Here is a 72,089-nt window from a genome sequence, read left to right on the forward strand (position 1 = left end):
GGGGTTGCACTAGTGTGCTCTTTTTTTTTGGGGGGGGGGGGGGGAGGGGGTTGCACCAGAGAATTCCCCTTTGTTTATATATATGGTGGACATTAATAAATGAATATATTACATGCGAATTATCGGTTGCACCTAGTGATGCACATGAGACGGGGAATTAGCGGGGAGTGCTCCCCCGTCCCTGTCCCTGTCCCATCCCTGCTTATTCCCTGTCGGGGATGGGGTGGGAAATCCCCTATTAGGGCGGGGAATCCACACGTGGAACTCATTTATTTAAAAAATAAATTTTAAATTAAAATTTTTCAATAAAAATTATAAATTATATGTAAATTAAAATATTGCACAATATTCATTATTTAAAATATTAAACACTTTCCTAAATAAAATTTAAATTTTTTAAAAAGATACTACTATATTACAAAAACACATAAATAAATATATAAAATACATATAAAATATTACAAAAATATATAAAAATATAAACGGGGCCCCGTCGGGGCGGGGAGTGCTATCTACGTCCCCACCCCATTTATAATTCGGGGATCGAAAGTTATCCTCATCCCCGTCTCATTCCCCATTTAGATGGGAATTCCCCGCCCATTAGGGACGGGTCCCCGTGGGGCCCTGTCCCCATGGGGAAAATGTGCATCTCTAGTTGCACCCTCGCTAAAAAGGGCACACTGGTACACTCCTCTGATGTTTTTAGCTCAGTAAGTATTTCAGGGAATTTCTTTTTTATATGTACATTGTAGTTATTTAAAACATCCTGCAAATTTTCAAAAAATTCTGAATAATTTACAATGTCGAAAATAAGGTTCAAACATGTTACCTTCCATGCGCATAAAAAAAATTAGTCACGCGTACAACTTGAACCTAATTTTCAGTACTGTAAATTATTCGAAAATTTCTAAAAATCAGCATGCTAGAATAACTACAATGTACACGGTTTTAAAAAAATTCATCGAAAATACTTTCCAAGCAAAAAATACTAGGGGTGCACCAGAAAATTACCCTATATTATATGGTTTACTAGAAGATTGACCTTTTTGTGTTAAAAAATCATAATCTCACGTTATTAAAGATAGATTAGGTAGCTCGTATATATGGAATAGTAAGGTTTCTTTAAGCTAATTATCTGAGGTAGAGTAGATCATCATTCCGTATATATATATATAAATGATAAACATTGTAATAATAACCCAACCCCAAATTTGGAATATATATTAAGTTTTAAATAATATTATAATTATATTGTCCTTTTGTATTCAATTACAATTAATTATTATATATGAATATTGCTATAAGGTACTCTAATCTAATATTTAGTACGTGACATATAATTATTAGGGTAATTTTCTTACATATTTATTCAAACTAAATATGTAAGACCTGATTATCAGTCTTGCCGTGGTGGTGATAAATAATTGTACAATACTTAATTTTTCTTCTCCACTCCTTGAAATTTGATATCTTTGACTAAATATCTCTATTTAGATTTTGTACGAGCCCTCACATTTAGACTATTTTTTTTTTTTTTTTGAAAAGAAACTTCATTGAATTAATGAGTCAACATCAACCAATTAGGCAATACATCTTGCAATTACATCTTTAGAAAGAGAAAGAAAGTCATTTCTTAAACTAGTCTTAGCTAAAACATGTGCTGCTACTTGATTACCTTCTCACCTTCTCGTTGAATATAAGTACTAGAAGCAATTTTACAAAGCTATGAGTAATATTGTATATCCCCCACTAGAAGCCCAACTTCAAAAATAGCACTAGGTGCATGAAGAGCTAGAATCACATATTTACACTCACTCTCAAGACTATGAATGCGAATTCTTTCTTCGAACACTTTCTGAAATGGCAAGATAAGAAGCAAACCACTGCCCCCACACCAATCAAGCCCAGACTCTTTAAAATTGCTGTATCTACATTGAGCTTGTAGGTACCTTCCGATGGAGGTTTCCTTATACCCTTTTTCTCATATAGATTTTCATTCTCGTTATATGATTTTTCTTTTATTTGTAAAATTTTCAAAAAAATTAAAACACAAGAGAATTCCCTCGCTGATATAAATATATACTAGATACAAGAAGTATAAAATGAATGTATTAGTTTTATTTATAAAATTTATTAATTATTTTTATTAAATTTATATCATTGTCATATAAATTTCAAATAAATAGATAATATTATATATAAAAAAATAACATAAATATATTAAGCTTGTGCATTAATTAATTTTTTTTACTGTGCATTTTAAACCGAAACATTGTTTATAATTTTTTTAATAAAAAAAATAAGAATATGTATTATATATTATTATTATAATGATATTTTATAATATTAATATAAAAATAAAATATTTTTATAATGATAATATTTTATAATATTTGAATTCATATTAATATAATTAATAAAAAATTAAGATTATATATTATTATTATAATAATATTTTATAACATTTAAATTTATATTAATATAATTATTAAATATCTAGTCTTGTATTATATATTATTATAATTATAATATTTGAATTTAAATTTGAATTAATTTATATTAATATAATTATTATATATATAGTCTTATATTAAATATTATTATAATAATGATATTTTATAATATTTGAATTTATATTAATATAATTAATAAATATCTATTTTTAATTATTGTTAAAAATATATTCTGTTAAATATTTAAAATATTATGTTAAAGTTAACACAATAAACAGTTAAAACCAAAAATTTCCTTGTTATCTGCACACTTTTTAAATAGAAGAGATTTAAAGGCACATATATATAGAATGAGACAATAAACGACAATATGGCCAAAACGACACAGTATGGCTCTGAAAAGAAAATTTCCATTTAATTAGGTCATTCATTAATTAATACTAAGTATTTAATTATGTGAAACCAACTTGACCAAAACGGCACAGTATGGCTCTGAATACGAAAAAGCTTAAAGAGCTAAAAACGACAGAGCACTAAATCGTCAAACGCCAATTACATAAAATAGCGTCCAAAACATAATGTAAACCAAAATGATAGTTTAATGTAAACGCCAATTACATATTTTTTCTTTCTTTAATTATTAGCAAATTAATTAATATGTCTCATACATTGGTCTAATATAATCAAATATCCTTAGTCGTTGCATGCATTTTTCTTAAACCAAATAAATCAACAAACTGTTAATATATATATACCTAACTTTATATATGATCAAGTAAGAAAAGACTGAAAACAATGAAAGAACGAACGTTTCCAAGATCAAAGATATAGTTCCAAGGAGTGCTGCAAGAGTTGAAGATGATGAAATGAAAATCAAAAATATTCTTGGATAGTCAATCTTTAATTCACCTTTGTAAAAATCCAGTATACCAGGAGAGCAAATACATCGATATTCGTTTGTTTTGAATAAGAGAAAGAAATAGAGGAAGATGTGATATCATTGGACAAGATTAGTACGGAGGATAATCAAGATGATATATGAACTAAGGTGCTATATATGAATAACTTTAAGCATGCTTAAATTTGCTCAACCTTGGTAACTAATGTTGGAACTCTAGGATCATTATCTCTACAAGTGGGATGCTATTATTACAACTAGGTTGTGATTTGAAGAATCTAGGTGAAATTTGTGGAAGTAGTTCCTTCAAATCCCAACTGGCTCTATTTGTGAGCTGTTAGGATCCCAACTGTTACAACAACCCCATTGGCCTAATTGTTAAATCAGTCATTGGTTTATAAAATGACTACTTTACTCCACTTATTATAAAAACACACTAGATCAAAGAGAGAGCTAGTGTGTAGATCAAGATTGAGTATTGAGAGAAAGTGTGTGAGAGCTAAGTTTGGGGAACTATATTGTTCTGGGATTGAGAGGAAAATACCTGTGAGATATTTAGAGTGGTCGGTCCAAGATTGTTCCAAGAAGCTCGATAAAAGCTTTGTACTTATTTCGTTTATCGAATCAAGAAGAGATAGTAGTTCCTAAAATTGGATTAGGTTCAAGATCACATTGATCTTCTTCTGGGCCAGTATATATACTTATGCCGATTTATGTTTTTAGTTTTCTAACTATTTGATAATTAATCTTACTAATTTGTGTTTTTAGCTTCATATTAGGTTCACTGAGATTTTAACTAACACCTACGATATAATTTATATTCAAAGAGAGCTCTTTGCAAAACTTATCAAATTCAAAGACACTTGGTAGGCAGTAGCGGACTAAGACACCAGCAAGGCTATATACATTTTTGTTTACCATTTTTATTTTATTTTTACTTTTTAAGGAGTTTTTTTCTTTTTCATTTAAGAGCATACAACGTATATCAAATAATAATACTAGAACAGAAACATTTTAACTATAACTTTGTAATGATTAATAAGACTATATAATATGAGAATTGCTAAGGGCATTGGTACCCAACATCACAAGTAAGTCTTGACATACTGCTATTGGTGCAATTCAATGTCGGCTCCTATTTATTTAAATTTAATAAGCATTATGGGATATCGCTAACCAATCATAAAGTGTCACCTCATATGGTGTTAGACAGATACCAAATAACAACACTCATGTAATAATATTCATCATACACGATTGATCTTCATATAAAATGCTCATAGCAATGCATCACAACTCAATTCCTATTTCGTATGTAAAAACTAGTCTCTACTTATTAATTAAAAGATTAAATAATTATTCGTAAATGAGAATAACTTGACCAAACGGTACAGTATGGTTCTTTAAATACTAAAACTTATCCCGACAAAAAAAAAATACTAAAACTTCCTAAAAACGACAGCCCTAAATACTCAAACGACAAAGAAGAAGTACATAACATCATATGATAAAGAAAGAAAAAATTGAAAAACAATGAAAGAAAGAACGTTTCCAAGATTAGCAGAAGACGAGTTCATGACCGTGATGGAAATGGAATGAAAGGATGTCGTTCATCATCTTGTCGATACACGGTGGTGGTGGTGATTCGCCGAGCAAGATCAACGCAGAACACGACGACATCTTCCGCTTTGAGGCAGCGACCATCGACCAAGTTGGACCAGTTATCGCCGAACAACACTTTCCGTCGGCTCTCAGCTTCAGCTTTGTCTCCATATCGATGTGCCGATACGTCTGGTCCCACACTCGAACCACAAAATTGTCACGATTCAAATCTCCCGGCTCTGTTATTGCTTCTGCTACCTCTGTCGGCAGCTGTATGTGATGACGAAAACGACTGCTCATATCCGCCTCGGTCAGTTTTTTCACACACAGAAATGGCTGCTGCTGCTGCTGCTTAGTATTCAGTACTGTAAACTATTCAGAATTTTCTGAAAACTTGCAGGACGCTCTAAATAACTACAATATATTATACATGGTCTTAAAAAAAATCGCGCCGAAAATTGTTCAAGAGTTGAGAACACTAACAGTCCCACCGGTAGGGCTTAAAGTGAAGTTCCTATAAGAAAATTCCCGTTTAAGTATATACCACAAATATTTCGTCACATTGTGTGACTATAATAATAATGGAGTATTTTATGGTAGGGGCTTCAAAAAAAGCCCCACTAGTGGGGCTCTTTTGTATTTCTGACCCATGAACAATTTTTGACGCGATTTTTTTTATGAACGTGTATATTGTAGTTATTTAGAGTATTCTGCAAATTTTTAGAAAATTCCGAATAATTTACAGTGCCGAAAACTAGATTCAAACATGCTACTTTCCACTCGCATAAAAAAATTAGTCATGCGTGCAATAACATGTTTTTAAACTAGTTTTCGACACTGTAAATTATTTGGAATTTTCTGAAAATTTACAAGATGCTTTAAATAACTACAATATACACGATCATAAAAAAATCGCACCGAAAACTGTTCACGAGTTGAGAACACAAAAGAGCCTCACCGATAGGGCTCTTTTTGAAGACCCTTCCATAAAAATTTCCAATAATAATAATAATAAAACTCAAATAAAATTTATATGCTTAAATAATGATAATAAAATATTATTTACTATTTATTTAAGTTAAAATAAAGTATTATGTATTAATAAAATTTAACACTTGATTTTATTTATTTTAATAAATTTTAAGTATTATTGATTTATTAAAAGAGTTAAAAATGATTTTAATTATAAATAAAAATATATGAGTTGTTATTTAAAAAAAAAAATATTTGGATAATTTTATTAGTGGGCTCTAAATTTTCAATGAAATATTACTATAATTAATATGACATTCCTATATATATGTGACTGACAAAGTTAATGAAACTAAACGACATGTGGTTTGGACAAACCTTTGGATCAAACTAATCAGATAGATCATATACACATTAATATATGAAAAAGGAGTTATTTGAGAGAAAATTATATTTCTATTTTAAGTATGTCACACTATTTTATATTTATTAAACTATTTCGATCGAAAACTAAATCTGCTAAATATTAAAATCAAATAATAATATCAGGAACTTGAAACTATAACTTTATATATGTAGCTTGGTTCACCAAACTTTTCGGCTTTCAACTTCTTAAAACCATTTTTTGGCTCAGAGATTTTTTTAAAGTAAAAACTTAAATTTTGAGGAAATCCAACCATAATTTAAAAAAGAAAAATACTAAGCGGCATTAGTGAAGTATTGTTATTGGTGCAATCCAATAGCATGACTCACACAATTTAAATATATAATAAATATGGAGTATTGCTAAACTAATTGTCAGGAGTCACCTCCTGTGGTGTTGAACAGCTTAAGGTGTCAAATAGCAATACTTTAAAAAAAAAAATATTTTAAAAACGAAAAATATGTCTTTATTATTTTTAAGTAAATATAATTTAATTATTTAAATTATCATAAAATATCTTAAAAATATCATATTTTAATTTAATATTTTTTGTTTTAAATTTATATTTGTTCTAGTTTTTTAATTTAACAGTGACAATAAAAAAATTATATGATTTTTTAATTTAATTAAATTTGGTTTAAGTTATAAAATATATAATTTTATTATTTTTAAATAATTATTATTGCAAAATATCTCAAAAATATTATATTTTAATTTATTTAAATTTAAGTTATATTTACAATTCTACTATTAAATATAAAAATATTTTGTTAAAGTTTTGGGAAAAAAATAAAATAACTCTAAAAACAAAATAAAATTTATTATTTATGCATAAATATCATTTGCATACATGACAATAAGGAATGCAACCAAACGAGGCCTTAGTCAACGCGCTCAAAAGGTGGGCGCTACACCTCAAGGGCCTAAATAATCCCCAATCAGTACTACTACTCTTGGTCCCAACAACCTTATCAACAGCTTTCGCCGCCGGTTCGTTGAGCTCTTTGACCGGAAACATGGGCACCGGAATAGTTTTCCGGCTATGTTGCCTCTTCCTTATCTCACTCAGCTCCATCTTCGGTTGAAGCTTCATCACCAACCCAACAAAGACCTTATGCTTTCGAGAACTACTGCTCCGGAACGAGGACTTGCCCGTTGCCGCCGGTGAACCCACGAACTGACCAAAACGAACCGATTTCGAACGAACCTTACTATTAACAGCAGGAACTGCGGCGGAAACGACGAAGCTACGAGACCGTTTAAACGATTCTCGCCGGATGAAAAGGCCGTTCTGGGGGTGTCGTAGAAACTCGTTCTTCTGCTTCGGAGGTATGATTTCGCCGCAGAATACGACCTCGTTTCTGGGGTCGCAGAATGAGAGGAATGATAATTGATCGTCGTTGTCCAAGAAATTTTCTTGGTTAGTGTCGTTGGTGTTATCCATATTAAAATCAAAGCAAGCTTATAACGATTAATGCATAGAGTTGGTTATTGGTTTTATGTGTAGTGTTCATATTATTTATACGTAAGAAAACACGTTTAAGTAAATAATATTATATTGTGCAAAGAGGCTTCTTCCTTCTTCTGACCATAGAGTTGGTAATGACTAATATTTTTATATTATTTATGAATAAAGTTGCCTATTAGGTGCAAGGTCATCTAGTTTTAGCTGATTTTCTAGAAGGAAGTATAATTAAAAATGAAAAATCAAATGTACAAGAAAGTGAAAGTGTTTGATTAGTCAAATTCTCACGTCCACCCTCCTCGAAGGTGCACACCATTTAGTGTTTTTGACTCTAGAAATATTTTCGGCCATTTTTTTTTATTTCTAATTATATATGTTGTAGTCATTTAGAGACTAATGTAAATTTTTAGAAAATTCTTAATAATTTATAGTGCTGAAAATAAACTTCTAACATGTTATCTTCCACGCGCATAAAAAAATTAATTATGCGTGCAACAACTTGTTTTAAACCTAGTTTTTGGCACGGTAAATTATTCAGAATTTTTTACAAATTTGCAGTATACTCAAAATAACTACAATGTACACGGTCATAAAAAAAAAATTCGTCGAAAATACTTCTCGAGCCAAAAACACCAGGGGTTGCACCAGTGTGCCCCTTTTTTTTTGGGGGGGGGGGGGGTTGCACCAGAGAATTCCCCCTTTGTTTATATATATGGTGGACATTAATAAATGAATATATTACATGCGAATTATCGGTTGCACCTAGTGATGCACATGAGACGGGGAATTAGCGGGGAGTGCTCCCCCGTCCCTGTCCCTGTCCCATCCCTGCTTATTCCCCGTCGGGGACGGGGTGGGAAATCCCCTATTAGGGTGGGGAATCCACACGTGGAACTCATTTATTTAAAAAATAAATTTTAAATTAAAATTTTAAAATAATAATAATAAATTATATGTAAATTAAAATATTACACAATATTCATTATTTAAAATATTAAACACTTTCCTAAATAAAATTTAAATTTTTTAAAAAGTTACTACTATATTACAAAAAACACATAAAGAAATATATAAAATACATATAAAATATTACAAAAATATATAAAAATTTAAACGGGGCCCTGTCGGGGCGGGGAGTGCTATCTCCGTCCCCACCCCATTTATAATTTGGGGATCGAAAGTTATCCTCATCCCCGCCCCGTTCCCCATTTAGATGGGGATTCCCTGCCCATTAGGGACGGGTCCCCGTGGGGCCCTGTCCCCATGGGGAAAATGTGCAGCTCTAGTTGCACCCTCGCTAAAAAGGGCACATTGGTATACCCCTCTGATGTTTAAACGGGGCCCCGTCGGGGCGGGGAGTGCTATCTCCGTCCCCACCCCATTTATAATTCGGGGATCGAAAGTTATCCTCATCCCCGCCCCGTTCCCCATTTAGATGGGGATTCCCTGCCCATTAGGGACGGGTCCCTGTGGGGCCCTGTCCCCATGGGGAAAATGTGCATCTCTAGTTGCACCCTCGCTAAAAAGGGCACACTGGTATACCCCTCTGATGTTTTTAGCTCAGTAAGTATTTCGGGGAATTTCTTTTTTATGACCATGGACATTGTAGTTATTTAAAACATCCTGCAAATTTTCAAAAAATTCTGAATAATTTATCCACTATGGTCGAGCCTCAACCTCTTGTCTTGGTTCACCCAACGCTCGGTCCACCTCCTAAAAAACCTTCTGCTTCTCTAACCCACAAGTTGTCAGTTTCTACTCACGTTGAGGAGTATGTAATTGACAATGCTGCTGGGTCCCATGGTGCTACGCTGGGGTCGGACGTCTTGTCCCGAGTGGGCCAGAGCTTTAGCAGTTTTGATGCTCCCCAATGGAAATTTTTGAACAACGCCCAAGACTGCAACACACTCTACGAGAAGAGTATCGAGCTTGCCGCCGCAGGAACTTTTCTTTTTTCGCCTTTAGCTATATTTATAGACGATCCGTATACTAATGATGATGAATTTTTTTTTTGTATGCCAGACTCTTGCTGTTTCTGCTCAGCTCAACTATAAGTTGAATAACGAGATCCACTCGAGCAACTCCTATGTTCAGGAGGTGAAGGATCTTAAACTCAAACTGAGTGATGAACTAAGGGCAGCAAATGCAAAGCTTGAGGCAGGAGCCGAGGAGCTTAGGGCCAAGGCATCCGAGCTTGAGAAGCAGAATGCTAGGCTCGTGGAACTTGAGAAGGAGAACGCTAAGCTCGTGGAGCTTGAGAAAGAGAACACTCGGCTCCAGGAGGATAATAAAAAGCTCGAAGAAGACAAGGCCGCCACTTTTGATATAATTGAGGGTGAAAAGGCTCGCCTCCTTGCCGAGTACAAAGAGAAGAAGGACCAAGCGGTTGATCTGGCTATGTACAGAATATGGGCCAATAATGACGACCTCAATACTAGCTTCCTAGGCCCTCTTGAGGCAAAGCTCCTAGATAAGTGGAATTCTTGGCTTAAGGCGGAGGAGGCTGCTCGGGAGGCCGCTAAGGAGGTTGCTCAGAAGGATAGTCATGTTATTCGTCCTGGGGAGTCTAGTGCTGCTGGTAATGGAAGAATTCGATGGAGAGAGGCGGAGAGAAATGGGAGGCTATGGGTCTGTAACACCCTAAGTTGCTAATAAGGTTTAGAACCTTGATTAGCGTGCCTGGAGGGCAATAAGTGAATTAGTATGATAATATGTGAATTTAAATGAATATGTGATTAGAATGCATTTTTAGGTGGTATAAATATGCATGTGGGCCCCATTTGCATGATAGGGGTAAATTGGTAATTTTAACCCGTTGAGGGCATAAATGCGATAATTGTATTGAGTGATTTGTACCATGTGAGTGTGATGATATCAGTGTGATGCACGTACCGAGACGGTCCTAAGGAACTAATTAGCTTAAAAGTCACACCAGGATTAAATACCCGGCTCGGGAGGAGTCTAGGGGTATTTTGGGGATTTTGTAGTTGGGTTCTTGTGAGTTAATGGTAACTGGTAATTTGGTAACTTGTGTAACCGTTAGTAACCACTGTGAGTAACAAGTTGTAAGGAAAGGTGGTAGAATAGTAATAGAAATGAAATGACAAAAATGGCCTTGAGGTTTAGTTAGGAAGGGATATTTGAGGAAGGGTGGAATAGTCATTTGGCAGGATAGATAACCATTAGCTGAAGGAAAAGAATCATACACGTTATTTCATTTGGGGCATGTTTTGTTTATGATGAAATTGGGAGAAACCTAAAGGAAAAGAGAAGAAAAGGAAGGAAGCTGAGTTTGGAACCTAGAGGATAAATCAAGGTGGGTTGAAGTAATTGAAGCCAAACAAGAGTCAAGATTTGTTCTGAGGTAATAATTGCTCTTGTTTTGTTGAGTTTTAAGCTTGATTTCAGAAAGTAAGAGTGGTAATTTGAGGATAGCTATGGCTGGTTTTGTGAGAATTTAGCCTGTGGAATTAGAAGGCTTAGCTTGGAGCTGGAAGCAAGGGAGCTTAGGGTTTGATTCTTCATTCAAGGTAAGGATTCTGTGCAATTATAAAGTTTGTTTCTGTTGTGAATTATGGAATTTGAAGTGTGGTTTAGGTTGGGTCTAAGTTTTTAACTTTCTGATTTGAATTACTAAGGCATGAAACTAAAGTGTGATTTATGGGAGTGATTGTGTAATTGAGCTAGATTATGATGTTTATAGGTTGTTTAATGGTCTATTTGGGGTTTTGAATTGGTTTTGGGGCTTAGGTATGAGTTTGGGATGATTTGGAGTGGTTTTGGCTCGGGGAAATGCAGGGGAAAAAACCCAGATTTCTGGGTTTGCAAAGGAGCGCCGCGGCCCTGTTCTTGGGCGCCGCGGCACGAGGCTGATTTCGGGCAGGGGAAGTTCTCTGACTTGCTGGGCGCCGCGGCCCTCTAGGGCAGCGCCGCGGTGCTAGGCCATTTTCAGAACATGAGATTTTGTAATTTTGAGATTTTGCTCCGAGGGTTCGGGGGATGTCTTCGGTGTATTGTTTTAGGGATTTGAGGGTTCCGAGAGTGTGGGATTGGCCCCGGAAAGTGGATTTGGATTGGTTAGCATTCAAGGGTGTTTTTATATGTGTTGTGACTAGGTCTTTGGAGAGGCTCGGGTTAGAGGACCGTGCTCGCAGCCTTAGTGCATCAGGAAGCTCGGGATACAGGTAAGAGAACTGTATCACACTACTACAAAAAAGACCTTTTAGGACTCGCGGGGCACGAGTCCTCTATTTGAGAGCCTTAAAAAACTGGGGTTTTTTAGCACTCGCGTTGTGAGTCCTAAAAGAATGTTTTTAGGACTCACATTGCGAGTCCTAAAAACAATGCGAGTCCTAAAAAGTTTTCACTACTACAAAAAAAATCATTTTAGGACTCACAATGTGTGTCCTAAAAAATTTATGAGTACCATTTAATTAATTATAATTTTATTTTATAAATCAATATTTGGGTAAAATGCCCAATTTTTTTTTAGATTTCATTATTATTGAATGAGTAATAAATATATACTTATATATTTAAAATAAATAAATTATAGAAAATATTAGAAATATTCTTATGGTTAGCTGAATGAATATATTAAAGATACTCAAAAACAAAATCAAAACAAACATTCTTGAGATAACTAGCAAACATTAATCTACACCATTAATATTATATGATTATATACAATCAACATCAATAGCATATCCGAAACTTTTCCATGGACATACAGATCCAAACTAAATGTTTCCATTGACATAAAGATCCAACCAAATACAACACTGAAAATCCAACCAAACACAACCAACCACCACCTGAAAATGAAGACCCGCCTGTAGCCACCACCTGAAATGAAGACCCGCTTGCGAGCCACCGCCTCTGTGAGCCACCGTTGCAGCGAGCCCCTCCGCGAACCACTGTTGCAATGAGCCACCGTCTCTGTGAGCCACCGTTGCAGCGAGCCCCTCCACGATCCACCGCCTCTGTGAGCCACCGTTGCAGCGAGCCCCGCCTCATCGTGAGCCGCGAGCCACCGTTGCAACGAGCCTCTTCGCATCTGCTTGAGTGAGCCACAGATCTCGTCGACGGCGTCCATGTGCGGCCAGGTGCGAGTCTGAAACTGAGGGAGACGCATGGGAAGGATGAGGGAGAATAGAGGGTCGGCAGGACAGGGGAGAAGAGAGGGTCAGCAGAGGCAAGGGAGAAGAGAGGGTCGGAGGGTCGGCAGAGGCAAGGGAGAAGAGAGGGTCGGTTGGGCAGGGGAGAAGAGAGGGTCGGCTGAAGCTTTTAGGGTTAGGATTTAGTTTATTAGGTTTGATTTTTTTTTAAATACAATATTTGGGTATAACCCCAAATAAATAAAATTCAATTTTCATTTCTTTTTTTAAAAAATTAAAAAAAAAATCTGTTTTTTTAATTTAGTTATTAAAATAAAGCATTAATTTATTTATTATTTTTTTACTTAAAAGTTTTTAGGACACCCAAAGTGAGTCCTTAAAAGTCACCACTAATATTACACTTAAATTTTCTATTAAGGTTTTTTAGGATTCACATATGTTTTCAGGACACTCATTGCGAGTCCTAAAAACAGTTTTTAAGGAAAATTGGAGGGAATTTGAATTTTTTTTAAATTTAAACTTTTAGGATACACATAAGTTTTTAGGACTCGCAACGCGAGTCCTAAAAAGTCCAGGAGGTATTTGTTTTAAAAAAAAATCTCAAATATTTAGGACACACATAGTTTTTAGGACTCGCTCCGCGAGTCCTAAAACAAATTCTTTAAGGACTCACAATGCTTTTTTTAGGACTCGCATTTATGTGAGTGTCCTAAAAATGTGTCCTAAAAAGGTGATTTTGTAGTAGTGGCACCTGTAGAGCGGGGCTTGGGCCCATAGTTTTGTTGCAGGGCGCGGCCCTAGATTGTATTATTGCCAGGATGTAGCATTACATGAATGATTATATATTTGATTGTTATTTGAGAATACTAAATGTGGAAATAGCTGAATGAACGGCGAAGGGCCGGGAACGGCAAAAGGCCAAGAACGGCAGTGGGGTCGGGAATACTACTTAGCACATGGAGTGCTCGTGGCTAGGGCGAGACCCCAATGGATACATGGGATATCCTTACGATGTAGACTGAGATCCCAGGCTTTGGTAACACTTCTGGGACGGCATGGCCGTATACGTGTTAGATTATATGGACTGTCTGACTAAATTTGAGATATCTGCTGAAATGACTGTATAATATGCATATGTCATGTACTGTTTGAGTTTTCTTGCTGGGCTTCGGCTCACGGGTGCTCTGTGTTGCAGGTAAGGGCAAAGAGAAAGTCAACCAGCCATGAGTACAGAGAGCGTGGGGGCGGCGCGTACATGTTCGGTCTGCCCGACTGCTTTGGTTGGGGATATTTTTGAGAAATGGTTGTACAAACCCTAGTTTTGATGGTTAATTACTTATAAGCTTGCTTTGAGTTGTAAATATTTTATAAACTGAATTATGGGATCCCGAATGTTAAACTCTTGAACTTTTAATGAAATAGAGTACTTTTTAAAGATTACAGCCTAGATTTTCACTTAATCACACTTTTATTTTAAAAACCATGTTTAGCAAGTTGATTGTACATTTTAACCTCACTTAGTAACGACTCTAAGGTAGTAGGGCGTTACAGGGTCTGTAAAAACTGAAGGAAAGAGAAGAAGAAGAATGGGGATTGCGTAGTTGGAGATATTTATTGAATCCATAACGAGAATATGTTCTCGGTATAGGCACTAACCGCGAAAAGTTATCGCGCATCTGAGATGTCTATACCGAGAACATGTTCTCCGTATAGCTTTTTTTTTTTAAGTGAGACTTTAAAGTTTCAAATAGCAACACTCTAAAATAAAATTAAAACTAAAATGAAAATCCAAGAATGACATAAAGAAGTTAGAATAATAACTAATCAGTTAATTACCTAACTAACTAACTAAAAGCGATTATAAGTAAGTAGTTGGTGCCGAAATCCGTTAAGAGAATATCCAAACATTAAATCTCTACTATCGATCTTCATTATCTCTCTCACTCAGAGACTCCATTTTCTTTTTCTATCTTTCGAGAATGGGGAAGTTATTGTTTGGAAGCGTAGTGACGGACATCAACACTTTGTTTCTCCCGAATCCACTAGCAGCTATCCTCGAAACTCATAGGATTATTCTTCAAAGACGGAGTATTTTCATTAGTGACAGATCGATGGGTGTGGGTGAAGGCCGTGGCGTTAGGCTGGTGTTCTGCAACTTCGGGCGTGTCAAGATTGAAGGAGCCTGTTGAAATTAATTCCCCATATAAGCTGACCTGTCACAAATACAACATGCAATTAGAAGCAAATCCAAAGACAAGTTCAACCGTACTATTACCAAGATCAGAAAACAGTTAGTTATTCCTAACTACTCAGACCCTATAAATAGAAGAAGGAGAGTTCATAAACACTTACAGCTTATAACGAAAATCTCCAGAAGAAAGAGAAGTGATCCTGAGTGAAATCTAGTGAGAGAAGCTCTCAAGTTGAGAGAAAGAAAGAGAAGTGTTAGAGAGAAGAAAAAAGTGAGGGATCGGTTCAATCCAGAGAGAAGAAAAGAGAAAGAAAGAGTGATTGAGAGTTTTTGATTCATACCTGGTTGAAGCATCAAGATTATCAGCTGACTTGTGGCTGAAATCTCCAGAAATCTGTTGTAAACAGTGATCTTGATAATGGATTTGACTCGAGCTTTCTCTGAGGTAGCTCACCAAGGATGTAACCCCAAATTTTGGTGGTGAACCTTGTAATCTCTCGTGTTTGTATCTCTTTCCCTCTCATCTCTTTTCTGGTTTGGTTATCTTTGAGCTTTGGTTCTGTATTGATGTGTTTACCCAATTTTATATATACTTGTGGTGTTCTCTCGAAGCCTGTTCAAACACAAAGTAAAGCATAAAATTGGTAAAGTTAAAATCAAAGACTTTAAAAGAATCAACAAAGATAACGTGTCACTATTTTTGTCCACATATATCAGAAACATATAGAAAGATCAAGAATGACCTTGTACACTAATGTGTGTGTGTGAGTTGTGTAGGGATAAAAGGGTAAAATAACCTACAGTGGTATCAGAGCCAGGTTCTCAACAGCAAGAATAACTCACAAGAAATTAGAGGAGAAGATCAAGACTGGAGGAATCAAGTCCCCAAGGAGGAGCACTTGACCCAGAAGAGTTTGAGGATGTCCCATTAGACAATCAAACTGAGTATCCTTTAAAAGAATCTATTATTGTTTCTGAATTTACTAACATGAGTAATATAAAGGTGGACATTGACAGGTTTGATGGATCTGGAGACTACAGAATTTGGAGAAGAAAGATTAGGTCATTACTAGCACAACAGAAGCTGCTTAGAGTGCTAGAAGACCCAATTGAATGGCCTGATGGAACATCCAAAATTCAGAAGGAAGAGTTGCTAGAAACAACAACTGGAATTATAATTTTCAACTTGTCTGATGCAATTATAAGACAGGTTGACAAAGAAGAAACCCCTGCAAAGATATGGAGGAAATTGGAGGAGCAATTTCAGAAAAAGTCCCTAACTAACAAGATATACCTAAAGGAGAGGATTTTTGGATTCAAAATGTCACATTCAAAGACATTGGAACAAAATCTTGATGAGTTTCTAAGATTGCATATAGAGTTGGCTAACTCTGGTGAGAATGAAGCCTTGAGTGATGAAAATCAGGCTATTATAATTCTTAACTCTCTACCAGAATCTTATAGAGAGGTTAAGAATGCAATAAAATATGGAAGGACTGAAATCACCTTAGAAGAAGTCATCTCTGCCTTGAAGTCAAAGGATCTTGAAATGAAGACTGAAAAACACAGTGGTTCAAATGGGGAATTAAACTTAAGCAGGGGAAGATCAGATCAAAGAAAACCCTGGCATAAGAAGGGAAGAAGTCAGAGTAGGGGATCCAGCAAAGAACACTATTCAGGGAAACCAAGGTTTCAACCAAAGAATCCCAAAGATCCCAATGGCTGTTACCATTGTGGGAAACTTGGTCACATGAGAAGAGACTGTTACTTCTGGAAGAAAAGTAACAAATACAAATCTGAGGGACAAGATAATGGTCCACAGAAAACAGACAGTTACAAGCACAGAGATCACCAAGAAGCCAACTACATTGATGGCTATGACAGTGGGGAGGTTTACCTAGCTGCAGATACCTTAAAAAATGACTGGATCCTAGATTCAGGTTGTACATTCCATATGACTAACAACAAATGTTTGTTATCTGATTACAGGGAAATCAGGGGAGGAAAGGTCATATTGGGAAATAATCAAACATGTGAAATTGAAGGCATAGGCACTGTGAGCTTCAAAATGTTTGATGGAATAGTCAGATCACTAAGGGGGGTGAGGTATGTACCTAACCTATCTAGAAATTTAATTTCTCTAAGTGTGCTTGATGACTTGCAGATTGAAAGTAGAATCAAAGATGGACAAATGAAACTGTGTAAAGGGTCTATGGTGATCATGAAAGGGATGAAGGAAGATGGCCTGTACTACCTATGTGGAGATCCTATTGCTAATTGTAATAACACAGTTCTTACACCTGAAGATGATAGAGCAACTTTGTGGCATAGGAGGTTGGGGCACATCAGTGAAAAGGGCTTGCAAATAATCAACAGCCAGAACCTACTTGGAAAAGATAAGGTATCTAAGGTAGATTTTTGTGAACACTGTATTTTGGGAAAACACCACAGACTGAAATTTAACACTGGCTCACATAAATCAAAACATATCATGGAATATATACACTCTGATTTATGGGGACCAGAGAAAGAAAAAACCTATGGTGGATGTTCTTACTTCCTTTCTATTGTTGATGATTTTTCAAGAAAAGTATGGGTTTATTTGCTTAAAAATAAAAATGATGCTTTTCAAAAGTTTGTGCATTGGAAAACCTTAATGGAAAACCAAACTGATAGGAAGGTCAAAGTATTGAGAACTAATAATGGGTTAGAATTTTGTAATGATTTGTTTAATCATTACTGTAAGGAACAGGGTATTATGCGACACAAGTCTGTGAGGCACACACCACAACAAAATGGGGTTGCAGAGAGAATGAATAGAACCCTATTAAATAAATCTAGGTGTATGTTGTTCAGTTCAGGTCTGTCTAAGGGGTTCTGGGGTGAGGCAGTTGTAACTGCAGCTTATTTGATTAATAGGTGCCCATCTAGTGCCATAAACTTAAAGACACCAGAAGAGGTCTGGTCTGGAAAGCCACCAGACCTATCCAACCTTAGAGTTTTTGGTTGTGCAGCATATGCACATCAAAACATTGGAAAGTTAGAACCTAGGGCTGTTAAAGGAGTTTTCTTAGGCTATCCTGATGGGGTCAAAGGGTATAGAATCTGGCTTAGAGATCAAGGGGGTTTAAAGACAATCATAAGCAGAGATGTAATTTTCAAAGAAAATATATTTCCTTGTATTTCTAACAACACACCTAGTGCAGGTATACAAACTAACCCTGCAGGCATATCAGATTTTGAAATACAACAGAACACACTGGAAAATACAGAAGAGGACCCTGATGTGAATCAAGTGGAACTTGTTCAGGTGGAACAAGTTCAGAGAGGCCCAGAGACTGAAGATCAAGCTCAGGTGGAACCAGAACTTGAAAGGACAATCCCAACTACCTCAGGACAAATAGAAGACCATGTTGATACAGGGACAGATGAGGGAGATCAAAGTCTAAGGGATTATCAACTGACAAAGGACAGGAGTAAGAGAGTTCCTAAGCCTACACAGAGGTTTAGTTTCAATGCATGGAATGAAGTAATAGCTTATGCTTTCCTAAGTGCTATGGAAATTACAACAACTACAGAACCTAGTTCCTATGAAGAAGCTGTGCATAGTAAGGATGCTAAGAAATGGTCAAATGCTATGGATGATGAGATGAGTTCCCTACAAAAGAATAAAACTTGGAAAGTAGTCAAGAGGCCTCCTGGCAAGAATGTGATTTCATGCAAATGGCTATTTAAGCATAAGGAAGGAAACAAACCAGGTGATCCAGTAAGATTTAAAGCAAGGTTAGTGGCTAAAGGGTTTAGCCAAAAGGAGGGCATTGACTATACAGAGATATTTTCACCTGTTGTGAAATATAAGACAATCAGAAGTATGTTGGCTGTGGCAACTAAATTCGATATGGAGATAGAACAGATGGATGTTACCACTGCATTTCTAAATGGAGAGCTAGAAGAAGACATTTACATGGAGCAACCTAAGGGGTACATTAAAAAGGGAGAAGAAAACCTAGTGTGCAAACTAGAAAGATCTTTATATGGACTCAAACAGTCCCCTAGACAGTGGAACAAGAGGTTCGATACCTTTATGACAAAACAAGGATATCTAAGAAGCTATTATGACCACTGCTTGTACTACAAAGGGACAGAAACTCATACAGCAATCTACCTACTCTTGTATGTAGATGATATGCTTGTTATAAGCAAAGAAAAGGCCAAAGTGGAAAACTTGAAGAACCTGCTAAAAGCTGAATTTGAAATGAAGGACTTAGGGGAAGCTACTAAAATACTTGGAATGAACATCAGAAGAGATAGGCAGAAAGGGAAACTGATACTAAACCAGGAAGATTATATCAACAAAATCCTAAAGAAGTTTTCTATGGAAGATGCCAAGATAACTAAGCAACCTATAACCTATCAGCATCAATTATCCAAGGCTCAATGTCCAACAGAACCTAAAGCCATAGATGAGATGAAGGAGGTGCCCTATTCCAATGCTGTAGGTTCTGTTATGTATCTAATGGTATGTACTAGGCCTGACCTAGCACATGTAATGAGCATCCTAAGCAAATACATGGCTAATCCAGGAAAAGAGCACTGGCAGGCAATGAAATGGACTATGAGGTACCTAGCAGGGACTACTACAGTTGGCCTAGTGTACAGAAGGCTTAGCTCCAAGTTACTTATAGAGGGGTACAGTGATGCTGATTATGCAGGTGATAAAGACAGTAGAAGGTCAACTACAGCCTATTACTTTACAATAGGAGGAAGCTGTGTAAGCTGGAAAGTACAACTCCAACCAGTAGTTGCTTTGTCAACTACTGAGTCAGAGTATATAGCTGTTACTGAAGCAATAAAGGAAGCAATATGGCTTCAGGGTCTCCTAGAAGAAATTACTAAGACTAAACAGACTCCCACAGTGTATTCAGATAGCCAAAGTTGTATACATCTGTGCAAAAATCCAGTGTTCCATGACAGGACAAAACATATTGAAATCAAGTATCACTTTATCAGAGACAAAGTGACACAAGAGTTGGTTTCAATACAGAAAATACCTACAGAAGAAAATCTTGCAGATATGGGAACCAAAATTGTAACCCTTCACAAATTCAAGCTCTGCATGAATTTGTTAGGGGTCGATAATGGAGGCTAGACCTAAGGAGACTAGAGCTAGGACCCTCAGAGAAAACACTATTCAGATCAGATCAGCTTATATGAGGAATGAGGTGGAAATTGTTGAAATTAATTCCCCATATAAGCTGACCTGTCACAAATACAACATGCAGTTAGAAGCAAATCCAAAGACAAGTTCAACCGTACTATTACCAAGATCAGAAAACAGTTAGTTATTCCTAACTACTCAGACCCTATAAATAGAAGAAGGAGAGTTCATAAACACTTACAGCTTATAACGAAAATCTCCAGAAGAAAGAGAAGTGATCCTGAGTGAAATCTAGTGAGAGAAGCTCTCAAGTTGAGAGAAAGAAAGAGAAGTGTTAGAGAGAAGAAAAAAGTGAGGGATCGGTTCAATCCAGAGAGAAGAAAAGAGAAAGAAAGAGTGATTGAGAGTTTTTGATTCATACCTGGTTGAAGCATCAAGATTATCAGCTGACTTGTGGCTGAAATCTCCAGAAATCTGTTGTAAACTGTGATCTTGATAATGGATTTGACTCGAGCTTTCTCTGAGGTAGCTCACCAAGGATGTAACCCCAAATTTTGGTGGTGAACCTTGTAATCTCTCGTGTTTGTATCTCTTTCCCTCTCATCTCTTTTCTGGTTTGGTTATCTTTGAGCTTTGGTTCTGTATTGATGTGTTTACCCAATTTTATATATACTTGTGGTGTTCTCTCGAAGCCTGTTCAAACACAAAGTAAAGCATAAAATTGGTAAAGTTAAAATCAAAGACTTTAAAAGAATCAACAAAGATAACGTGTCACTATTTTTGTCCACAAAAATCAGAAACATATAGAAAGATCAAGAATGACCTTGTACACTAATGTGTGTGTGTGAGTTGTGTAGGGATAAAAGGGTAAAATAACCTACAGAGCCCAATGGAGCTCGTTCGTCAGAGATCGCGGCATCAGAGTCGGAGACGTTCTTCTCTTGCAATTATATGATGACACCATCAATATCACCGTACTCCGATTAGACGGCGAGGACAACCGCACTGTGATTCCACCCCTGCCCCAACAACAACCACAAGATCATCACCAACATCATCGTGATCGTTCTGATCAACAGCAGCAGCCATTTCTGTGTGTGAAAAAACTGACCGAGGCGGATATGAGCAGTCGTTTTCGTCATCAGATACAGCTGCCGAGAGAGGTAGCAGAAGCAGTAACAGAGCCGGGAGATTTGAATCGTGATAATTTTGTGGTTCGAGTGTGGGACCAGACGTATCGGCACATCGAGATGGTGACGAAGTTGAAGTTGAGAGCCGACGGAGAAGTGTTGTTCGGCGATAACTGGTCCAAGTTGGTCGATGGTCGCTGCCTCAAAGCGGAAGATGTCGTCGTGTTCTGTGTTGATCTTGCTCGACGAATCATCACCACCACCGTGTATCGACAAGATGATAAACCACATCCTTTCATTCCAATTCCATCACGGTCATGAACGACATCTTCTGCTAATTATGTCGTTTTTTAGGTTTGGATATATATATTGAATCTTTTTTCTTTTTGATCTTGGATCTTGGAAACGTTCTTAAGTGGAAGATATCGTCGTATCAAGCACAAGACTTTTTCATTCCATTTCCACCGTATGATGATTATCCGTATGCGCGGAAGATATATAATGTAAATTTCAAGGTCATGGATCATCGTTCTGCTAATTATAATGTCGTTTTTCTCGTTTGGATATATTGAATCAATTCGTTCTTTCATTCTTTTTTTGTTTGAATCTTGAGCTTGGAGCATGGATCTTGGAACGTTCTTTCTTTCATACCTTGTTTTTGAGAAGTAAATTTTTGGTTTATATATATATGTATTTATAAATATGCCTGGTACAGTCTTTTCTTTCTTCATCATATATACATGTATAACTGTATGTTGATTATATATAGCTAGGGTTTAACAAAAATGCATGCAACGACAAAGGTTTTATATAAATATCTCTCTCTCTCTCTCTCTCTCTCTCTCTCTGTATATATATGTATATATAGTTAAATCTTACTAATAGATCTAGGGTTGATTAGACAATTAGTACATATATTGGGTGTTGTTGGATTATATATATTCAACCAATAATATATATGACAAATTAATTAATTTGTTAATAATATTAAAGAAAGAAAAAATGCTGTTGCAAGACTTGTAATGTAAATAACTAGCTTAATAATATAAAATGAAGGAATTAAGGTGATACTAGAAATTAATTAAGATGGTAAAAGAAAACCATTAATTGCTTAGCAATCAAATGTTCAAAATTTTATTTTATTTTATTTATTCAACCAAGATTCAGGGTGGAATTAATTATAGTACATTAATCTGTCATTTTGGTTTACATTATGTTTTAGTATTTAGACGCTAGTTGTTTTATGTAATTGTCGTTTTGCTTGTTTTTTGTCGATTGAGTATTTATTAGCCCTTTAAGCTTTTTCACTCAAAGAACTATACTGTGACGACTTATTAATTAGTAATTAACGAATGACCTAGCTGATGTATTTGTATAATGGAAAATTTGTGAAAATATATTTTTTTAAGTGATTTTGTACTCTGTCCTACTTTTGATATTTTTTGCAAAATAACATCCGTCTAAAATTCGACTAGTTGTCTAAACTTTTTGGCAAGCTGTCTAAAATTTTCGACCGACTGTTTGAATTTTTCGACTACCTATCTAAATTTTCGACTAGCTGTCTAAATTATGAGACAATTTTGCAAAAAATTATTAAAACTAAGCTAGAGAGCGAAATGACTTTAAACAATAGGTCATTTGGCCAAAGAACTTTTATATAATATATTTATACTTGCATGAGAGATTATAATTACATATATTTACAAATTTATTACTTAATATGTCAATTTATAATAGCTAGGAGACACTACAAAAAACAAGGCCTATACTGATGACAAATGTCATCGGTATAAGCCTAAATGTTCTCGGTATATCCTCTATTGAGAACATGTTGTCGGCAGTAAGTCCTCGGTATAGCCGCGTCGGTAGAGGTAAACTTCTACCGACAACAATCAACAAGTTCTCGGTATAGGTTGTATCGAGGACAATGTCATCGGTATAGAGTGCAAAATGTCATCGGCACAACCAACCCAAATTTGTCGTATTAATGGGATATACCGAGGACAATGTCTTCGGTATAGACTAAACCGGATTTTTTTTTTTATTTGTAATGTTTATTCACTTATTTATTTATTTATTTAATTTGAATTAAATATAAAACAATAGAATAAAATTAAAACATTTATATTAAACATATAAATAAAAACATAATAGTATGTTTGCTGAATCAAAATAAAGAGTTGTCTTAAACATGATAATGTAATAGTCCATAGTAATAAAATTCATACATAAGTCCTACTGAGTCGGTGCTCCAACATCGGGATCATCGGGTGGTGGTGGGGCACATTGAGATCTCGGGGTGATACAATGAGTCCGGACATGCTCCTCTAATTGTCGAACACGCTCTCTCTTCTCAGACATCTCTTCATCTCTAGTTTGTGAAGGATGAAAATCAAATGGTTCGATCCCTTATGTTAAGGATACGTCCATATCCTTTTTGGTGGCCCCGTCGTTTTTCGAAGACAGTTTGTACCAAAGATATGTCTTCATCTTCAGGCGCACTCGAAACTGGTGTGAAACTCTCAGTATTAGTTGTCTGTGTCTGTTGTGTGTCGCGATATGCACCCTATGATACAATGTATAATGTAATTATGTATTGTAAACAAACAATTAAAATTTTGAAAAATGTTTAAAAAAACTTAACGTACCCAAGTATTTTTGGCTATCTCTATCACCCACCCTGTGCCTGATTTATGGTGAGTATCCATCTAGCTATCTGGGATGGGTTCAAGTTGCCCAGTTTCTAAATTGCGCTGTCACGTACATATATTTTTATAAAATTAATAATTAAACGTAAATAAGAAAAGCAAACTAAAAAAAAATTAATTAACTAACTTTTTTATAGCGCAGCGCTGGGATTGACTGAGAACCTCCATAGCTAAGCTCTTTTAGTTTCTTCCTATTTTCCTTGTTGACCACAGAACATTTATGCAAAAAGTTATCGTTAGTAATATATTTAATTAAGATAGTTAAGTTTAGCAAGAAATTAATACAGTAATTTCTAAGCGTCGAAAAAATTCAATGGCTTTTTGCCACTGCGTACCTGTGCAACCACCATAACGATTTTGTGGCCCATTAATCGTTATATGCTCTTTAATATCGTACTTCTAGTCATAATACTTTTTAGCACACGATGTATAAATGCCTCTCAAGATCCCAGGCATGTGCCCATATCCATATCTAGTACGCCCAATATCAAACAAATCATCCTAATTTACAAACATTTATTAGTATATATGATATATAACATAAAATTAGAATTAACATAAAAATACATAAACTACTTACCTCCAGATGTGCAAGTATTCTTTATTTCGAGGCATTTGATACTTTTGACCATTGAGGACAGTCCAGATCTGTGTACTGTCGAACAAGTAATCCGAGCTCTCTTGAGAAATTTGAGCTGTACTGTCGAACAAGTAATACCACTTGAAATTCGAAGGCGGAATGCCGGGAAACCACTAGATCTTCAGCTAGATCCTAGGATGGACAAAGTGGTTGGCTTAGAGGACCAAGCTTTTTTCCGCGAGATAGGCCTCCAAGTCACCTTGTTGTTGCTAGGACATTAATTGGATTTTGCTGATGTACCTCAACAATTTAAGGAACAAGTCGTACAAAAGATGAAGGTAAAAATTTAGAACAAGTCTTGTGGTATAATTTTTTTTATTAAAATCATTTACAAATTAAACTAACGTGTTATTTTTTAATGTAGCATTTTTATAATGTTGATGGTCATCCAGAACCCGAGAGAGTTATGAAAACTATCTACATAGAGATGCGCAAAAGATATTCTGAGAGAAAGAACATCAGACAAACTTACTTCAAAAAATATTACTCTAAGCCGGAAGATTTGGAGAGTGTTCTCATTTCCCCACCTGACCATTGCACCAAGGAGAGTTGGAAAGATATTGTTCAGTTGTTTTTTAGCCCAAAATTTATTGCGCGATCCAACCAAAACAAGAAAACAGAAAAGAAATGAAGTATACATCGACGCAAGGCACAAAATTGATGGCAGCTAAGCGTCACCAATTTGTAAGTAAAAATATTAATTTAATTTAACAAAATTTTACATTCTAACTTCCTATCTCTACATTTGTTTAGGTGAACCCTGATGAACATGTTATTGATACTTTGAAAGATAGCCATTTGAGAAAATCGACAAAAATTTTTGTCAACGACGCAGCTCGAGAAACTTTTGTGTTATTATTTTCATTAAACTATGTTACTGTTGTTGTTATCCCCAAAAAATTCAGTACGATGACTTGGCAGTCAGAAGTGACAAGTGGCAATACATGGTCAGTAAATGGCGCATTAATAGTCAATAAATGTGTTGGCTTTTCGGAGTTGTGATAAAGTGATCTGGCCAACCTGATAGAATTTATGTCCGATCGATAAAGATTTTTCACTACAACAAAATAGAGGTTTTATGACTTTAATTGGGAGACATTGGAAGTCTACAATGTCTCTCACTTAGTGAGACGTTGTTGCTAGGGTCATTGTAGGTATATATCCCACGTCTCCCATTGGGAGACGTGGGAAGTGACTCACCTCTCCCAATGGGAGACGTGGGAAGTCCCTAGGAGACATCCCACGTCTCCCATTGGGAGAGGTGAGTCACTTCCCACGTCTCCCAATGGGAGACATTGAAAGTCTCCCACATTTAAAAAAAATAAATTAAATAAATTTATAATTAATATTATTTTAATTTGATTTAATAATTAATTAAATTGAAATTATTTTAATTTAATTTGAAATTATTTTAATCTAAATTTAAATTAATTTAATAATCAATTAAATTGAAATAATATTAATTTAAATTGAAATTATTTTAATCTAAATTTAAATTAATTTAATAATCAATTAAATTGAAAGAAAAAAATATATTTGTTAGATATATACTGTTATCAGGTAAATTAGCATTTGTGTCGTGGCGAATAATTTCTTGATACGTGGCTGATACTTGGAAGCATCTGTTAGAGTATCGACCAGGGGACACACCAGAAGCAGGACAAGCCTATCCTTGCCACGACCAGTCTGGTCGGTGGTTCCGCTGGCAAAGCAACATTTATGGGAAGATCTTTGTGAATCCCGAATTTATCTCATGCAATCTTCTGAATATCCCACTATTCAGGGGATAATATCTGCAACAATATTCTGTAACCCTCCTTGAGCCTATAAATAGCAAGATATAGCTCAAGGGAAGGGGACTTTTTGGCTGAAAAATCATAGAGAGATAGAATTTCTCCTAGAAAACTTGTATTGCTTTAGGTGAAGTGCTGAAACTCACTGAACCCGAGTTCTCTGATCACACTTCTGATTTCATATCAATATAATTCTAAGTGGACATAGGTCATTACCAGATCCTGGGGCCGAACCACTATAAATTGCTGTGTTTTCTTTACTTTCGTCATTATATTATTCTCTTTATATTCGTCCATATCATTCATATTTTGACTCCGTGTCAGTTGGCCAAATCGTGGGTCAACATTCTGGTGCTTTCATTGAGAGGACAATTCATTGCTGTTAAGAAAACTGATGGCGAAAGCAGGAAGGAAAGCTGGCCAGACTGTCGCCGCTGCACCGTCAAATCCACCACCTCCTCCTCCACCCGCAAGCATGGCGGAAGATGAGCCGTAACTAGATTTTGAAGAGGAGGAAATGGACGATGCGACGCTGAAGAGCACCCTGGGCGCGTTGCAAGAAGAATTGGCTAGTCTGAGGGCCAATCAAGAGACTGCCGCAGAAGCCGTGGCAAGGCAGCAGCAGGAACTTGATCGTCAGCGGGCGGAGTTGAGCGAGAGACAAGCAGAGGTGGATCGCCGCCAGACTGAGGCCATGGCAGCCCTCGAAGCAGCCTTGCTGTTGGCAAGAAATCAGGCCGCACCTGCCTCGCAACCTAACCAACCTGAGAATGGGCCACCTCAGGAGGGTCCCAATCCTAGCCCACCAATCCATCCTTCAAGTCCGCAAAGGCCCGAGCAGCCTCAGATGCCCCATGACGACGTCCCACTGGACCCCGAGGCAAATCCACCATCCCAAGCTGCTCGAGGTAATCCCCCGTAGCAAAGGCAGAATAGGGCCGAACGATAGCCTCGTAGTCCTAGACGCCGTGAGAATGATGGGCCACACCAAGCGAACAGAGGTCACTACCCTCCTGGTAACAGGAGGGACTCGGAGTTAGGCTCTGCGGTCCGTGGACCCCCACGGCATGATAATGCACGGGGACATCGCAACCAGCACAGGCCACCCTCTAACGCTCGGGGCGTTTCTGCCAGAGACGGGAATAGAGGGAACATCCAATCTTACCACAGCCAATCAAGGTTCAAAGATGGCCACGGATACAACGAGGCTGACTCAGGCAAGGGCAATGCTGATGGGAGGAACGGAAATAGAGTTAAAAGTAGGAGCCAAATACCTCAAGGTGACCAACCAAATAGACAAGATGCTGGGGGGCAACCCAGGCAAAATAATGTCTTCAACCGGCTCGGAGGTAGCGAGCAACGGAGAAGGGAGGAAGACCTAAGGGACATACTCAATGATCGTCGAGAGAAGCATGGTGAGAACATCCCCCCAGCAATAGAGACCGCACCTATTCCTACTGCATTGCAAGCCCAGATAGACGCACTGAATCAGGCTGTGCAACAGCTGGTCGGGGGAAGAACCTCTTACATCGACCACGATAGAAGAAAAGGCACTCCTTTTGTCCAAAGGATAGCCAACGCAGAGACTCCCAGCAAGTTCAAGATGCATACGCTCCCGAACTTTGATGGATACGGGGATCCCGTCTCGCATGTGAATAAGTTTGAAATCTAGATGGACATTCAGAAAGTGTCCGAAGACGCTCGGTGCAGGATCTTTCCTGCAACACTTTCTGAAGCCGCGCAAGAATGGTTTTTTAAGTTCCCACCTGCGAGCATAGTTTCCTGGGAAATGTTCGTAAGGGAGTTCTACGGGCAGTTCTACGCGGGTCGTGTCCACCCGACCGAAGCAAACCAACTGGTCGAGATCCGCCAGCAGGACGGAGAGTCAGTGAAGGACTACGTCCAACGGTTTATGAGGGCGGCGGCTGGAGCAAAAACAGTAGGAGACGAAGGCAAGATGATGGCCATTACCGCAGGGGTAAAGCGTTGCTCTCCCCTCTGGAAGAGTCTCCGAAAGGAAGGAGTTAAAACGACCCAAGAGTTCTTGGATCGAGCCGATCGTTACATAAAGCTCGAGGAAGCCATTGCTGACGATGGGAAACCCTCGAACAAGGGTAAAAAGGCCACCGAACCTTCCAAAGCCGCCAATGGGTCCAAACCTGATGGCAACAACAAAGGCCATAAAAACGGCAACGGTAATGGCAAAAATGGTGGGAAACGGCCATATAACGAGCCTTCCACCTCCGACAATAAACGAGCCAAGGGTAATCGTTATGAACCTAGGTTCACTAACTACACTGCCCTCATCGAGTCTCGGGGAGAGGTTTACCAGGCCACGAGCTCTAGTGTGCCTTACAAGAAACCTGGGCCCATTCGAAAAGACATTTCGAAAAGAGACACCACCAAGTTCTGTCGTTACCATAACGACTACGGACATGACACTAATGAATGCAACCAGTTAAAAGACGAAATCGAGTTCCTTATAAGACAAGGACACTTGAGAAGGTACGTACGGGCCTCGGGAACTTCCCAACGAGAAGCTCCAGGTGGCAACGAGCAGACGTCCACACGCCAGCGCTCGCCACCATTACAGCCTGCCCCCGTAGCCGGAACGCTCTTAACCATCTGTGGAGGCCCGCACCTCGTGGGAAATAGCGGAAAGGCCAGAGAACGATATGCTCGAACTCTACGCCACGACCAGGACATCGAGATGATGACTGTGGAGGACCGCGCGCCGAAAAAGGCTCGCTCAGAGGAGTGCGGGATAACCTTCTCTGAGGGCGATGCCCAGCACGTCCGGTTCCCACATTCCGATCCGCTGGTCGTGGATATCCAGATGGCCAATATGATGGTAAAAAGAGTACTGGTCGATACAGGAAGTTCAGTGAACATCCTGTATAAATCAACGCTGGAACGCATGAAGTTGTCCGTAAAGGACTTGGAGCCCTGCAATCAAACCATATACGGCTTCTCTGGAGAAGGACTCGCACCAGCCGGAATGATCAAACTCCCAGTAACAACGGGTACAACGCCTGCCTCAAGGACACTACTCGCCACTTTTGTAGTGGTCGATTGTCCTTCAGCGTATAACGTCGTTATTGGGAGACCCATACTGGTTGAGTTGAGGGCCATCATCTCCATGTGGCACCTAGCCATGAAGTTCCCAACGGACACAGGGGTAGGATGCGTTTTGGGAAACCAAAGGGAAGCCAGGGAGTGCTATAACGCCTCGATCACAAAGGCAAAAAGTGGAGCGTCGAGGAGCGCTACCCCAGAATGATTGCAGATGACAGAAGACAGACAAACCCAATCAGGTGGTAAAGTCACCAAATAGGGTGTTTCCCAAAGTGAGGATATAGATTTGGATCCTCGCTTTGGGGATTTTGAAAAAAATATAGGACCCATCGAGGACCTGGAAGAGGTCCAACTCGATGAAAAAGACCCAACCAGAGTCGTAAGGGTTGGGAAGAATTTAGAACCTACCACAAAGAAGGCACTGGTGAGATTCTTGCAAGAGAACCAGGAAGTTTTCGCCTGGTCACATAAATACATGGTTGGGATAGACCCTGCAGTAATCAGCCATGTCCTGAACATAAACAAAGCCTTTCCACCGGTGCAACAGAAAAGAAGGCTGCTCGATAAAGATAGATCAAAGGCCTTAAAAGAAGAAGTCGAAAGACTTAAAGAAAATGGGTTCATCAGGGTAGCGTTTTATCCGTCGTGGGTCTCAAATCCGGTGCTGGTCCCCAAGCCTAACGGCAAGTGGCGAACCTGTGTGGATTTTACAGACCTCAATAAAGCCTGCCCAAAAGATTGCTTCCCACTCCCGAGGATCGACCAGCTAGTCGATGAAACTGCAGGACATGAGATCCTCTCGTTCATGGATACGTATTCGGGTTACAACCAAATCAGCATGCATCCCCCTGACGAGGATCACACCAGCTTTCGGACCGATACGGGCTTGTATTGTTACAAAGAAATGCCCTTCGGACTGAAAAACGCAGGTGCGACTTACCAACGACTGGTCAACCACATGTTCAAAGAGCTAATTGGGATAAGCATGGAGGTATATGTGGATGACATGCTCGTAAAGTCCAAAAGGGCAGAAGGACATGTGAGGGATTTGCATAAATGCTTTGACGTGTTGAACAAGTATCAGATGAAATTAAACCCCCTCAAATGTTCCTTTGGAGTCGGATCAGGGAAGTTTTTGGGGTTTATAGTAAATTCAAGAGGAATCGAAGCCAACCCCGACAAGATAAAAGCCCTGATCGATATGAAGTCGCCGAAGAAAATCAAGGATATACAAAGCCTGACCGGAAGGATCGGTGCCCTGAGTAGATTTATCTCAAAATCAACTGACAAGTGCGTTCCATTCTTCAATCTACTCAGGGGAAATAAGAAGTTTGAATGGACGGAAGACTGCGAGCAAGCATTCCAGACCTTAAAGGCTCATATGTCGCAACCTCCCATCCTATCAAAACCAATCAAAGGAGAGACTTTGTATATTTATCTGGCGATTACCGAAGTTGCTGCTAGTGCGGTACTAATACGGGAGGAAGAAAGCGTATAGAAAGCTGTTTACTACGTCAGCAAAAGGCTTATCGGTGCAGAATTGAAATATCCACCGATCGAAAGATTAGCATATTGCTTAATTCTAGCCTCCAGAAAGTTACGTCCGTACTTCCAAGCCCATCCTATCACAGTTCTGACCGACCAGCCCCTTCGGCAAGTCCTCCAAAAACCTGAGGCGGCTGGACGACTGTTAAAATGGGCGGTCGAATTAGGACAGTTCGATGTAACTTATTCACCGCGAGTAGCAATAAAAGGGCAAGCCTTGGCCGATTTTATTGCGGAGTTCACCAAACTCCCCAACAGTGAGCTGTGCAAACAACCTGACGCGCCCATGCCTCAAGACGAGACTCCTTCGTGGAAGTTATTCACGGATGGGTCATCCAATGAATCCCACGCTGAAGCGGGAGTGATATTGATAACGCCCGAAGGGCATCGATTTCACTGCGCAATCAGGTTTGACTTCGCAGCGTCAAACAATGAAGCAGAATACGAAGCGCTCCTCGCTGGACTGAGAATGGCCAGGGATATGAGTATAAAAGCGCTCGATATTTACAGCGACTCTCAGCTGGTCGTGAATCAGGTCCTGGGAGAATATCAAGCGCAAGGATTAAGGATGATGGCCTACCTTAACAAAACGAAATATTTGCTAGCCCAGTTTACAAAGCACACCATCCAGCAGATTCCGCGAGACCAAAATTCGAATGCAGACGCCTTGGCCAAACTTGCAAGTGCTAAAGATGCTGACACCTTGAACATAGTCCCAGTAGAGAGATTAAGTAAACCAAGCATTGATGTGGTCGAAGCCAACATGGAAATTCGTACAGAAGATACATGGATGGCTCCTTACTTGGAGTATCTGACAAATGGGACATTGCCAGCAGATAGAAACAAGGCCAGAACCCTGCAAAGGCGGGCTGCTAGATACATACTTCTCGACGGTGTTATGTACCGAAGAGGATATTCAATGCCACTGCTCAGGTGCATTACATCAGAAAAAGCTAAGGAACTCATGAAAGAGGTGCATGAAGGCTTCTGCGGAGATCACGCTGGGGGGCAGAGCTTGGCGAAAAAAGTTCTTAGACAGGGATATTTCTGGCCAACAATGAACGAGGATTCAATGGAGTACGTACGAAGGTGTGATAAATGTCAAAGGTTCTCCAAAATCCCACGAGCAGCTCCAAACGAGCTAAAGCAGATGCAGAGCCCGTGGCCTTTCGCAATATGGGGAATAGACTTGATTGGGTCACTGCCAACAGGAAAACGAGGAGTAAAGTACGCAGTTGTGGCAGTCGATTACTTCACGAAATGGGTTTAAGCTGAACCACTCGCAACTATCACGACCAAGAAAGTTCTCGACTTTGTCATCAAGAACATTGTATGCCGGTATGGTTTGCCCAGAAAGATAGTATCAGACAACGGGACCCAATTTGACAGCGACCTGTTCACCGATTTCTGCGAGAGGCACGGAGTTATTAAGAGTTTTTCTTCAGTCGCGCACCCCCAAGCGAATGGGCAAGTGAAAGCTGTAAACAAAACCCTCAAGGACACCCTGAAGAAAAGGCTTGAAGAAGCTAAGGGAGCCTGGCCAGAACAGCTACCTGAAGTCCTCTGGTCGTATAGAACATCTCATCGAACAACGACGGGGCATACCCCATTTTCTCTAGCCTACGGATATGAGGCAATGTTACCTGTCGAGCTAGATCCCCCCTCACATCGGCGTTTGACTTACGACCAGAACGCGAACAGCCAGTTGATGATGGAGTCCTTAGACTCGATCAATGAGATAAGAGAAAAATCTCAACTCCGAGTTGCTGCTTACCAGCAAAAAGTCGCCCGGTACTTTAACTCCAAAGTTAAAGAAAGAAAATTCAACGTCGGAGATTTGGTGCTACGACGAGTTTTCTTAAATACCCGCGACCCCACTGCTGGCGTGCTCGGACCTAACTGGGAAGGACCTTACCAGATTGAAGAAGTCCTTCACCCAGGCACCTACAAACTTGCACGCTTAAACGGAGATCTCGTTCCGCGCTATTGGAATGGAGAACACCTGCGCAAGTATTATCAATAAACAGCCCTTCTTAAAGGACTGGCTTGTTTAAATTTTTCTATTAATTTTTACAAGTTTTGCAAAGAGGGTTAGCCACGATGTATGGCTAACTGCTCGTATATGTAAGATTCTGTTTCAGAATCACTCGTAAAGACATGTTAGTCCATTTTTAATACGAGATTATAAGGGACTGTGCTCAGCTAATCATTCTTGCCAACCTTTTGTGAATTTACATTTGCAAGTATTTGTTCATTACGTGTGTTGTTTTGCTGTATCACAAGTATCATTTTTTTTCCACACGAACAGGAATGTTCGAACAGGCCATGGTCAAGGCAAGTGACCAAGGACCTAAAGCTCCTCGATCACTTGGGGGGCATATAAGGTACATCGATAGCAAAACATACTCTCAATGTATGTAAACACGTGAACAAAATGAGTGAAAGCATGCTACAGTACTTAGTGTATTTTTCAAAATTTATGTTTTGTTAAATCATGCCAAAGTACTATGCTAAGTTCGGTCATACGGACAAATGTTATAATAAGTAAAAATATTATAGCACCAAGATTTAAGCTTTTACACCGCAAGCATTGCTGTTTGGATGTAACTGTTCAAATAAAAAAGATTTACTGCCCGTGCAGCAAAGTGTAAAAAGAAACTATTGTCTTTACATCACGACCTGTGGGTCGCATGTTCAAAAAAAAAGAAAAATAGTTAATAAAAGTTAAGAGGCCTGGGGGGCAGGAGGGTCCTGGGCAGCATCCTGGTCAGTCACTTCCTCGATGGTTTCTTCTTCCAAACCAACGACGCTTGGGGTTGCAGGAGTCGCAGCTCTTGCCTCCTCTTCAGCCAGTTGAGCAGCGCACCGGGCCAACTCCGCAACTCTGACTTCCTTTGAAAGGTAGCTAAAGTCAGCACCCTGATTGTGTTTCCAGAAGTTATAGAAACATCGGAGTGTGGTCCTTTTGTACTTTTCCAGATTCTTGGAGTTGTCAAGCTCCAACTGCTGCACCTTGCCCTCAAGAGTGGCAATAGTATCGTCCTTAGTCTTGACTACCCCCTCCAGATGCTTGATTTCGCGGAGATGAGTTTTGTTGTACGACCGGTACTCTTCCCTTAGCTTAACCGCTGCATCTTTTGCAGCTTCGGCCGCGGACAGTTTGGTCACCGCTGCATCCCTCTCTCGGACCACCGTCTCCAGCTCCTTAGCATGCTTAGCCTCAACAGCAGAAAGCTCCTCGGCCGCCTTCACCTGATGTTTCTCGAGGACTTTAGCCTCGACCTGCTCAAAATAAGCCTGGGCTCGGGTATGAGCGGTAGTGGCATAAAGTAAGGCCTGTGAATGAAAGAAAAATAAGTTAGGACTTATCACGAGGTCTAAAAAACTAAAAGACTTAAAGAATAAAGAAACACTTACGCTGGAGATCTCGTTCAGAGCCCTGTTTAGGATCTGGTCGACCGGTAGCTCTTCAGCTTGGATCATGGCGGTCCCAACACGCTCACCTTTGCCTATGCGTTCAAGTCGGTCCTTGGCAGATCGGATGGCACGGCTCACGAGCCTGGCCCCATGGGCCTCTTCGCGAGAAAGCTGCTCCCTAGCAGGCGCAGCTGGAGGATTGGACCGAACAGGAGTGTTTTGCTGTTCAGAAGGAGCTGGAGGAGGGGTAGGAGTTCGCCCAGTTGGCGCAGGACTTTGCCCAGTCGGTGTACCCTGAGGAAGGTCTTCTGATCGACTCTTCTTGGCTGAAGGGCCTTGACTGGTTCCACCAGTTCGCTTCTTTGACCTCCGTTGAAGTTGAGGGACTTCCTCTTCCTCTTCGGCCTGGTACATGTCAAAAATGTTGGGAGTCGACATATCTGCATGAAAATAAACACAAGAGGTTAGTAAGGGAAGAGAAAGGTGAAAGTAAGTAATACAACAGAAAGAAGATAATAAAGTGAATACCTGAGCTACAACTACTGGTCGCTACACTATTGACTCTATTAATCATATACTCATTTTCTGGCATGAAGAAGTCTGGCCCTAGATTTGGAGCATATGTAAAGTTACCGTCCCCGTCAAACATATGACAGGGAATTGGCAAACCATTTAAAAGCGAAATAACGTTACCATTGTCATCAGAAGACTCTCCCAAGTCAACAACAGGCTCTGTGGCTTTTTCTTTCCCCTTGCCTTGGGGAGCAGAAGGCCTTTCTGCAGAAGGGCTGCCCGTGGGTTCCCTGATCGTAACTCCTGTAGGCCTCCTCCTGGGAGAAGGCACAGGAGGTTGCTGCTCGGGAACCCCCTCGGCAGTGGCTTCATCCACCACGGACCCTCTATTTTCATGGCGAGGAGCCAGGAGGCCAGATGACCTCAAGTTCTTTTCAAGAATTAGGGCCTTGACGCTTTTCGCTGCATCAGACATCCTGGCCAGAGCATTGGACCTCAACACCATGTCTGGTGTTGGAGTCGGACGTAACCAGGGGCCTGAAAAACAGGTCAAAATTGAGAAAAAATGAAAGAATATACTCTGGGGAAAAGTATCGACCAGCGAAAGACAAGCTCTTACCTCCTCTCGCGAAGGCCAAGTTGTTACTGGCTATGTTCGGAGTAAAGAAGTACTCCTTATTATAATGCCCCACGTTCGAGACATGAGTAGTACCACTCAGGAACGTCCGGCCGGTTTCCTGGTGACATAAGTGAAAAAAGCCGTCCCGTTGTGCTGAGGATTGGACTTGAGGTCGAAGAGGTAGTTAACCTCATGAGGTGAAGGTTCTGGCCATTTGTTAAGCTTGTACAGGACATAGAGTGCAGCCAACATCCTATATCCGTTGGGGGTTATTTGAAAGGGAGCGACGCCGAAATAATTGGCCACCCCTACAAAGAAAGGATGAAGAGGGAGATAAGCCCCCGCTTCAATGTGATACCGGGACCAGGCGCTGTTCGCTCCTCCTGGACGGTTAGCCCTCTGGTCTGCAGTAGGACGTGTAATGGTTACCCCCGTAAGGGGGAATTTTCTGAAGCAGTTGGCGACCATCCGAAGGGTCATCGAACTGGCCGGGGGAGTGTACCACTCGACATCAGGCGGATTCCTATGACGAGGACGAGCCCTAGTTTGGATATTAGGGTTAGGAACAAGATTATCTCGACCACTGGTCAAGGGAGCCCCCGCCTGCAAGCCAAGCTGGGCAGGAAAAGTAGGGTTACTTTCAGATTCGGGCCTTTTCTTGCCAGAAGACTTTGAACAGGCCATTGGAGAGAAGGATGCGGTCTGGAAGAGGCTCGTGAGAAAGGTATCTGGTGAATGCGATCAATTGGTTGTTCTTCTCCCTCGAGCAGCTGGGCGAGGAGGTCATCGTCGATGGGTCTCTCACCTCCCCACAAATCTGGCATTAAAATCTGCAAACAGAAGAATGGGGAGGTGAGGTCAGAGGAGTCTAGAAGGCTTTTAGAATAACGCTGGCCGAGTATAAAAGCTAAGCCTTTATACAACAGCATTCTAACAAGAAACTAAGTCTTTCTGTGCAAACAGTTTAAAAAGCGGATCAGAGGGTGAAAGTGAAAAGTTTTCCTGAAAAGCTTTTTTGACTCCCCTTAGGGCGGGAAAAATTATTTTCAACTGGCTTAAAAATCGAAATAATACTTCGATTTTACGTCCTAAAAAGCACTGATCCTGGGTTTTAAACCAACTCATAAGCCTACTCTGCCTACAAAAATATTCTATCTACGGGCGCTTAAAAAACCAGAAGCCAAGAGACTCAAACAGTACACCGTTAAAAAGCATGCACCACGAGAAATTAGAAGCATGAGGTTTCAAGAAACTTACCAGGGAAAATGGTCGTGAAGGTGGAAGTGAGAGCTTCGGGAGTCAAGGAGCCCACCGTCTGAGTCTTGAAAGCACAAGAGAACGTTCGCCGGAGAAGGTAAAGCTCTGGTTTTTAGGGTTTTCGGTGGAGTAGTGGCGTGCGTGAAAAGGAAAGAAATGGCTCTGGTGATCTTATATAAGTTTGTCTCTGATATTCAAAAGGCGTGATCATTAATTTTCCTTTTTCGGAGTATGGGGAAACGTGATGGCCGTCAAAAGTGTTTCTGGGGAACTGAAAAGCCATGATTAGACAGAAGTGGTTTGCTTTTTTCAAAAACACACGAAGGGTCCTGACACGTCAGGAGGGGTTACCGAAGAGTCATTCGTTCAAAGTTTATTTACTGTTCGTAGTAAATAAACTTTGGGGGGCAAATTGTAACGCCCTACTACCTTAGAGTCGTTACTTAGTGAGTTTAAAATAGAAATCGTGCTTTTGACTGACTCTAAGTGGTTTCTAAAATCAAAAGTGTGAGTAAAACAGAGTTTAAGGCTGTACTCTTTGCAAATGTTTAGTTTCATTGAAAACGTTAAGTATCAAACATCTGGGATCCCAAAATAAGGTTTACAAAATATTTACAACTCAAAAATAGATTTACACCAGGTCAGCTATCAAAAGAATGGATTAATACAGCCATTTACAAAATGCCCCCAACCAAAGCAGTCGGGCAGGCCGAACATGTACGCGCCGCTCCAACGCTCTCCATACTCATGGCCGGTTGACTGACTCCTTGCTTTTACCTGCCACACGGAACACCCGTGAGCCGAAGCCCAGTAAGAAAACCCAAATAGCACATAACATATGCAGATAATATCACTGGCATAATTCATTGATAATTAGGAAATCATTAATTAAACAAGCACGGCCATGCCGCCCCAGAGGCCTTACCAAAGCTTGGGGTCTCGGTCATTACCGTAGGATAACTCATGTATCCCTTGGGTCCCACCCTCGCTATAGCATCCCATGTGCTGAGCGTTACTTCCGGCCCCGCTGCCGTACCCGGCCTACGCCGCTCTCGGCCTTAGCCGTTCATTCCATTACAATCACACATATAACACATTCAGAAATAACCATTCAAACATACAATAATTTATCTAAGATTACACATTCGCACACAACACAATCTAGGGCCGCGCCCTACAATCACACAGTGGGCCTATGCCCTATTCTCAGGTGTTATGGTTTTCTTACCTGTATTCCGTGCTTTCCGATGCACCACGATCACGAGCACGGTCCACTAGCACGAGCCTCTCCAAAATCCTAGTCACAACACACATAAAACACTTTCAATACTAACCAAGCCCAAAACCACTTCCCGGGACCAATCCCGCACTCCCGGGACCTCTAAATCCATAAAGCAAAGTATCGGAACCATCCCCCGAGTCCCCGGGCAAAAGCCCTAAAAACTCAACTTTTGGGCTGCCAAAATGGCCTAGGGCCGCGACACACCCAACAAGGGCCGCGGCGCCCAGCGACCTGGCCCCCATCCTGAAGCCTCCTCGCGCCGCGGCGCCCAAGAACAGGGCCGCGGCGCTCCTTCGCGAACCCAGATTTTCTGGGTTTTTCCTGCATTTTTCCCGAGCTTTAACCTCTCCAAATCACCCCAAACCAATACCTAAACCCCAAAACTCAAATCCAAACCTCAAATGAACAATCTAACGCCCTATAAACACTAGAATCAAGACCAAACATCAACACACCCAAGATCCACACCTTTGATCTCAAATTTCAGCAACTAACCCAAAACCCATGAAAATCTTAACTCAAGCATTAAATTCCTCAAATCAACACAGAAAACAAACTTAAACAAGCATAAGATCCTTACCTCAAGAGTAGAATCCACCCTAAAAGTTTCCTTGATCTTTCCTAGACTCCCACTTCTCCTTCTCTTCTTCTTCTTTTCTTTTTGCTTGCCCTAGCCTTTCTCTCCTCTTCTTTTCCTTCTCTTCTAATTTTATCAAAACACTAAGTGATTCAATGCCCAAACCGTATACTGCATATACCCAGCTGAAACTTACCTATTTGCCTTGCCAAAAGACCAATTTACCCCTTCCTACTAATCCTTCTTAGCTAAACCTTCAAGGGCACTTAAGTCTTTACACTTTCATTTCAATTCTACCACTTTCTATCTTAAAACTTGTTACCCACAGCAGTTACAAATGGTTACCCAATTACCCATAACTAACCACTCATTCTTAATTCAACTTATAAGATTCCCGAAGTACCCCTAGGCTCCTCCCGAGCCGGGTACAACATCCCGTTGTGACTTTTAGACTAAATGGCTCACTAGGATCGTCTCGATGCGTGTATCCTGATAAAAACACCACCTCACATGGCACAATTCACGTAGTACAATTATCACAGTTATGCCCTATCATGGCCAGATTACAATCATGCTCATTATAAGACAATCAGGTCTACATGCATACTAATTCACATAGTCATGCATCTCAAATAATCAATTAGTCATATAACGTGCATTAAATGATAATCATGCATAAAAATCAATAGAAACACACACCAAATCCCATCATGCCCTCCAGGCACACTACTCCAGGCCCTTAAGCCTTAATACTGAATTTGGGGTCGTTACACAAATGTTATCAGGTAAATTAGCATTTGTGACGTGGCAAATAATTTCTTGATACGTGGCTGATACCTGGAAGCATCTGTTAGAGTATCGACCAGGGGACACACCAGAAGCAGGACAAGCCTATCCTTGCCACGAACAGTCTGGTCGGTGGTTCCGCTGGCAAAGCAACATTTATGGGAAGATCTTTGTGAATCCCGAATTTATCTCATGCAATCTTCTGAATATCCCACTATTCAGGGGATAATATCTGCAACAATATTCTGTAACCCTCCTTGAGCCTATAAATAGCAAGATATAGCTCAAGGGAAGGGGACTTTTTGGCTGAAAAATCATAGAGAGATAGAATTTCTCCTAGAAAACTTGTATTGCTTTAGGTGAAGTGCTGAAACTCACTGGACCCGAGTTCTCTAATCACACTTCTGATTTCATATCAATATAATTCTAAGTGGACATAGGTCATTACCAGATCCTGGGGCCGAACCACTATAAATTGCTGTGTTTTCTTTACTTTCGTCATTATATTATTCTCTTTATATTCGTCCATATCATTCATATTTTGACTCCGTGTCAGTTGGCCAAATCGTGGGTCAACATATACAAGAAATACAATATTTGTTAGAAATATTCAAAATGAACAAATATTGCATTGTGTATGAAGAAAGAGTTAAAAAATTAAAAAAAAAAAAAACCTATCAACGAGGTCGGTAACTTTGGATTATCGGCAACATATATGTCGCCCATTCTTGTCGCAACTCATCAATTTGTGCCTCTGTATATGATGTGCTTGTTAGCTGCAAGAAATATAAAGTAAAATATATTAATTAATTATTTGATTACATTTATAGTTTCAAAAATAATTTGTAAATTTTAATTAATAATACCGTTCTCAAGTAATACCCGGGACTCGCATGTTCAATCAAATCCTTCAGCATCCTCATTAAGTAGTATACACATGCCACATTGTCCGGTTGGTGTGGACACTAATTATTTAAAAATATGAGTAATTTATTATTAAATTGAAACTTTTTAAAAAATGCATACATATTATTCTACTTAATTATTATAAATGTTCAAAAATTTCTGCTAAAGTTACTCACCTGAGGTTGCTTAATGCGTAGAGTATCAGGGATCTCGACATCAGGAAGATTCATAGAGAAAAAAAGATTGAAAGCGCTGACGATCACTGATACAATCTCCTCACGGTTATTTAGCTCTAAATTCACCGGATCACAACAATAAACATGATATGCATATGGTGCCCAAATAAGCAACATCCAATGTTCACTGTATCAGAAAAACAAAAAAATTATAGCTCAAATGTTAAACAAAGAAATTATTGATATGGGTCGGAAAAATGACAACTTTTTAAACTTACCCATGGTTCCAAGGGACAAGCATAACTTGTTCTTTTGATTTTACGTCATTGCAACGTCTGAACAGATTCTGAACACGATCGTCGAATGAACTCCCTTGAGTGGCGACAATATTAGGATTGACAAATAAAAACTTATTTTGGCGACCTTGTTGTACCACATATCTATAAATGAATCTAATACAAAAATATGAAAATTTGTTATATGAATGAATAAATCAAATTAGAAAATTAAATGAACAAACTTATTTGTGAGATATATACCTCATGTAGCTGACGAGTACTACTTGTCCAATCTTCTCCTTTCGAGCAAACTGAAGTATGTCATCCTTAAGAAACATATTATATACAAATAATCATGTTGAAGCAGTAAAGAAATTTATTTGGTTTCAGAATATTCAAGAAAGTTTAATTACCTCTTGCAAAAGCGGTTGTAGTGCAACAATGTGGTGTTCTGCTTGAGGCACTACTGGGTCTGGAGTATAGTAGGACGCCTGCGCTGGTGGCACTGGTGGGTCGGGCACATAGTATGATGATGGCGCTGGTGGGACTCCAACGTTAGATCCTGACCCGCTCTGTTGGGCCAATAATTTTCTCAAGAGCTCATCTTGTTGCTGAAGGCGCTCTTCTAGGCGTTGTGCTTGTTGACGATGCTCTTCTTCTTGTTTTCGAAATCTTTCTTCAAATTCCTTTCTAATGTCGTCATTCGAAGAAGAGGCTTTTGATTTATTTTTCGTTGAGGTAGGTGTTGGAGTATTCCAGTATACTGAGCGGGACACACCGTGTCCTCCAGCCCTAACACGTCCTCGAGGCTCAGGAGTGCCCAACGCCCTCGTCAGCACATCATCAGGGCCATCAGGTGCCCATTTACCCTCAGCTTGGAGTTGCCGGTAATGATCCTGTGAAACAATATTCACAGAAAGTTATATATATATATATATAAGCTAATAATTTGATATATCAACATTATTAAATATGAGCACTTACAATATTTTTTTGAATCTCAGAGGCCTCTCCAATGAGCTCTCCTTTTGCATTCCGACGACCCATGCTCCATAAGTCTGCCCTATCAAGTTCAGTCAGACTTTTCCCACTTTGTTCTATTAACATCTCTTCAATACGCACATAGCCTCCTCTAGAGAGGTTGTGATTGTATTTATTCAATGCTCGATAATTTTGCATCTCCTCTCTCTTTCTTTGCCACTCGGGAGTTAATCTTGAGTTCACAAACATTAACCATTCATCCGGAGTTATGACATTCTCAAATCCAAATGGCAAAGCTGGCGGGAACTCATTTGGGTATTTTTTCAAAGCGTCGTAAACGTGTACCCTTGTACGATTAGTCTTCCAATTTCGGAAGTACTTTCCCGCATCCTTCAACATCTGTTGCTTTTTTTTGGGGTCCAAATCATAAGTTTTCTGCAAGTTTGAAAGTAATAAGAAGCATATTATCAAAACAATATATATTTTAAAAACATTAAATGAAATATAATTAATAAAAATATACCTTCATTGTGTCCCATATTTTATTTTTATCCACCACACTAACATCTTTCCAACTGTTAATGTTGATGAAACCAAAAGATGAAACTAAGAATTTCACATATCATAAGCATATGAAACCTATTAAATGGTACCTCAAGACCCATTTTCATCAACCCATAATCCTTCACCGTTTTCACGGAAACAAATACAATCATCATCAACTTCGTCATTATCTTCTATTGCGGTGAATGTGACAAGTTCTTCTTCGAGAAGTATATCATGTAAATCACCATCTTTAATGTTCCATTCTCTTGTTTGCGTTGGAAGAACAATTGACCATTAGTTGTCTGAAGGATCATTCACATAAAATACTTGTTTCGCTTGTGAAGCTAATATAAATCGATCAGTTTTGTGCCCAATTCGATTTAGATTAACTAATGTGAAACCAAAATCTTCATATATTATGCCGCTGTCACTTTTCACCCAATCACAAAAGAAAACAGGTACTCGAGTTGTGATATAATCTAACTCTCAAATTTCATTAACTACTCCATAAAAAGTCATATCACATTGAACTGGATTTTTATCTTTTGCACTAGAGACTTGCACAGTTTTAGCAACAAGGCTAACACCACTGTTTTGTGTGTTTCTGTTGTTATCGCGTTCCCTAGTGTTAAATAGAGTACCGTTAATCATGTATGATGAAAACTTGATGACATTAACCGAAGGTCCTTGAGTATTCCACTTAACAATGTCTGAAACATTATTTGATGTGTTTTGTAATTCTGACACAACCTATCAAATCAGCATACCAAAAACAACCAAAAATGTCATCTTGTAATTAAGTACTAATTAATGACAACTTTCAATAATCAACACAATTTACCTTTTGTTCAATCCAACTACTAAAAGTTCGATAATGTTCATCTTGTAACCATTTTGAGTTCCTTGACTTGGATGGAAATTTGGTCTTTATCCAATTAAAATGTTCCCTTCAATTACAAATATGCTATTAAACAATTGAATATATGAAATTACACAACTTAAACTTAATGTATTATATGAATATAACTCACTCGATATAAGGTTGAATATCCTTCAAAAAACCAAATAATTCAGTAATGTTTTTATCACTCCAGCCATGTTTAGCTTTTAGATTGTACAACCTAAGAAGCGCAGATAATTTTGTAAATCTTGTACAACCAGGGTAAATTGGTTTCTCGACATCATTTAGGAGTGTCTCAAACTTATTTGGGTCTACTCCTGATCCATAATGTGCGTCGTCAATCATTTCATCTAATGGGTCACAGTTCTCCTCCACTATATTCCTCCTCACTCCTTTTGGTCTACTTGGCAGAGTTGGAGCAATCAGAGCTATCTCCCCATGGTAATACCAAATTGTGTAGCTCTTGTCGATCCCACTGAAATATAAGTGTTCTTTAATCTTTTTAAGATCCATCTTTTTAACATTTCCACACTTAAGACATGGACAATAAGTAAAATTTGGGTCTTTCACATTTTCTGAACAAAACCTTAAGAACAAATCGACCCCGTTCATATATTCTGCAGATAACCTATTCGCTGACATCCACTGTTTATCCATATATTCGCCTATGTCTATGAAAAAGAAAAGAAACAACACTAAATAAGCACGTGATAAAGTTGTATGTCTATATAAAACTAATCTTTTATTATCCTAGATAAAATCGGGCAGCATTTCCCCTATAATAGTGACCTAACCATCTGCATGTGAATATCAAAACAAACAATTCAAACAACATACAATAAGTTTCTTCCTTATAGAATGTCTATATAAAACTAATTGTTTATTATCCTAGATAAAATCGGGCACCATTTCCCCTATAATAGTGACATAACCATCTGCATGTGAATAGAAAAACAAACAATTCAAACAACATACAATAAGTTTCTTCCTTATAGCTCCGCAGCACACAGTCAAATTTCTCAGAACCTACTTCACTAATACACACAAGTTCTCAACCTTCCGTTATCACCGCAGCACACAATTTTAATCTCAGAACCTACTTCACTATGGATGAATATTTAAGATATTCAAACTCCTCTAACATTTGTTTAATAATATTAAAAGTAGAAGTATGAGAATATATATGTACCTCTTGCAATCTTTAATCCAAAAGCTAGCAAAATTACTTCACATAGTAGTAATCAAATTCACTATTAAATCCACAAACCAATAAAATTAAATTAATAAATAATAAATAAAACATCACTAAATATCTAGCAATATATAATGTATTATTGTAATTTTAGAAACTTAATTACCTCAAATGTGTGATTGATATAGGAATTTTGATGCAAAATACTCTCGAAAATCTCACCACAAAAATCACAACCTATATGAAATTAAATTAATTAATATGTTAAACATTACTAAACAAATATCACTAAATATCTAATAATAGTAAATGATATTGGTAAACAAATAAAAAAAATCTCAATGTGCCACTAATTATAACCTCAACAAAAAATCAATATAAAATTTCATAACCTAAAAACTTAATAATAAACAAAAACATAAAAATTTTCATATATTTATATTTTATAAATTATTTAATAAATTTATTTTAACATAACTATATATATAACAAAATAGTTACAATTTAAAAAAAAAATTCAAATATACAAAAATATATCTAAATTTCGAAATAAAAAATGATAAAAATTTAAAAAAAATCATGAACATATATACTCTAATGAAATCTATACAATGTGATAGGTTAAATTAAAAAAAAAAAAAACTAAAAAAATCATAAATCCCTAAAAACTTCCATGGAAAAACCACAAAATCCTACAAGGTATATAAAAAAATGCATAAAAATGTAAAACTAACACAAAATCATGTATATTACTCATCCTAATGCAAAACCTATGATTTATTTGTAAAATAATTAACTAAAAATCAATAAAATAAAATAAAAACTTACCTTAGAACCCTAAAAAACGCAGCCCCAATTTCTCTCCTCTGGTTTGCATGCTCTCGGGTTGGTGATGATATGAGGAAGACAAAGATTATTTGGTATATATGAAGGAGCACATCCAACGTCTCTCACTGGGAGACGTTGGATGTGCATGGGACTACATCCAACATCTCCCACTAGGAGAATTGCCACATGTCCCACGTCTCCCAGTGGGAGACGTTGGATGTACCCATAATCACTACCCCAACCTATTTCCAACGTCTTCCACCATTTTTAATGTCTTCTAATTGTAGCCATTAATATACACTTTCAATGTCTTACACCATTAGACATTTAAAACCCCTAATAAGTTTTAATGTCTTACATCATTGGTGTAAGACATTGTAGGGAGTCATTGTATATCAAATTTGTTGTAGTGTTTGACTGACCAGAGATATGTCATGCTAGACCAGAGATGTGCCATGTTAGACCAGAGATGTGCCATGTTAGACCAGAGATGTGTCATGCTAGACCAGAGATGCGCCATGTTAGACCAGAGATGTGTCATGCTAGACCAGAGATGCGCCATGTTAGACCAGAGATGTGTCATGTTAGATCAGAGAGGTGTCATGACCGACCAGTCAGGTGCTTGTCCGACCAGTCAGGTGTCATGACCGACCAGTCAGGTGCTTGTCCGACCAGTCAGGTGCTTGTCCAACCAGTCAAGTGTTTGGCCGACCAGTCACTTGTCATGGCCGACCAGTGAGAGTTTGGCCGACCGGTGAAGTGTTTTGGCCCTCCAGTTTTCCTTGTGGGTATGAAGTGGACCGACTAAACAGATCATTGTTACGCAAAGAAATCCCAGTAACGGCTTCAACTAGAATTGGTCGTACCTACGTGGGAATCTCTCATATTATCCCAAAGAATCGCTTATTGTTGTATTTTAGATGTTATTATTAATTAAATATTGAAAGAATAACATAAAGATCCCGATTATGAGGGAGTGTGTTTGTATGATCCATGAGCCTATAAATAAAGGGCTCATGGCATCATTTTAAGGATCTGATCTTTTTAGACTGAGAAAACTCTCTCGTTTTGAGATTTTGGGGACTGTTACTTGGGGCATTCTTGGGGCATTTTCTAAGAGGTTAGAGAGATAATGCTTGTATTCTCTAGAGAGAGAAACTCTATATTTTTCTACTTGCACTTAAGAAATTCAGTTGGCTCAAGTACATCTGATCTTAAGTGTAGGCTAAATATATCACAACTCCAAGTGGATTAGGCTATTACCAACACATTGGGGCTGAACCACTATAAAAATTTCCTGTGTCGTATTTTTCTCTTAAAGATTTATTGTCATTTTGACGTCTACATGTCGTTGGCCAAAAACGCGGTCAACAGTTGTGTTTCTAACACTTTTTATGAACTGGAAAAAATGACGGAAGAGCTTGAGAGGGCACGACTTCAAAGCCAGTCTCAAGGACCGACAGAGGGATCTGAAACTAGATCTGCTGCTGATTCCTCGTCGATCGATCAGTACGAGATTATGAGTAAAGTACTTGGGGAGAGGTCTGACTTTCAAAGAGGAGTAGGTTACAGCAAAGGCAAAGGGAAAAAAATCAGCTTCCAGCTCCACAAGTCAAAGTCAGTCACAGGCCCAACCTGCTCATACGCCTCAAGAAGACATGGCTATTATATCAAAAATGATGAAGTCAATGTGTGAAGAGATCCGGATGTTGAAATCTCAACAAGGTCCATCTGGTAATCCTCACCAGTACAGAAACTGAGTCGCGGTTTGAAAGCCTTCTGCAATGATATTTACCATCACAACCTGAAGGTGGTATATCTTCTCAAAATCCACCTCCTTGGTCGATGCCACAACAACAACAACATTTTCATCCACCTCAACAGAATTATCCAAACATGTATGGACGCTCCTCTCAGTCCCCTCCTTTTTATTACCACGATGTCCCTGCAGGATTCATCGCAGCAGCAGCAACCACAGCAGATATATGGTCAATTTGTGAGTTCGCCGCAGCAACAGAGGTATATGGTCAGTTTGAGAGTTTATTGCATCAGTCTCCCTCGGCGCGACTACATACTCGAAAATTTGGATCATCTTTGCAGCAGCACTCTCCACAAACATATTACCCTCCACCACTAGCACCACAGTTTGCTTCACCACCATTGTCGCGCCCTAATATTGGTGATCAAGATATTGACCTTAATGAATATTTTACACCTGGTTAGCCCGATCAAAACAATAATAATTAGATTATGTTTTTTAATTATATTAAGACAATTAAAATTTTATTATGTTTATTTTACAATTAGTTCATATGTAATTAAAATGAGACAATTGATATTTTTATTATATTAGTTTTATGATTAATTATAATGTTATTTTTGTTTGATGAATATTAATTGTGTTATTAATTTTAATTTATGTTAAATATTATTACCTTTAAATAAGTATTATATGTATATTTATTATGAAATAAAATAAAATCAATTATTATATTTTAATATTAGTAATTTATTACCGGCGGATTAATAGAGGCGAACCCGAGGTTGGCTGTGTTATTTTACACCGGCGGAGTCCCGCCTCTATTAATCCGCCGATATTAATATAATACTGGCGGGTGTGTTAGTTGTCCGGTAATTCTGCTAATTACCGACCGATTATTACCGGCGGCGAATTACCAGCGGACTGCCGCCGGTAATATACATTACCGGCGAATACACCTATTATTACCAGCTGAATTCTTCGCCGATAATACTATATTTTTTTGTAGTGAAAACACTATTATATCTTTGGTAATAATTTCTTATTACCAAAGAAAAACAAATAAAATTAAATATTATTTTTATAATGTCTTATGCTCTTTAAAGTTAATTATGTTGTTTTATGATATCTAACTATAATATATTTGAGTGCAAGTATTATTAAAATTATTTAAATTTTACATATTTTTTTCGAACTTCAAATATTAATTTTAATTTTAATTACAAAAAACAGTGAAAATTATAAATATTAATTAATGATTTATTAAATTAAATGTTTTTCTTTTGCTTTATTGAATAATTTAATTAATTTTCACACAATTTCTAGGATTTTGTTAAAAGTTATTTAATTATTTTATGATTTTTTTTGCTAAACCTAGTAAAAAATTTATTTAGTGCTCTTACTAATATTCACAAAATTTATAATTCTATGTAAAATTCTGCAACATAACGAATGTATTGTCATCTATCCCAAAATTTAAAAACCTACAAATGACACATAAAAATTATACAGTCCCAGAACATGCAGATAGCAATAAAAATACATTGTAAACGACTATATAATTTATAATTATTAGTCTAAATTTTATTAATTATTCAATTTTCTAATCAAAATATCATAATTCTACTAAAAATTAACAACAACAAATCATCAATATTCATAAAATCTGATTTTCTACTACTAACATAACCAAAAAAAAATTAACAACAACAACATACTGACATTAGCACCCAAAAATTCCAAATTAACACTCAAATATGTAATATGTTTACTAATATGTTTAATACATAGTTTATTACCAAAACAACAAAAAAATCTATTTTAATAAAAAAAAAATACTAATTAACCATCTAACAATATTCTAATTCCTAATCTCATTTTTACTAATAAATATTTTTAAAACCTAATAATAAATACATTCACCCTAATATAATAACAGATTTTTATTAAAACTAATATTAATTCATTTATGTAAAAAAACATTAATTAATCAAAAATTGAAAGAAAAAAAATCAAACAAAACAGAAAAATTAAAAACAAATTACCAACACCTTCAAATCCTTCTCTGTAGCTCAAGCAAAATCGCACCAACACCTTCAAACAAAAAATACAAAAATACATTACCATTTCATAAATATATATATAAATGAATAAATAAATCTCACCCTTAAGAAATAGAGAGAAACCCCTTCACTTTTAGAGATTTTTTGACCTAAAAATGATATTTTTTAGATGATAATGGAAGAATTCGGTGGAGAGAGGCGGAGAGAAATGGGAGGCTATAGGTCTGTAAAAACTGAAGGAAAGAGAGGAAGAAGAAGGGGGGTCGCGTAGTTAGAGATATTTATTGAATCCATACCGAGAATATGTTCTCGGTATAGGCACTAACCGCGAAAAGTGATCGCGCATCTGAGATGTCTATACTGAGAACATGTTCTCGGTATAGCTTTTTTTTTGTAGTGAGACTTTAAAGTTTCAAATAGCAACTCTAAAATAAAATTAAAGCTAAAATGAAAATCCAAGAATGACATAAAGAAGTTAGAATAATAACTAATCAGTTAATTACCTAACTAACTAACTAAAAGCGATTATAAGTAAGTAGTTGGCGCCAAAATCATTTAAGAGAATATCCAAACATTAAATCTCTACTATCGATCTTCATTATCTCTCTCACTCAGAGACTCCATTTTCTTTTTCTGTCTTTCGAGAATGGGGAAGTTATTGTTTGGAAGTGTAGTGAGGGACATCAACACTTTGATTCTCCCGAATCCACTAGCAGCTATCCTCGAAACTCGTAGGATTCTTTTTCAAAGATGGAGTATTTTCATTAGTGACAGATCGATGGGTGTGGGTGAAGGCCGTGGCGTTAGGCTGGTGTTCTGCAACTTCGGGCGTGTCAAGATTGAAGGAGCCCAATGGAGCTCGTTCGTCAGAGATCGCGGCATCAGAGTCGGAGACGTTCTTCTCTTGCAATTATGTGATGACACCATCAATATCACCGTACTCCGATTAGACGGCGAGGACAACCGCACTGTGATTCCACCCCTGCCCCAACAACAACCACAAGATCATCACCATCATCATCGTGATCGTTCTGATCAACAGCAGCAGCAGCCATTTCTGTGTGTGAAAAAACTGACCGAGGCGGATATGAGCAGTCGTTTCCGTCATCAGATACAGCTGCCGACAGAGGTAGCAGAAGCAGTAACAGAGCCGGGAGATTTGAATCGTGATAATTTTGTGGTTCGAGTGTGGGACCAGACGTATCGGCACATCGAGATGGAGACGAAGCTGAAGTTGAGAGCCGACGGAGAAGTGTTGTTCGGCGATAACTGGTCTGAGTTGGTCGATGGTCGCTGCCTCAAAGCGGAAGATGTCGTCGTGTTCTGTGTTGATCTTGCTCGACGAATCATCACCACCACCGTGTATCGACAAGATGATGAACCACATCCTTTCATTCCAATTCCATCACGGTCATGAACGACATCTTCTGCTAATATATATTGAATCTTGCAACTTCTTTCTTTTTTCTCTTTTGATCTTGGATCTTGGAAACGTTCTTAAGCGGAAGATATCGTCGTATCAAGCACAAGACTTTTTCATTCCATTTCCACCGTATGATGATTATCCGTAGATCGATATATATATATATATATATATATATATGATGTAAATTTCATGGTCAAGTGTCATCGTTCTGCTAATTATAATGTCGTTTTTTTCGTTTGGATATATTGAATCTTGGAGCTTCAATTCTTTCTTTCTTTCTTTTTTTGTTTGAATCTTGAGCTTGGAGCTTGGATCTTGGGACGTTCTTTCTTTCATACTTTGTTTTTGAGAAGCAAATTTTTGTATAACTGTTTGTTGATTATAGCTAGGGTTTAACAAAAATGCATGCAACGACAAAGGTTTTATATAAATATATCTATATATATATGTATATATAGTTAAATCTTGCTAATAAAACTAGGGTTGATTAGACAATTAGTACATATATAGGGTGTTGTTGGATTATATATATTCAACCAATAATATAAGACAAATTAATTAATTTGTTAATAATATTAAAGAAAGAAAAACTGCTGTTACAAGACTTGTAATGTAAATAACTAGCTTAATAATATAAAATGAAGGAATTAAAGTGATACTAGAAATGAATTAAGATGGTAAAACAAAACCATTAATTGCTTAGCAATCAAATGTTTAAAATTTTATTTTATTTTATTTTATTCAACCAAGATTCAGGGTGGAATTATAGTACATTAATCTGTCATTTTGGTATTACATTATGTTTTGGTATTTAGATTCTAGCTTTTATGTAATTGTCGTTTTGCTTGTTTTTTGTCGTTTGAGTATTTATTAGTCCTTTAAGCCTTTTCACTTAAAGAACTATACTGTACCGAATTATTAATTAGTAATTTAATAATGACCTAGCTGATGTATTTATATAATGGGAAATTTGTGAAAATCATTTTTTTTAAGTGATTTTGTACTCTATTTTACTTTTGATAGTTTTTTGCAAAATGACATCTGTCTAAAATTCGACTAGTTGTCTAAATTTTTTGACAAGCTGTCTAAAATTTTCGACCGACTGTTTGAATTTTTCGACCACCAATCTAAATTTTCGACTAGCTGTCTAAATTATAAGAGACCATTTTGCAAAAAATTATTAAAACTAAGCTAGAGTACGAAATGACTTTAAACAATAGGTCATTTGGCCAAAGAACTTTTATATAATATATTTATACTTGCATGAGAGATTATAATTACATATATTTACAAATTTATTATTTAATATGTTAATTTATAATAGCTAGGAGACACTACAAAAAACAAGGTCTATACCGAGGACAAATGTCATCGGTATAAGCCTAAATGTTCTCGGTATATCCTCTACCGAGAACATGTCATCGGCAATAAGTCCTCGGTACAGCAGCGTCGGTAGAGGTAATCTTCTACCGACGACAAACAACATGTTCTCGATATAGGTTGTACCGAGGACAATGTCATCGGTATAGAGTGTCAAATGTCATCGGCACAACCAACCCAAATTTGTCATATTAATGGGATATACCGAGGACAATGTCCTCAGTATAGACTAAACCAGATTTTTTTTTTATATATTTGTAATGTTTATTCACTTATTAATTTATTTAATTTGAATTAAATATAAAACAATAGAATAAAATTAAAACATTTATATTAAACATATAAATAAAAACATAAAAGTATGTTTGCTTAATCAAAATAAAGAGTTGTTCTAAACATGATAATGTAATAGTCCATAGTAATAAAATTCATACATGATTGATTCCGAGCCTACCTGGATGACCCCGATAGTCAAATATCTCGAGACCAGAGTCCTGCCAAAAGATCCGAACCAAGCTCAAAAGTTAATGTATCAACTTCCCCGTTACACCATTTTGGATGGAAAGTTGTATAGAAGGGGATATTCCATGCCATTATTTCGGTGCGTAACTCCACCCGAAGCCAAGAAGATCATTGAAGAAATTCATGAAGGGTTCTGTGGAGACCATACTGGGGGGCATAGCTTGTCCAAGAAAATCATACGCCAATGTTATTTCTGGCCTACCATCAAATCAGATTCTTTCGAATACGTAAAGAAGTGCGATAAGTGCCAGCGGTTCGCCACGATTCCTCGAGCTCCACCATTCAAGCTGACCATGATGACTTCCCCATGGCCATTTGCGGTATGGGGAATCGATCTCATAGGCTCTCTCCCAACTGGCAAGGGCGGAGTGAAGTATGTTGTAGTTGTCGTAGATTACTTGACAAAGTGGACAGAAGCTGAACCGTTAGCAACAATAACTTCCAAGAAAGTCCTTGACTTTGTGGTAAAAAACATTGTATGCCGATATGGGATGCCGAGGAAAATCGTATCCGACAACGGAACCCAGTTCGATAGTGACTTGTTCACCCACTTTTGCGAGAAAAATGGAATAATAAAAAGTTTTTCGTCAGTAGCTCATCCCCAGGCGAATGGCCAGGTCTAGGCTGTAAACAAAACTCTCAAGAGTTCACTAAAGAAAAAGTTGGAGGAAGCAGAAGGACGATGGCCTGAAGAATTGCCCCAAGTCCTATGGGGATATAGGACTACAGCTCGAACATCAACTGGACATACTCCGTTCTCTCTGGCATATGGTTGCGAGGCTATGTTGCCTATTGAGGTCGAGATTCCTACAATTCGAACCCACGCTTATGACCAAAGCTCGAACCACACTCAGCTCGAAGAAACCTTAGACCTGATCAAAGAAAGAAAAAATGAAGCTCAGCTAAGAAACGATGCCTACCAACAGCGAGCTACCAGGTACTTCAACAAGAGGGTTCGAGATCGAAAATTCGGTGTGGGAGATTTGGTGCTAAGGCGTGTATTTTTGGCAACGCGAGATCCGGCAGCTGGCGTGCTCGGACCGAATTGGGAAGGACCTTACCAGATAGAGTCAGTCATCCGATCAGGTGTCTACAAGCTAGCAAGATTGGATGGGAGCCTAATACCGCGAGCATGGAATGGTGAACACCTAAGACCTTACTATCAACAGTGTAGGAAGGATGTTGCCTATAACCATGCTTGACTATTTGTATTGTTTTGCCTACTCTTGGATTTTATCAGATAAAGAGTTATTTCGTCTGATATGATTTATTTTTGCAATCTCTCTTAATCTAATAACCTATAGTCACATTCATAGGATATTAAGGGGGCATCATTGGTATATATATAAATACCACCAGCTTGAAAAATAAATTAAGATATACGAAATACATACAAGTGTTTGGATATAACCAAATACGCGAGCTAAGATAATTTGGATATAACCGAATTATTAAAAACATAAGTGTTTGGATGTAACCAAATACGCGAGCTAAGATAATTTGGATATAACCGAATTATTAAAAACATAAGTGTTTGGATGTAACCAAATGCACGAGCTAAGGTAATTTGGATAAAACCGAATTATCAAAAACATATAAGTGTATGGATTACAAACCAATCACGACCTTAACAGGTTTGGAGCAAACCAGCTAAAACTAATCGACGATAAGTTGGAACATAAATCCACTTCGAGTTAAGTTGAGATCGAGGCTGGAGTATCTTATAAAATAATAGTTTCGAACTCATAACCTCGGAGAGATAACCAAGGACGAGAAAAAGTAACTAAAAAATAAGATATAACTAAACCATTTGCATTACACACCATACAAGTACTTTCGGGTTCATGGTTAAAGTAATATCTGACCTTGATGAATAACGAGATCGAAAGCGGATAATTCGAGCAAACTGTGCATGAATGCATTGAACCTCGAGCCTAAATCCAAACTATGTTTGTGCGAATAAACAAACATACGCGATTCTTTAATATAAAATGTGCAAAATATTTCAAACCAAGAAATGTAAAGCATATGTATTAAAAGAAAAGGAAAAAGAAATTGTATCAGCCCTACGGGCATAAATTAAAGCAGTTACAAAAATAAAGGGACGCAGCCCCAAGGTGAGATTCAAGAAGGAGCAGTTTCCTTGGCCTTCTCAGCATCAGCAGCACTAGACTCCCCAGGACGAATAACATAACTATCCTTCTGAGCAGCCTCCTTAGCGGCCTCCCAAGCAGCCTCCTCCGCCTCAAGCCGAGCATTCCACTTATCTAGGAGCTTTGCCTCAAGAGGTCCTAGGAAGCTGGTATCCAGGTCGTCATTATTGGTCCATATTCTGTACATAGCCAAATCAACCGCCTAGTCCTTCTTCTCTTTGTACTCGGCAAGGAGGCGAGCCTTTTCACCCTCAATTATATCAAAAGTGGCGGCCTTGTCTTCTTCGAGCTTTTTATTAGCCTCCTGGAGCTGAGTGTTATCCTTCTCAAGCACCACGAGCTTAGCGTTCTTCTTCTCGAGCTCCACGAGCCTAGCATTCTGCTTCTCAAGCTTGGATGCCTTGGCCCTAAGCTCCTCGGCTCCTGCCTCAAGCTTTGCATTTGCTGCCCTTAGTTCATCACTCAGTTTTAGTTGAAGATCCTTCGCCTCCTGAGCATAGGAGTTGCTCGAGTGGAACTCGTTATTCAACTTATAGTTGAGCTGAGCAGAAACAGCAAGAGTCTGGCATACAAAAAATAAAAAATTTCATCATCATTAGCATACGGATCGTCTATAAATATAGCTAAAGGCGAAAAAAGAAAAGTTCCTGCGGCGGCAAGCTCGATACTCCTCTCGTAGAGTGTGTTGCAGTCTCGGGCGTTGTTCAAAAATTGCCATTGGGGAGCATCAAAACTGCTAAAGCTCTGGCCCACTCGGGACAAGACGTCCAAGCCCAGCATAGCCCCATGGGACCCAGCAGCATTGTCAATTACATACTCCTCAACGTGAGTAGAAACTGACAACTTGTGGGTTAGAGAAGCAGAAGGTTTTTTAGGAGGTGGACTGAGCAACGGGTGAACCAAGACAGGAGGTTGAGGCTCGACCATAGTGGAGGCACCGACCTGTGAAGTCGGCACCACAGTGGAGCTCGTGACAGGCGGAGCTGGTGGAGGAGGTGTCTTTTCGGTCCTCTTAAGGACCTTGGCAGGCCGGTCAATCTTTCGCGACCCCCTGGGGCGCTTGCTCCTCTTGACACCGCCACTCTCGAGAATATTGTCGAGATCGGAGTCCATCTCACCTACACAGTCACACCGCAGTAGAGTTAACAAAAAAGAAAGAAATATATAAAAAGTAACTCAACATCACACCAATATGCAAAGTGATGAAAAGGCAAGTGGAGAAAAACCTAACTGGAACTCTCCGTCGAGCTTGAGCTCGGAGACCATGAAATTCCCCCATCTTCAGAAGAGGCGAAGGAAGTACCTTCCCTATATGTGGACGTCAACCTCGAAAGGTCCCTATAGTCATTGGTCCCGTATTGGACGGCTAATTGCGGGCTCCTTCGGCAAACTGGAGGCGGAGGCCTCACCTCTCTCCTAGGGGGGAGGATGCCTGTTGGCAGGCGCACGAGCTCCTAGCGGTCGTAATTTTTGTTGGACCAGTCCGAGGTGGACTGACCATTCCCCAAGAGCCCACAAGCTCGAAGTTTACCTTCGTGCAAAAGGTATGAGAGTGATCTCCTGCCATAAGGGAGTTGGAGCAGGATCTCTCTACGCTCCTTCATATCGTCAGAAGGAGTGGGACGATGATAATTGGCTGGAAAATAAGATACAATTCAACTAAGTACAAGTCTATAGACAAAAGTTCGAGAACAGAGATAAAGGAGGTCGGGGTACTTACGAACCCGTCTGAATGAATAAAATCGAGACGGAGATAGGCCATCCGTCCAGAAAAAGGCCTTCTTAAAATCAAGAGGATGGTTGGGAAGGTCCTCAAACATCTTTTTCTCCTTCGGGTAACTCGAAAGGTAATAGAAAAAGTCTCCTCCCCGAGCTCGGGAGGGATTGCTCTTCAAACAGAAAAGATATAGGATCTCCTCTGGCGTCGATCCTTCCCACTTCCGCTCGTGGTATATCGACTTCAGGGCAGAAAGAACTCTGTATGAATTAGTGTTGAGCTGGAATGGAGCCAGCCCAATGAAGTTTGTGAAGTCCTTGAAGAAAGACTTCAAAGGCAGTATCGCTCCTGCCTTCATATGCTCCTGGCTCTAAGCCGCATACCTCAGCTTGTTGTCAGGATTTCCATCTCCTTGAGCGTGGCAGCTTCGCTCGTGGGAAGTAGGGGCTCAACACCTTAACGAGCCTGACAATCTTATACTGTGAAAGGCCAAGATGTCGTTTATCTGACCTAGCGAGGTAACCGAGCTCCAATAATGCTTGGCCTTGAAAATTCTCTCCTCGGCTGCGAAGTAGAGGGCTCCCCCTTCAGTGAGAATTGGAGATCTCCCGGGTTGTACGCAATTGTCACTTTTAACCTAGGATCAAGGGGGATCGGTCTGGGCCCTGAATCAGATTCCGGATAAAGAGCCTCTCGAAGGATTCTTCTCTTCTTTTCTATGACCTCGAAGATTTGACGATGATAGTGAGCTCGAGTTTTTTCTTGCTCGCAAGCTAGCTCGTGTTCACGAATCAGGCGTTGGTTCCGGGCAAATAACGATTCCAGGCTCGGAGTTTTTGGCAAATACGGGATGGCAAGCAGCGACCCCCACCGTCTTTCCAGATTCTGTGACATCTAACGAGAAATAAAAAATGGTGAGGGCCGGGCATGCAAGAAATCAAGAATAGTGAGCTTGGTGAGACAAGCTCGGAAGTTCTTGGGTGCGAGATGAGCTCGATCCTGGAAACCTGATTAAGGGTCACGACCTGTATTCCACGAAAAAAGAGGAGGGAAGTGGTTCTAATTTACGAGAATCCCGAAATATCAGGGAAAAAGGTGGCGATTGTTCAAAAATGGTATTCTTGGGTATCGTGCATTCTTTAAAACCAAGATTTTGTACCTAATATCTTGGTGTGCAAGATACGTCTTTTAAAATTTGAAAACCCAGAAAAAAGAGACCATGTTTGGGTTTGTTCTACATATAAACTGGATTTAGAACCAGTAATGGGAAAACATGCAAAAGCAAGAAGCTATTTGGGATAGCCTCTGGTTTTTCCTTTCTCTTTTCTTTTTTCCTCTAATGAACGTAAAAGTAAAATGAGGAAGATGGCTAAGGCCTTATATATAGACAATTAGAGGTGGAAAAAAAAAGGATTAATCCAAGCCATTGGTCAGGATTCTTATCAAATCTGACGGTCAGGGAAAAATGACAAGATGGCGCCGAAAAGGTGGCAGGCGAACGATCGTGGGCAGATTTCCAAGGTACTCGAGTACCTTGGGTGAGCAATACCCAACTGGCACGTGTCCCTACTCGAACATGTGTGGCGGTGCAGTTCCCGAGGAAAGTAGTTCAAAAGTTTCATTCTCATAGGATTCAAATAAATATTTCTGATGGGGCAAAATGTTACACCCAAATTTCGAGCCTTGAGAATTGTGATCTCGAAAGCTGGATTCGTCAGGTGTGAGCTCGCAATATCTAGAATACGTGTTCGCAACCTAGGCGCCGAACCTACAAGCAAGTGGCAACCTCGAAGATGGGTAGCCTCGAAGTCCTTGCAAGCTCGGAAGACAGAACATCGGGATACGTCCATTGTCGTGTGACCTCAGATCAAGTGGCCCGAGCTTGGCTTAACTGTGAGCTTGGTGTTTCATTCTAAGTTGACTTTGAGAAATACAACTCGAAAGTCAACCAGAGACCTGGGCTAGTACGATGCTGGCGATGTTGATTGCTGACTTCGAACATCTTAGTGAGTCACTTGGAGAGACGCAGTCTACATTTATTGTTGTAACTTCCCTATAATAAAGGGATATTTATTAGTCAGTTATACGCCCCCTGGTCTTCAGGAGACGTTTCCTTGTATATAGGAGTTACAGGCTTTTAAAGCCATTAAATTTATTAATGTAAAGGATAACTTCCCAGAGACATGTGGGATAGTATCCTGAGACTTCCTCTATAAATAGAGAAGTCTTGTACCTTTGTAAAGGACCGAATTTTTGTGATCTTGAGATAAACTCTGGAGAATTCATCTCTGAAGAATTTCTAGAAATTTCCTAAGTTCTAATAACAAAGACTCGTGGACTAGGCAGAGCTAACTGCTGAACCACGTAAAAAATCCTACTTGTTTTATTGTATTTTTCTGGCCATAACTATTTATTGTTTACGCGCTCTATATTTACTGTTGACGAAAAACGGCGTCAACAGTAGGAGGAATTGATAGTTTGTGATGCCTATGAACATTTTTTGAAGATCAATCATATTCAACGTTGTATTTAACATATATAATAGTAGAAATAATAATGAGACAAAGTAAAAGTAATGAAAATAATGGTAATTAAGAAAGAAAAATCATAAAGAAGAATGTATATTTGAAACTAGGGATGCAAATTTTTTTTTATGGGGACTCGCCATTCTCTATCTAAATGGGGAATGTAGTTAAGGATAATTTTTCGTCCCAAAATATTAAATAGTGCAGGGACGAGGATGACACTACCTGTTCCAACAGTAACACGTTTAAATATTTAATTATTTTTATGTATTTTATATCTTTTTGTTGTCGTTTATCAGTAAATTTTTAAAGATTGTGAATTTTATATATGATAATATTTAGTATTTTATATTATAAATATAGTTTTATATTTTTAATTTTATATTATTAACTATTTTTATTTTAAAATTTTAATTTTTTAACAAATAAATAGTCCTAGGAATTCTTTGACTTCGCATGGACGAGGATGAAAATTAAAATTGTTCATGGGAAAGGAGATGTGTAAAACCCAAGACTTTTTCAGGTTGAAAAGTCAATTATGGGAGGAAAAAAAAAAAATTAAGTCATATATTTGATTGTTTTCCTTTTCTTCTCCCTCCCTCCCGAACCTTTCTCTTTCTTCTTCTTCTCTCTTTTTTTTTTTCTTTTTCTTTTCCTTCCTTTGTTTTCTCTCCAAACCAGCCACCGTCGGAGCTCCATTTCTGACACGCGCTGGAGCTGCAGCTTCCCTGACCGGCGATGACGGAAACCCCAAAGTTTGGTGACCATTGGAGCAAGGACGCGCCTGTACGGCCACTCCGAAGTTTCGCCGTCGAAACTTTGAGGTGACTTTCCGGCGAACTCCGACCACCGTTCGGCGAATGGGTGGTACCATTGGAATCAGCATCGTGAAAGGATCGTCGCCCACTAAGTCATCCCGGCCAACTCGCCATTTTTCTCCGGCGAGATTTTGGGTATCTTCGCCCCTTTGGAAGCATTTTCCGGCGACACCAGAGGTCATTTGGGCGAAGGAGCTGTACTTTTGTGATGTACTCATCGAGAGGATCATTTTGATATATGCTATGCATATATTCGTCGATGTTTCCGGTACTGCCACCAACCGCTATAGTGCACCGCTTGGGTGAAGTCCACAGGTTCAGGTTGCAAAGGTGGGGACCGTTGCCGCTTGAACCCAGGATTATTGTTTCTTCCCTCTCCCTGGGTCTTCTCTGCCTTATATTTTTTTAGTTTCCCCGAACGGAGGAGAAACTCTATCTCATCCTTGAGGTGATTACACTCGTTCGTGTCATGACCATAGTCTCCATGGAAACGACAGAACTTGTTCTTATCCCTCTTACTCATTTCCTTTTTGATTGGAGGGGGTCTCCGGTAAGGGACATCCTGATGGCTGGCTAGATAGATCTCCGCTCGGGTTGCCGAAAGAGTGGTGTAATTGGTGAATCGAGGTTCATACTTCATAGGTTTGTCATTCGATCCAGACTTAGCTTTTTTCTCATTGCGGCGGTCAGACCCGTTATTCCCACGTTTCTTACTGCCGCTTTGATCATTTCCGCTATCCTTTGGAGTATCCTCCGATCCACTTGGGTTGTTCAACCCGTTCTCTCCTTTCTCAATGGCATCATCCAACTTCATGTACTTATCTGCACGGTCCAAGAACTGTTGTAAAGTCGAAATCGGATGGCGGTGAATGCTGTCCCACAAAGGACTTCGATAAATAATACCCGAGGAGATTGCAACCATCTTCCCTTCATCTCCAACAGCGGTAGCCCGATTGGCTTCTCTCATAAACCTTTGAATGTAGTTCTTGAGAGACTCATCCTTACCCTGCCTAATATCCACCAAGTGGTTGGAATAAACAGGAGGGGTTCGGGCAGTACTGAACTGCCTGCAGAACTCCTTCCTAAAGCTCTCCCAAGAGGTGATGGAGTCGGGTTTGAACTTCCAGTACCACTCCTGGGTAGTGTCTGACAAGGTGGTGGGGAAGACTCTGCAGCGGTAGTCATCACTCACCCCAAGCAGCTCCATCTGATCTTCGAACTTTCCAACGTGTCTCACCGGGTCTGCCTTTTCTGTATAAACTGGCAATACCGGTGCTTTGTATTTCCTTGGTGGTTGGGCTGCTCTTATTCTAGCACAAAAAGGGCTACCACTTCTGTGGTCTACCGGATCAATAACTGGTTGTTTTGACAAACTTTGTACTGCCGCCGTCAAAGCATCAAGCTGGGCTTCGATGGCTGGGGCCACTGCTTGGGATGCACCTTCGGGACCGCTTGGTCGGGCACTCCTATCCGGCGTATCCATGTTGAGTATTTCTACTCGACTGGTAGGACGGATTGGCTCCTGCCCTTCGACCGGAGCGATCCTCCTTCTGTCATCAATGACGTCCCTTAGGTCTTTCTGAGCAGTGTTCTTTCCCAACCGGTCAAACACCGTACTCCGAGTCTTTTCGGAGGGCCTACTAGGTGGAGCGTGCTCCTTGCCATTACGCTGGTTGGGATGCCGTGGTGGCTTCCCCGTTTGAGCTGGTTGATCATCTCCTCCTCGTCGGTTATTATTCTTCTCCTTCGACTGGTTGGTGTGGTAACTGTCACCTTCATCACGCCCATGCCCATCTTTGAAGTGTGAAGTTTCCTTGCCACGAGGAGCTTTGTTGTGCCCCTGCTCAGAAGGTGTTTTCTTACTGCCAGACTTATGACTCCCTGACCTGGAAGTCTCTGATCTGTGGCTCCTTGAGGGGGTCTTAGAATTCCCCCTTTGGGTAGAGGCAGTGCGAGGTCGTACTCCCTCCTCCTCGTGACCAGGTGGGTTACCACTACCCCTTCCTGGTCTATCATCTTTCTTATGACCAGCCTCTGTGGTTCTTGCTTCTGGAGTGGGTATCACCCCAGGCGCAGCTTGAGCATTGGCTCGGGTCAATTGCGTAGCTGCCTCCAGAGCAAGCGCAGCTTCGCGATGTCGCCTGTCGGCCTCCTCTTGCTGTCGACGGATCTCCTCGCTCCTAGCGTCCATCTCTTGCCTCTGCTTGGCCATTTCCTCAGCAAAGGCCTCCTGCCTAGCATTGAACTGAGCTAGCTCCTCCTGGAATGCGCTCATAGTCTCCTGGAGCTCCTCTACTTCTGGAACTGCGTCCTCGAGCACAACTCTAGGCTCATTCTCACGATCTTGAACGCTGGGATTCTCCGATCTAGCATGCTCCCTGGAGGTGCTTACCCTCTTGGAGGCCGCGGTGGTGTTCCTAGGCGCCATAATGCTTCAGGGACTGTCTGTCTTCTCTTCAGGCTCTCAATGAAAGCACCAAAATGTTGACTGTAAATTTAGCCAACGACGTAAGAACGTCAACTACGACAAACCTTCAAGAGAATTATAAACGACAACAGACAGTTTTTAATGAAAGTAAATAACACAAGATTTTATAGTGGTTCAGCCCCGATGATCGGTAACAGCCTAATCCACTTAGAGATTTTATTATTTAATCACACTCAAAATCAGATGAACCGTGTCAACTGAGTTTCTTCAGTATGAAATATTTCAGAATACAAAAGGGGTTCTCTCAGGGAAAACACTTTCTCTCTCTAAGACACAAGTTCACTCTTGATTTTGCCAAAAAAGTCCCTTTACGATCCTCCCAAGTCTCTATTTATAGACCTGGGATTCTCAACTGATATCCCCTTTTGATAGGGATATTCCATTATTTACCTAATATTTATATTACAACATAAACATTCAAAATATAACTGATCCCTAATTTCAAGTGAGGATTGAGTGATTCCTGGATGCTTGGACCAATTCTCACTGAAGTGGTTTCGGACAGTTTGACGTAGCTTCTCATGCATGTTGACTATTCTCCAAGCTTTACGTAGGTCAAAGATGGTATGTGCATGGCTCTCCTTGGACCAAATGGTTGTCTTCTTGGGCTTAAGGTGGTTCAAACCACCCTATTTGACTCCTTCAATCAAGGTCCGTTCGGACCTTGCACTTTGCTCCTCGGACCAAGGTGGTCCGAGCCATCTTCTTCCTAGCATCTCCTCGGACCAAAATAGTCCAAAGCACTCCTTCAGGCATCTTGTGCGATCAGGCACAATGCCCCTCTCCTTGGGCCTAAATGGTCCAAGGTACTCCACAAACACCATGTCCGATCGGACACATCCTCCTTCTCCTCGGGCCAACAAGGTTCGAGCCTCTTCGCTCAACCAAGGTCCGATCGGACCTTGGACTCTTCTCCTTGGACCAGAATGGTCCGAGCCTTCTTTTATATATCATCACCTTGGATCCAAATGACCCAAGGTAGCTTCTCCTATGGGTACCCCCGATCGGGCACAACTCCTCTCCTCGGACCAAGGTGGTCCGAGCCTTCTTCGTTTAACCAATGCTCGATCGGGCATTAGACTTTTCTCCTCGGACCAAGGTGGTCCGAGCCACCATCTACTTCTCCTTGGACCAGAATGGTCCAAGGTACCTCCTATGAGTATGCTCGATCGGTCATAGTCATCCCCTTGGACCAAAATGGTCCAAGGTACCTCATACGCATCATGTCCGATCGGACACCACCATTTCTTCTCCTCATACCAAAACGGTCCGAGGTATACTTTTCCTCCTCACCTCATTCAAGCCCAAGTTCACTTCTTCCACATCATACCCGATCGGCCACTATGTGGCTTTCCCCTTGAGTAAAACTTGAGCCTTGGTCATTCTCTTTGAACTCATTCGAGCCAAGCTTAACAAACAAGAGGTCCCCTAAGCTTAGGTCCGATCGGACCTACTGCTTTTATATCTTGAACCAAAATTCATACCTCCCCTTCAATTTCTTGGACTTGGCACCAATTGAATTCTAAGGATCTCTAAACTGAGGTCTGAGCTAAGCAACCCCCAGTCCAAATACTCTCTTCGATCGGGCGTATTGTATTGACTATCTGTCCCATTCCATAACTGATGTATTGGGCCATTATAAGGCCAGATCACTCCACTAACTCATGCCACGTGTCAATTTCACTGCCACGTCATTCTTTTCAAATTTTTGGGATAACATTTTCCCCCCAAGTTTATTATATGATTTATTCACGTAATAAACTTTTTCTCCAGCTGACATCATTATAAAAAATAATAACTGTTCATCTTCATGCAGACCCACGATTACTGCAAAAATCCACCCATGATCGTGGAGAGAAAAAACAGTCCCAGAATACCAAAGGTCCAAAAGTAAATGAAAAACCAACTTTTTTCCCTTTAAATATCCCCACTTTACACTCTCTTCTTCACACATACAAAAAATTACTCTAAAAAAACCCTTCACCTTCTCACTTGGCCGAAACTCCCAAGGAACCCATCATCTTGCCGATTTCAAAAGCTTCAAGGGGAGTTCTCTTGAAGAAAAAGTCTACAATTTTTTTGTTTTTTGTTTTTAAAAAAAAAAGGTTGAAACTATAGTCTTCCATATATTCAATAAAATGGGAAAGCTGATCTATTCAACAACAAAAAAAAGCCTAGGGGCCTAAATTTGATGATTTTGGATGAACGGTAGCATATCTTTGGCCCATTCTTCTCGCATCTCATCAATTTTTGATTGTGAATATGGTCTTTTGTTATTGAGCTGCAAAAAAATAATAATATATATTAATTAAAGTGACAAAATGTGTAAGTTTAATATTAATAATATTTGATACATAGTTTACATACCGTTTCATTCAAATAGGTAGACCGATTGTTAGATTGAACCAAGTCCTTCATCATTCTCATTATGTAATATCCACATTCCTTGTTACTTGGTTGTTGTGGACACTAATAATTAAAATTTTAAGTAATTATACTAATAACTTGATAAAATTTGAATATTCAAAGTATAAACTAAAATTAAAATTTGTAAAAACATACCAATGGATTTCGGTAATTCACTTCACTTGGGATTGATTGTTTGTTAGCCCTGAAGTATTTGGCATAAGCATCAAGGATTGTTTCTCCAATTTGTGGACGATTGGACATTGGTGCGTTAACCGAATCCAAAAAACGAATGTGATATGCATCAGGAGCCAATAGTACCAACATCCAATGGTCGCTTCATACGAAACATAAGATTAGATCAACTACTATTTAGTAATGCCAATATCATACTTATTAAATAATATAATATATAGTTATACTAACCCATGGTTCCAAGGAGTAATCATGAATTGTTTTTTTGAACATAACCTAGCGAATTGCTTAAACAAACGATCAACACAATCAATTTCTCGAGTTGTTTGAGTGGCCACGACATTAGGATTGACAAATAGAAACATATGCTGCTTATGATGGTCTAAGAGCCATTTGTAGAGTGTCCTAACAAAAGTATATGAAAACATAATTAGCTAGACTTATTAGTCAAATAAATAAAGTTAAATAAACTAAATTTGTAAAATGATACCTAACGTAGGAGACTATAATAGTTTGGTCAATTTTTTCACCTCTGACGAACTCAAGTATGTCGCTCTTCAATATATACAAGCTTGACATATCCGTAGCGAATACATCATAGTCAATGCATGCATTTACACACTCACCGTCAGGCCACTTTGATACTATATTATAAATCTCTCTCAAGTAAGGTGGTAACTGAAGCTCTTGTTGAACCTCTTGTGTTAAAGGTTCTTGTGGATGTCTTAAACGTTCTCTTCGTTGTTGGGCTTCAGTTACTAATGGTTGCTTTGATTTTCCTTTGGCTCTTAAACCATCCTGTAAACATATAAATAATCAATTAATGAACATATAAATAGTAAAATAAAAAATTGATTAATATAATATAAGCACAATATTACCTGTTCATCCCAATCAGAAAACATAACTAAATGTCTAGGCCACGCTATTGGGACATTAACAGCTTGAAAAACTGTAAAAATCTCAATGTCAGGAATGGGGTTAGGGAGTCTAGCCGGTTCCTTAAGAGCATATTTTATCACCACGCGATAATTTGTGTCTCCTAGTGGTACGCAGTGGAGATTAGTTTCCCCAGTCTCAAAAACGACTCCCAAGGCAACAATATTTTCAAGTGACCCAATAGCTAAACGACATTTACGTTCCTATAATACAAAATATACATGTTATACATATAAGTGATGATGTAATAGTAAGAAAAATCAATATTCTTTATCTAAACAATTATTACCAGTATAGAAGGCGTTTCATAGCAAGGTGGTTCTTGTAGAGGTGGGTCGGGTACATAAAAGTCCACTCCTGCTACCCCATCCATAGGAGGTTGTGTAGGTGGGTTTGATACGTTAAAGTCCCCTCTTGCTACCTCGTGAGTAGTAGATTGTGGTGGGTCTGGTACGTAAGTCCCCTCAAATGGTACTCCCGATGGAGTCGAACAAGATCCATGCCAACTTTGCTGGGATTTGTTGGCTTCAATCAACTTGTTGATAAGTTCTTCTTGTTTACGATATCGTTCATCCATTTCACGATATTTTTCTTCTTGTTGACGATTAAGGCGTTCTTCTTGTTCGTGAAGACGTTGCTCAAAATCATCTTTTTGGTTCTCTTTCGTTTTCCTTGACGTTGGCCTCGGAGTGTCAAAGAATTGTGTGGGAGTCACAACTAGACCTAAACCACGAACACGCCCTCGGGCCTCAGGGGTGCCCAACGCCATTGTCAGCACATCATTAGGGCCGTCAGGCTCCCATTTACCTTCTGTTTGGAGCTGTTGGTAATGATCCTGTGAAATGAGATACATTAGTTAATAATATTTGTCCTTTGTCAATGAGTATTAGTAATGACAATCATGAAACATATAATTATACACTTACAATTCTCTTTTGTATCTCTGTTGCACCCCCCAACAAGCTCTCCTTTCTTGTTCTTCCTAGCTAATGCCCACAAATCAGCCCTATCTAATTCAAACACTTGGTTCCCAAGAACCTCTCGAGCACGCTGATATCCTCCTCTAGAGAGTTTGTGGTTGTATTCATTCTTTGCTCGTAAAGCTTGCATCTTCTCTCTTATAATTTTCCAATCATTACTCAATCTCTTATTAACAAAATCAAGCCAAACTTCTGGGGAGATAATAGACTCATATCCTCTAGGTCTTCGAGGAGGGAACTCATTTGGAATTTTTTCCATTTGGTCGACTATGAATCTTTTGGTTAGATAAGTTCTCCAACTTCTAAATCGCTTAGTTGCTTTAGACAACAATCCTTTTTTGTGTGTATGGTCTAACCCAAATGTTTCCTGCAAGTTTAAAATGTGAAACATATTATAAAAAATTTACTTGTCACTTCTGCATTTCCATAATATACACCAATCTTGCAAAGTCATGAGCTTAAAAGTTAAATTAGTACATAAAACTAGGAAGTAAATAAAAGTTGAATAAGATAATAATGAATCAACGTACCTTCATTATCTCCCATATTTGTCTTTTCTTTTCTCGAGGTACTGCTGCCCAATCTTTATACTCTATCGATATAGTTGTTCGTACAACATACCCTAGCTTTGATGCCAAGTCTACCCTCTCGTCACCGATTGCTTGACCAAACTCATTATACTCAACCTTAATTTGCTTCCCTTCACTTCTCAATTTGCTAATTTTTTTCAAAAAGGATGGCCCCCTACTCGGTATATCACCCTCCTCCATATGCTCTTCTTCTCTAACCTCCTCTTCATTTTCTTCTTCATTGGAATCATCAACCAAAGGATCATATGAAGACATCTGTGATTAAAAAAATGAAATAAATGATTAAATAAACAAACAAGTAATAATGCTCTCTTCAAACAAGAACAACTTATAAATGCCACAACAAACCCATACCTCAAATCTTATAAATCAATCCATAAACCTTCTCCATTTTCACGACAACAAGAACTATCACCATCAATTTGATCATCATTTTCAGGTAAAGTGTATGTGACATGTTGTCCAACAAGAGGTATATCGTGCAAATCACCGTCATTACTATTCCAATTTCTTGATTGTGTTGTGAGCACGACAGACCACTGTTTATTTGCTGGATCATCCACATAAAATACTTGTGTGGCTTGGGTAGCCATTATGAATCGATAAGTTTTGTGCCCTAATAGATTTAGATTTACTAATGTGAAACCTAAATCTTCTTTTTTGACTCCACTATCACTCTTCACCCAATCACAAAAGAAAACAGGCACTTGAGTTATGATATAGTCTAACTCCCATATTTCTTTAATTACACCATAAAAAGACATATCACATTCAATAGGATTTCGGTCTTTCGATGTAGATACTTGGAAAGTTGTAGCAATAAGACTTACACCACTATTTTGTGTGTTTCTATTTTTATCACGCTCCATAGTAGTAAACTTAGTACCGTTCACCATATATGATGAAAATTTAGTGACATTAAGAGAAGGACCTCGACAAATCCACTTAATAATGTCTGACACATTATTTAATGGGTTTCTCAAATCATTCACAACCTATTGAAAAAAAACATTTATCAAAACAACATACAAAACAAACAAACATTAGACTAAACTCAAGAAAAATTGAAAACAAAATACCTTCTGCTCTAGCCAACTACTAAAAGTACGATAATGTTCGTCTTGTAACCATTTTTTGTTCTTAGACCTAGATGGAAATTTTGTCTTGATCCAGTTGAAATGTTGTCTAAACAAAAATTTACGTGTTATTAGTAAGATAATTGTGATATTTTACAACAAACACAATACATGCATTATATGAAAATAAACTTACTCAATGTAAGGTTGAAGTTCATTAGTATTCTGTAACACAAGACGATGTGCTTCATTTAGTTCATCTCGCGTAACTGTGCATACAACACTACCTCGACGACTCTGAATGTCAGCATTAATTACTTCATTAAGCCTAATTCTTTGTACGCCAGACATGTATTCAAAACAAAATTCAATTGCCTCTTCAACAATATAACATTCAATGATGCACCCTTCGGGCCGACTTCTATTCCTTACATATCCTTTAAGAATCTTCATATATCTCTCAAATGGATACATCCATCTGAAGTAAACTGGACCACAAAATTGTACCTCTCTAACTAAGTGGACAGTGAGATGAATCATTATATCAAAAAAGGCCAGTGGGAAGAATTGCTCCAGTTTACACAAAATATAAGCGATTTCATGTTGTAGCTTGTCTAGCGTATACACATCAACCTCCTTGGAACAAAGTGACTTGAAAAACAAACACAACCTTGTGATTATCTCTCGAACGTTTTTAGGTAAAACTGATCGAATAGCTATTGGTAGTACATGTTGCATTAGAATATGACAATCATGAGATTTCATGCCAGTCAAAGTACAAGTTTTCATGTCTACCAACGACCTTATATTTGAACAATATCCGTCAGGGACTTTTATATTGAACAAACAATCATAAACTTCCCTTTTTTCATCTTTAGTCAATGTGTAACAAGCAGGTGGCAAAAATGTCTGACCATTGCCTGGCTTTGGAGCTAATTCATTACGTATTTTCAATGCAGTCAAGTCTTCTCTCGCCTTAATTCCATCCTTACTCTTTCCAGGAATATTCAACAAAGTTCCAATCAAACTATCACATACATTTTTCTCTACGTGCATGACATCTAAATTATGACGCACAAGTAAAAGTTCCCAATATTCAAGCTCGAAAAATATCGACTTCTTTTTGTAACAACTTTTTGGTTCCTCCACAACCTTCGCCTTTCCACGACCCTTCCGCTTCTTAACTATACTTACTTTAGACTTCCCCATCTTGAAAATGATTTTAGACATCTTCTCGAGTACTTGGCTTCCACTTAAAGGTCGGGGAGCCTCCCCAAACTCTTGTTCGCCATTAAATGCCTTCTTCCAAGTTCGAAGTATATGATTACTCTTCAAGAACTTCCTGTGTCCCATATAACAAACTTTACGGGAGTGTTTCAAGTACTGAGAGCATGTTTCTTCTTCACAAATGGGACAAGCTTTATAGCCTTTCACACTAAAACCTGATAAATTTCCATAAGCGGGAAAGTCATTGATTGTCCACAACAATGCCGCTCTAAGGCTAAACTCTTCTTGCTTGTATGCATCGTAAACCCTAACCCCTTCATTCCACAAAGTTTTTAAGTCATCAATAAGAGGAGCTAGATAGACGTCAATGTCATTCCCTGGTTGTTTAGGTCCCGATATCAACAAAGTCAATAAGGTAAACTTCTTCTTCATACACAACCATGGGGGCAGATTGTATATAACAAGCATGACAGGCCAACAACTGTACTTACTACTAAGGTTATTATGTGGATTTATTCCGTCTGTAGAAAGACCTAGACGAAGATTCCGAGATTCATTGCCAAAAGAAGGCCACTTCAGATCAACTCTCTTCCAAGCTATACTATCAGCTGGATGTCTTAATTTACCATCTTTCACTCTCTCATTTGCATGCCATGACAAACTCTTAGCAAGTTCAGCATTTCTAAATAGTCGAATGAAACGGGGTATAGGTGGAAGATACCACAAAACCTTGGCGGGTATTCCTTCCTTAACATCCTCACCATTCCTTTTCTTTTTCCATCGTGACTCACCACAAGTAGGGCATGATTCTGCATCAGAAAACCTATTTCGGTATAGTATGCAATCATTAGGGCATGCATGGATTTTTTCATACTCCATGCTAATGAACATATTGTTTTTTTGGCCTCATAAAATGACATTGGCATCTCATTACATTCAGGCAACAATTCTTTCAAAAAACTAAGTAATTCTGTCAAACTTCGATCACTCCATCCATGTTTTGCCTTCAAATTAAACAACCTTAGAAGCGTCGATAACTTTGTAAATCTTTTACAATCAGGGTAAATCAGTTTCTCAGCGTCACTAAGTAGTGTCTCGAACTTGTTTGGGTCTACTATTGATCCATAACGTGCATCATCAATCATTTCATCCAATGAATCCCAATTCACTTCATCTCTATTCCTCCTAACTTTACTAATCCTACTAGGGGGATCTGGTATATTAGGGGGTTTCTCCCCATGACTATACCATATCTTATAACTTATGTCAATCCCATTAAAGAATAAGTGTTCTTTGATCTTATTGAAACTCAACTTTGTTACATTAAAACACTTTAGACATGGACAACAAGTAAATTTTGGGTCTCCCCCATTCTCCAAACAAAACCTTAAGAAAAAATCAACTCCGTTCTTGTACTCCTCAGATAACCTATTCGCTGACATCCATTTTTTATCCATATCTTCTCTTCTATACAAATTAAAAAAGGATAAATAAATAAGCATATTAGCTTATTAAATAAATAAGTATGCTGGCTCTTCCCCTATATTACTAACCTAACCATTTGTTAATTTATATCAATCAAACACATGTAAGAAGCCAAAACAAAATTAGAAAGAAAAAAAAAGGCAACATTTTCTCTATAATACTGACCAAGCCATCAGTAAAAAGTAATTCAAACAATAAATTTGTTTCCTTATATCTCCCAGCAGACAAACAAGCCCAGAACCTACTTCACTAAGGCACACAAGTTCTCAACCTTCTGTTATCACCGCAGCACACAATTTCTCAGAACCTACTTCACTACGAATGAATATCTAAGATATTCAAACTCTTCTAACATTTGCATAATATTAATAAAAGAATTAACAAAATATATTCATACGTACCTCTTTCAATTTAAAAGGTGATCAAGCTAGCTAATTAACTTTCCAACGCTCAATCCTTGTCAATTGGATCTACAATCTGAAGAATGTAATCAATACCTATAAGATTAATATAGAATAAAAATTAAAGAAAACTATAATGTTTCTAATTGAAGTGATAAAGGAGGCAAGAAGAGAAGTGATAAAGGAGGCAAGAAAATTGCCAATGTCATTGCATAGCAGTATGGTATTAAAAAAAAGAAGCTCCAAACTAGTAAAAAAATGAAAAAAGCTGGAATTCCCCTGGATGTTGGTAATCCATTTATTAAAAAGATCATAAAGTGTATAAGAAAATGCATTCTTCAATTCTACAGTAAAAATATGGTGCTTACTTTAATATGTCTATCCACTGGGCATATGTGCACATTTTCCAGCTTCAATTCTGTATGGACAAGTCCATGGCTGTGCAAGTAATTCACCTGAAGAGAAAAGAAGAAGAACAAATATTAAAGAGAGACACACATCCTTAATTT

At 38.7% G+C, this 72,089-nt stretch overlaps 1 protein-coding gene and 1 long non-coding RNA gene across 3 annotated transcripts; both read right to left on the reverse strand.

Annotated features, from left to right (window-relative positions):
- Nucleotides 1-15,261: 15,261 nt before the first annotated feature.
- LOC133780248 (uncharacterized) lies at nt 15,262-21,035 on the reverse strand. 2 transcript variants are annotated; one of them, XR_009869185.1, is made up of 3 exons: nt 20,702-21,035; nt 20,522-20,571; nt 15,262-15,735 (listed from the first exon to the last, which is right to left on the reverse strand). It is a non-coding gene; the product is annotated as an uncharacterized LOC133780248 (long non-coding RNA). The 2 variants fall into 2 exon arrangements; XR_009869184.1 differs by lacking the exon at nt 15,262-15,735 and adding an exon at nt 20,353-20,382.
- Nucleotides 21,036-67,753: 46,718 nt separating this feature from the next.
- Nucleotides 67,754-71,136, reverse strand: LOC133778801 (uncharacterized). Its single transcript, XM_062218824.1, has 6 exons — nt 70,569-71,136; nt 70,321-70,503; nt 69,545-70,227; nt 68,664-69,460; nt 68,471-68,576; nt 67,754-68,386 (listed from the first exon to the last, which is right to left on the reverse strand). Exons 1-6 carry the CDS (start codon nt 71,134-71,136, stop codon nt 67,754-67,756), a joined length of 2,970 nt encoding a protein of 989 aa, XP_062074808.1.
- Nucleotides 71,137-72,089: the final 953 nt, after the last annotated feature.

The sequence above is a fragment of the Humulus lupulus genome, chromosome 5 (genome assembly GCF_963169125.1).
Source record: "Humulus lupulus chromosome 5, drHumLupu1.1, whole genome shotgun sequence".
NCBI classification, from domain to species: Eukaryota; Viridiplantae; Streptophyta; class Magnoliopsida; order Rosales; family Cannabaceae; genus Humulus; species Humulus lupulus.

Excerpts from the sequence above, each read along its gene's own strand:
- LOC133778801 (XM_062218824.1), bottom strand. The coding sequence starts at position 71,136 with ATGTCAGCGAATAGGTTATCTGAGGAGTACAAGAACGGAGTTGATTTT. Across the intron at positions 69,461-69,544 it reads AATATTGGGAACTTTTACTT|AGTAAGGATGGAATTAAGGC; the intron begins GTGCGTCATAAT and ends ATTCCTGGAAAG. Across the intron at positions 68,577-68,663 it reads GAACTTCAACCTTACATTGA|ACAACATTTCAACTGGATCA; the intron begins GTAAGTTTATTT and ends ATTTTTGTTTAG.